At 46.8% G+C, this 64,890-nt stretch overlaps 1 protein-coding gene across 3 annotated transcripts; it reads right to left on the bottom strand.

Moving 5' to 3' along the window:
- Positions 1-7,381: 7,381 nt before the first annotated feature.
- LOC119185120 (carbohydrate sulfotransferase 4) lies at positions 7,382-34,743 on the bottom strand. Of its 3 annotated transcripts, XM_075872838.1 has the most exons (4): positions 34,576-34,743; positions 34,226-34,306; positions 12,322-12,571; positions 7,382-8,903 (listed from the first exon to the last, which is right to left on the bottom strand). In XM_075872838.1, the coding sequence occupies exons 3-4, from the start codon at positions 12,500-12,502 to the stop codon at positions 7,654-7,656; spliced, it is 1,431 nt and encodes a 476-aa protein (XP_075728953.1). In that variant the 5' UTR covers positions 12,503-12,571; positions 34,226-34,306; positions 34,576-34,743; the 3' UTR covers positions 7,382-7,653. The 3 variants fall into 3 exon arrangements, with proteins under 3 accessions (XP_075728953.1, XP_075728954.1, XP_075728955.1); XM_075872839.1 differs by lacking the exon at positions 34,226-34,306; XM_075872840.1 differs by lacking the exons at positions 34,226-34,306; positions 34,576-34,743 and adding an exon at positions 24,509-24,598.
- Between the last annotated feature and the right edge of the window lie 30,147 nt (positions 34,744-64,890).

Genomic DNA, 64,890 nt, shown 5'->3' with positions numbered 1-64,890 from the left:
CAGTTCTTGCCTCCTGAAATGCGGCGGTTAGTTTCCCTCGTCTTCAGGAGCTGGCCGACAACGCATGGGTGACAGGGAGCGACGACGGGGTTAAGGTGAGCGACCAGACATAGTACGCGGACATTCCCGTGAAGACGAGCTTGACTGAGGGTCGGAATTTTCCAGACGGGATGGAGAAAGGTCCATGAAGCTGTTCTGTGTGCGGGCGTCTGTGTATCCCGGCACGCGACGACGGCAGTAACGGGCGATATGGCCAGGGCCGCCGCACGCAAAACAGATGGGCCGGTTATCGCGCGTTCTCCAAGTATTGGCGACGAGGGGACCAGTCCATGCGGCATACGGGTGTGTCGAGGCTGTGGTGGCAATGGGAGGAACCCAGGCGGTGGACGGCTGAGTCGGGGCTGAGGTATACGGCAGTCCCTGGAACGACGGGGGGTGGTGTCGCTGCTGCCGCTTTAGTGCCTCAGCGTAAGTAAGAGGCGCGGTGACGGTGGGCTGCTGCAAGGGCACCGGCATAGCCTCGGAAATCTGCTCCTGGACCACATGTCGGAGCATGGGAGCCAATGGTGGTGGGTGTCGCAGTGGCTGTTGGTGCGAGAGCTCCTGTCGTTGAGCAAAAGGCAGCAGAGAAAGCTGCCGAGCCACTTCCTCTCGCCCGAAGTCTTTCATTTGTGCGAGAAGGTTTGCCTGGTCAGCCATAGCGTCCAGTGCGGTCACTGGTTGGATTGTCTGGAATGAGCGTCGCGTCTGAGCTCGTTGCCTCCGCAATTCATCATAGCTTTGGCACAAAGTCACTACTTCTGCCACAGTGCTTGGAGACTTCGCGAGAAGCATCTGGAAAACGTCATCGTCGACGCCCTTCATAATGTGCTGTATCTTCGCACTCTCGCACATGGAATCATCTACGCGCCGGCAGAGATCAATCACATCTTCTATTTATGATGTGAAAGTTTCACCTGGCTCCTGTGCCCGTGTGCGCAGACGTTGTTCGGCGCGTAGCTTCCGTAAGGCAGGACGACCAAAAACGGCACGTATTGCCTCCTTGAAGGCGGACCAATTCGCGAACTCGGTTTCGTGGTTCGTATACCACAGCTTGGCCACGTCGGTGAGATAAAAATTGACAGTGCCTAGCTTAGCAGCGTCATCCCACCTGTTGGGTCCACTGACTTTCTCGTATGACGACAGCCAGTCCTCGACGTCCTGGTCTTCGGTGCCGACAAAGATCGGGGGGTCTCGCTGATGAACCGGGCCGGGGCAAGTAGTGGCCGCGAGAGGTATTGTTTGTTGGGCAGCGTCAACTTGCATGGTCGACGGCAGGGTGCGAGATCGGAGTTCCAGGTTGTAGGCGATGTGGTTACCCAGCACGATCCACCAAATGTAAAGAGGTTTATTGGGCGAACCAAACGGGCAGGTGGGAGATTGGAGATAGCGACAGGACGAGGAAGATGGAGGAGCTCGAGCGCCGATCTCGTGGTGCCTTACTCTGCGATGATGCTTTCTGTTTCCTTTTGTTATCATCATTCCTTCATTATACAAGTAATAAAATCATGACCATGCCGTGAAAAGTGTGTGGTGTGAATAGGTGACAAAAGTTGGTGATAATGAAAAACGATGGTGGACATGTATGGCATTAGCACAAGCACCTCACACGTTAGTACCCTTGCGTCCAAGGCCGTGAGGCAAGTGCTTTCCTGTGTAGCCACCGCAGCGAAAACCTCTCTGGAGAGGTTGCGCTACGGAATGCCCGGGTATATGATATGAAAATTATGAATTTCTTGTAAAAACGCTAACAATGATTTATTACTAAAAATCGGTTCCCTGCCAACGAACATTGCAGCGTGTAGAGGTAAATGTTGTCGGTAGGATAATGGAAAGTGTTGTCTTCTTAGAGTGTCTAACTGTTTACATTGAATTAAAACGTGAAGAACTGTTAATGCCTCACCACATTTATCACACAATGGTGGATCACCACCGGACAAAAGATGTGTGTGTGTCGTGTATGTGTGTCCTATCCTGACTCTTGTTAGTGTTACCTGTGTTAGACGTGATTTTGATACTGGTGGCCAATGGCCAAGGTGTGGCTTGATAACGTGTAGTTGTTTTGTGTAAGCGTATCCCACTTGCTCTGCCAGTAGTCCCGGAGGTTTCGTTTGAGAGACGGCTTAAGATCAAGGGCCAGGATTGATATGGATGTAATGGCGATGCTCTCATGGACGGATGCAGCGAGCTGATCTGCCCTCACGTTGCCTTGGATCTCACGATGCCCTGGCACCCAGCACACTACAACATGTTGTTTGAGTGTGTAGAGTGTGCACAAAATGGAGTAAAGTGAGACAAGTACCAGGTTTTTCGGTTTTTTAAGACTGTGCAGAGCGGTTACCACACTGAGGGAGTCTGTATAAATTACTGCTTTTTGTATTTGTAATTGTTTGATGTGTTTAGCTGCCACAAGTATCGCGTAAGCTTCCGCTGTGAAGATACTTGTGCGTGGATGTAGAGGGCCAGCATCCGAAAAGGATGGGCCGACAGCAGCGTAGGACACAGAGGAGTTAGTCTTGGAGGCATCTGTGAAGAACTCAGGACGTGTGTTTTTGTGTTGAAGTTCCAAAAAGTATGTTCGGATATGGGCAATAGTGCATGTTTTGTAACTTCTAGGAAAGACACATCGTAGTCTATAGTCTGCCACTGCCACGGTGGCGGGTATGCTACAGGAGCCATTAAACTGTGTTCAAGTGACACTGCAGTTTCTTCAGCTAGACACTTCAGGCGAACTGAGAAGGGCTGCCTCATCGAAGGCCTGTTTTGAAACAGAGTTGAGCTCGACAAATCATTAATTGTAGAGTATGAGGGGTGCTTCTTGTCTGCTTTCACCTTAAGGAAATAAACAAAGGACATGTAAGTTCTTTGCAGATGAAGCGACCACTCATTTGACTCAACATAAAGGCTTTCTACGGGGCTGGTGCGAAAAGCAACCGTAGAAAGGCGGATGCCCAATTGGTGCACGGGGTCCAGCATCTTCAAAGCACTTTGAGTAGCAGACTGATAGACAACGGTCCCATAATCTAAGCGGGTGCGAATAGGCTTCTATAGAGGTTCATGAGGCATTCCTATCACTACCCCACGTAGTACGTGACAACACTTTTATAACATTCATGGCTTTTAATTATTTTGTTTTTAAATACTTGATGTACGGTACGAAGGTCAACTTGTTGTCCAAGATTAAGCCTAAGAATTTATGCTTGGCTTTGACGGACAGACGTTGCCCGTTCAGTCAGGTTCCGAGTGCATGCCTCTTTTTCGAGAGAACAAGACACACGTGCTTTTTTGTGGGTTAAGTCGAAATCCGTTTTCATCTGCCCATTCGGAGACCTTATTTAAACCCAGCTGAACCTGCCGCTCACACATGGCCGAGTTGGATGACTTGAAGGCAAGCTGAACGTCGTCGACATATGTACAATAGAACACATTGCGGGGAATGGACAAGTGCAAAGAATTCATTTTGATAATAAAAAGTGTGCAACTAAGCACGCCACTTCGTGGCACGCCTGTTTCCTGGACAAATGTTTGGGAGAGCGCACTGCCCACCCGGACAGGGAATGTCCGGTTTGACAGGAAATTTTCGATTATATGAAACATTCTTGCGCGCACACCAAGGTGGGACAGGTCTCTTAGAATTCCGAAACGCCATGTTGTATCATACGCCTTTTCGATATTGAGGAACAGAGAGAGAAAATACTGTTTATGGACGAAGGCGTCTCTGATCTGTGCCTCGATACGAACAAGGTGGTCTGTGGTGGATCTACTTTCTCGAAACCCGCACTGAAAAGGGTCGAGGAAATCGTTTGTTTCAAGGATATGTACAAGTCGGCAGTTTATCATTTTTTCGAATACTTTGCACAAGCAGCTTGTAAGTGCAATAGGCCTATAATTTTAAGCTAAAGAAGGGTACTTGCCCTCTTTCAAAATGGGAATAATAATCGCCTCTTTCCAGGAGGTAGGGATAGTGCCAGAAAACCAGATAGCATTGTACAAACAAAGTAAAGTATTTCGTGTTTCGGCTGGTAGGTTTTTTAACATTTCTCACACCTCACGGTCAGAACCTGGGGCAGAAGTACTGCAGGAGTTTAGAGATGTTCGGAGCTCCGCTAGACTGAAAGCTTGGTTATTTGCCTCGTATCTAGTGGATTTGTGTTCAAGTTTCTGCTTTTCTATTCTTGTTCTGTATTTTTTTAAAGTGTAAGTATAGTGGGACGAGCTGGATACCCGTTCAAAATGTGCCCCGAGGAAGTTTGCCTAATCTTCCAAGGTATCACCTTGAGTGTTTACGAGTGGAAGTGTGTGTACTTGTTCTCCTGCTATCCTACCGACCATGTTCCAGACTTTGGCCTCTTGCATGTATGAATTGATCCCTGACAAAAACTTCTGCCAGCTTTCTCTTCTGGCCTGCCGACGCGTTCTCCTGCCTTGAGACTTAATTTTTTGAAGGTGTCAAGATTTTCGACTGTCGGTGAGTTCCGAAGCAGCCTCCATGCTGTGTTTTGCTGTTTGCGCGCGTTTCGGCATTCAGAGTTTCGATTTCACCATGACTTACGCCGTCTTCCAGGGTGTCCATTTGTTTGTGGAATGCATTTTGTTGCAGCATCAATCAAAAAAGCTGTGAAGTAGTCGACGGCAAATCAATGCTTAAAGTACATATGTCACTCCAATCTATACGAGCGATGATATATATAAAACTGTTCCCAGTCGGCTCTGTTTATGAGCCATTTGGGAACACTGGGTGGACACTCAGTTGCTGTAGTTGTGCTCAAAACTACGGGGATGTGGTCACTTCCGTACAGATTACTGACGACTTTCCACTGGAGTAGAGGCACAAGAGATGAAGATACTATGCTTAGGTCTATGAAGGAGTAGGTGTTATTGGCGAGATTATAATAGGTTGGTTCTTTTCGATTTAGGAGACACGCGCTCGACGAGAGAAGGAACTGTTCAATCAGTCGACCTCGCGCGTCATACCGAGAGTCACCCCATAGCCTGCTATGCGCATTAAAGTCTCCAAGGAGAACATAAGGTTCCGGAAGTTCATCAATTAAAGAGTGTAAATCACGTTTTTGCAGCTGATAGCTAGGAGAAATGTAAATAGTGCAGATTGTGATCAGTTCATCAAAAAGAACTGCTCGAACAGCCACTGCCTCAAGGGACGTTTGGAGTTGCAAGTGTGTGCATGCAATTCATTGATTCACTATGATGGCAACACCTCCGGATGATGTCATGGCATCATCACGGTCCTTTCAAAAAATAACGTATTTACGAAAAAAATTTGTGTGTTTTGAATTAAGGTGTGTTTCTTGTACACAAAGCACTTTTGGTGAGTGTTCGTGTAAGAGTTCTTGGATGTCGTCAAGGTTTCTGAGAAGGCCCCTGACGTTCCATTGTATAATTTGAGTGTTCATGGTGAATGTAAAATAATGCTATGTGTACGAAAAGCGAGTGGCTGTTTAGACGGGGAGTTTGAGTTCACCTAACAGGGCCGTCACCAGGCCCTGTTATTTGATATTTGTTTTTTTTTTGGCGCGCTCCAAGGAGCCACGCCGCTCTTTCGGCACCAAGGGTGCCGACGTATCCATTGCCTCCTCGGAGGCACTGGATGCCCGCACGTGCGGGCTGTTAGTTCGGATTTTGGGCCTCGCCTGGTGAGGGGAGGCCTTGAGACCCGAAGACTCTGGAGTTTCCGGTCTCTGTTTGGGAGTAGGCGGTGTAGCCTGGACTACAGCCGCCTTGGGGGCAAGTGCCACAACCGCCGGCTCGGTATGCGCGGGCCGAAGGAGTGGCGAGGGCTGGTGCGGCGGTGCCCCCTGACGCGCCGCATCAGCGTATGTAGGTCCATAGAATGGAGCGACTCTTCGCCGTGCTTCCTTAAACGTAATGTTCTCCTTCACCTTCAATGTAATTATTTCTTTTTCTTTTTTCCAGTATGTGCAGGAGCGTGAACATGCGGCATGGTTTCCTTCACAGTTTACACGGTGTGGCGGTTGTTTGCAGTTCTCAGACACGTGGCCTAGGACTCCACATTGTGCACAAGTCTGGCGACCACGACAGGTTTTAGAGCCATGGCAATAGCTCTGGCATTGGAAGCAACGACGAGGGTTTGGTATATACGGCCTGATAGATGTGTTTGTGTACCCTGTTTGAATGGAATCTGGTAGTTTACTGGATGCAAACGTGAGTATCAAGTGTTTCGTTGGTATTTCCTTATTATCTCTTCTGATGATAATTCTCTGTACATTATTGACATTTTGGCTCTTCCATCCTTCCAAAAGTTCAGTTTCGGTGAGTTCAAGTAAGTCTGCATCAGATACCACTCCGCGAGTGATGTTCATGGATCTGTGTGGTGTTACGGTGATCGGTACGTCAGCAAACGTTGAGAGGCTGTCTAGCTTTATGAATTGTGCTTTGTCCCGAATTTCGAGAAGAAGGTCTCCGCTAGCCATTTTGGTTACTTTGTATCCAGCCCCGAAAGTTTCAGTAAGACACCTGGCAACTACGAAAGGAGATACGGTCCTGGCTTGCTTTCCGGTTTTTTCACAGTGAATGACGTGGAAGCGGGGAAAAGTTTCTATTGGCTTGTTGAAGAAATTTATGTCATCGGTGCGTACCCGCTTTAGGCCGGTACGATCAGACAGTTGAGGGAATGCACCATGCATGCCGGTATTATTTTTTGTTCAGCAGCGTTGGCGGCCACCCACCACAGAGACCAACAAGGGGACGCTGCAAGTTTGCAGGTGCTGAAAGCTTGCAGACGTCAGCCGTGCAACACCGCCATAACCCAATGCGCCTAGACCAAGGTAGGCTATTTGCACAGGGTTAACCCTTGCCGCCAGGAAAATTGGAAGTAAACAGAAGAGAGAAGTAGACAAGAAAGCTAAAAAAGTAAGAAAGACGAAGATGTAGGGAGAGAGGGATAGGAAAAGGCGACTGCCGATTTCCCCTGGGGTGGGTCAGCCCAGGGGTGCCGTCTATGTGAAGCCGGGGCCAAAGTGGTGTGTTGCCTCCGCCGGGGGGCCTTAAAGGTCCAATCACCCGGCGTCGGCTCAACCCCCAGGATCCCCTTTTCCCCGGACACGGCAAAGCCACGCACGGCTAGGAGTGGGAAGGAGCCGAAACCCCCCCCCCCTGTTAGCTCGGCCGCTGTAGCAGGCGTCTGTAGAAGGCGGCTGTAGCAGGCGTTTGGTGACGCGACGCACCAAACGGCACTCACAGACGCCCCTGCGGGGCCGCTGTAGGATCTGTCCAACAACATGCGATAAATACCACGACACCATAGATCTTGCTCATACGCCCTGGCATTGCTCCGCGTTACGCAGCGATGAGGAACATAATGAAGAAGGATGGGACGCAGCTTTAATCAGTACTACATTATAGGGAAAACTATGGGCAATCCAATGGGCCCGCGAAGCGGCTGAGAGGCTATACGTCTTTTTCTCCCAACGTGGGAGCGGCTCACTTTGGGCTAGGGACACTCGCCCGACCTATCAGATCTCAATAAATTTCTTTCATCCATCCATCCATTTAGCAAGAGGAGGAGTGTACCGTACAATCAAGGCAAAGGTTGACCGAATTGCAGGGGTCTTGCGATGTGTTGTGTAATCCTTAGCCTCATACAGGCACTGTCAGGTTTCCTACAGGAACTAGGGGCACTGCCTGAAACATTTCTTTTTCTCTAGTAATTGTCTTGTAACCCAACCGTCGCAGCACATCTGAACAGGACCGCTGAATATTCACGACGTCTTCGTAGCTCAGCTTGGTTCTCCACTGAAACGCAACGATAGACGAATTTCTCCTCGTCGAGTGCGGGTACAAGGAATAGTCCTTACGTGACCTGGTGTGCGTCTTCAAAAACCTGGTCACGTGTCTTGTGTACTTCAGCCCTAGAGCGTCGAACAGCTTCACAGCTTCACCATTAGGATTGAGAGCCAAATCTTCGTAACGAAGTCTGTGTGTGCTGTTTGGAAGCACCTTCTTCAACTCCTCGTACGAGTACAGGTCAGCGCGAACCTCTGAGCACACTGAATTCTGGTGCATGCAAACCTCGGACTTGTTGCACCAGGCCACGCGTCTCCTCGACGCCACGATGCCCCGCGGATCTCGCACCAGGTGTACAATCTTTACAGTTCCCGCTAAGTCCGGGTTGCTGCGCAACCAGTCTCGAACATGAGACATGGGCAACCTCGTGACCTTCATCACCTGTGCAGGCGCCCGCGAACAAACTTGGGAGGCAGCCTCAGAGTTGAAACAGACTGAAGATTTCCCTCTGCAAAGGGTCCATAGGAAGTGGTTCCAAACGAAGAGCGACGAGTGTTCGTAATCCCAGCGAGCGTAATCATTTATACGATGGAACTCGCAGTGGAACAGGTGACCGATCAAGTCCAAGGCTTGGTGCGCTGCGCTGTCGTTGGTCCTGAAATTATGACCAAACATTTGCAGGGGCTCGAAGTGGAAGAAAGTGCGCGGAGTTGAAGAAAGCATCTCACCAAAAAAGCTGGAACCACTGCGGAAATAAGAGACGATGATCACCCTTTGAACTTTGTCTATTGGCACGACCGGGTAGCGAGCGAGCTTTTTATAGAACCATGACGGCAATACAGGTTCTAATTGTGACTTAAGATGCGTCATGGGAGGCCGAGTGGCAGAAGTGCTTTCGTGGTTAGCGGAGGACGGGAAAACTGCGACTGCTTGAACAATGGTGTTGGGCGTGGATGTCACAATCCCTGGAGTAGGTATACCAGGAGGTGTGATCCTCGGTAGTCCCTTTTTCCTTTCCGCGGTCTCGGTAGTCGATTCTTGCAGACGGCCAGTAGAATCTTTAAGATTGGAGTTTTTCTTCGTGACACCAGGGAATGATCGTCCTGCATCAAATAAAATCTATCGTTAGAGCTAGCCATCTAACTCTTATGTTCGAACAAATTTTTCATAAGCATTGTTAATGTCGATTATCCTGACACAATATAACTCATACCCCGATCCCGCTCTTACCAAGATCATACAAATACCATGAAATCATATTCATATCAAAGTCTTCATATATGTTTCTGAAGTTCACCGAGAGAAGGTAAACTGAATATATCTCCGCTTCCCCTGATAGTGTAGTCACCGCAGCAGTTATATGCACATACCAAAGTAGCTTCAATATTTTTACTTAGGAACTACGACACACTTTCGAGAGCTGACCAGATGGTACACTGCAACCTATATGCTAACGGTGTCATAATGCGTACTGGTGTCTTAAGAGGACAGGGCAAACAAAGCTACTAAAAATAGTTTTTTTGCACAATTTGATATCACTAGCTTTTTCTGAACCAGAATCAGTCATTTGTTTGTCCTAGCGAGACTTTCTTCTTCCTAAAAATCACATATTTCGGAACCTATACATGCGGCGGCCTGCTTGAACCCCCTTTGGTACGCTTAACATGAGTGCGCACGTGGGCAGCTAAAAACGCGCCGAAATGAAGGGCACTATTTTTTTGACAAGTTTGGTGGGAATGATATTTGGTGCGACAACAAGTTTTTCATGTGCCGAATCTATGTTTAGCCGCTGGTAAATGTACTTTAAGAAATTTTTTTTGCGTGTTTTGTTTGCGCACGTTGCGCGCGTGGTTCGCAGTGTTCTAAAAAAATCATGATTTAGCCATAACCTAGCCATATTTCGCGAGAACAAATATAGACAGCTCAGAAGACATACGGAAGGCAGTATGGGCCACGTATATCAAGATGACATCAACGGTACCAATTCTTCTCATGACCTTTGCGCGAAGGACGCTGATACCTGGTACAAATTCAACATAGCCCAGTTCAGTGGTGAACTATACCTTCACAAAGAACACCTTCCGGCATCTGTTCTTGAGGCTGTTAAGCCAGTTTAAAAACAACTTTCCAATCGTGAATTACTTGCGAAATGCCTTCATGGGAGAATTCAAAACTCCAGCGAGTCGTTCAACAATATCTTGTGGGAGCGCGTTCCAAAAAAAAACTTGTTTCTCGGACACCTAACACGGAATATATGCACTCTTGACGCTGTTCTCACTTTTAAATATGACAATATAGCTCGTGTGAATGTGCTGAACTCTTTTGTAATTTCAACAGGTTGCTACACAGTGCAGGGAAAACGCGTACTTGACTTGCGTCGACAGTACTTCGCTGACAGCGCTGCAGGCGACAAAGGAGGCCGCCAGGCCATACGCCTGAACTCAGAAAGAAAATGTGATATTGATGGCGAGTATATGGCTGGTGCGAATTGAGAATGTTCTTCAATCGGCGGTTATTTTGTGGTGCTCATGAAATAAAGCACACTTCCCACTTTAAACTCGAGTATCCCAATACCTGCTTTTTTGTAGATATGTAGCTTTTTCTCAGCAAGCACTGTATCCATGAACAGATTTCAGCCAGTATTTGGAGAATGTGCTACAGAAAATAGTGAAGCAGATTTTTTTATGTGTGGCAAAACTTTTTTAACACGGCATCTAATACCAATTACAAGGCGATAATTAGCTTCCGGAAGTAAAAACAAAACTACTAAAATTAGCATCACATTACTGTAGCTTATTATATTACGGAGAAAAAGGTACATCAAGTTGGCCTAAAATAAATGGTGGATATAGGGCTTAGCCTGTTCCCTTGAACCCCACAAAACGTCGTTCAATTGACCGAAAACACTGCCGGTTTCAGGAGCCTGTCCATTATGGCCCACATGTGGCAGAGGACTTAAAATTGGTTTTCTTCGAGGGCGAGAAATACCGGGAAGTTTTCTCAGAAAATTACGTCATCAATGGGTTCAACTGCCTCTTGGGAGGGAGGACGTGGTCATGACCAGTTTGAGCACTCTTGTGCCCCAGATGGTCACAACGGGCCGGCGCTCAGCAATGACACTCTGGCGTGCACCGTGACACCACTCTGAACAAGGGGATGCTGTCAAAGAAAATAAAGTGGCATGATGGAAAGTCGTGTCAGCTGGTTTAAGTCGATGTTTAAAAATTCGGTTGAATCCTACCAAAAAACACGAACAAGGAAAGTATAATGCTCAATATCAAGGCGTATCGCCTAGTCCTTTGCGCCTATGCCTCGCTGTCGCGGGTCTACAGCAAGACCTACGGCCCGCACAAACCACCAAGACATACGCGAGTCATGTTAGCTAATAACTGAATACAAATGAAGATCAGTAGGGTTGAGAGCTGGGCTAGTTGGTGAGACATCCCCCGTGAAAATTGCGCTACTACACCATATGGTTAACTGAATACAAGTTACTGCAAAGGCTGTTGGGTGCCACATGTCATTGGAGCATGGTCAACGTCTTAAAAACCACCGCACGATCGTAGTCGTAGGGTTAGGGAGAGCTGTATGTCAGAGCGCAAAAGCGAACTGATTAAGTTAACTGAATTTGCTCGTAATGTAGGTGTCTTTTTTCTCGAATATCGGCATGTATTTATTTGATGCAATAATGACTGTCGCTTTGTTTTACTGTCATAGTTATTAAGCAGGTCGTGCCACATTCTCCCGAGCTCAGTCCTTGTCCCGACGGATAGATCTGTCAGTCAAGCAAGTATTCAGCAAACCATCGCCACTCCGACCAACACAACTAGACTGTGGTCTTGTAGGAACAGGGCTTTCTTCAATGGCAACGTGCCGGCTGACGGCGAACGGTCAGGACCTCTTTCCTTTTTGGCAGGCGGACTTACTTCGTGGGAGAAGAAAAACCCAACAAAATTCCCCAATCACCGTGGACAGCACAGGTGACAGTGGATAGAATCGACTTAAGGTCGTGCCTGCACTTTGTTAGGCAAGTCGCCCAAACCGGCTCTGTCGAGCTGCCAGGCTACGTACAGTAACAGCACTAGGCTTTTTAAGACGTTTTCATCGTTTTCAAAATGCATTTCGTTGTCCGGTTACCATTCACATGTCCTGCCTTCGGCCACATTGGCTCGTCAGCCTACGACTCACTCTCTGCTGTGCGTTTGGCCTGAATACAGCGAAGTAAGCACAATTATTTCGCGTCTGTCTGCCTGCCTGCCTGCCTGCCTTGCCTTGCCTTGCCTCCCTTGCCTCCCTTGCCTTGCCTCCCTTGCCTGCCTGCCTGCCTGCCTGCCTGCCTGCCTGCCTGCCTGCCTGCCTGCCTGCCTGCCTGCCTGCCTGCCTGTCTGTCTATCTGTCTGTCTGTCTGTCTGTCTGTCTGTCTGTCTGTTTCTTTGTGTGCGTGCATGCTTGTGCGTGTGTGTTTGTTTGTATTTGTGTGTGTGAAGACTGAACTTATTGGTACAAGAGCCGAATGCATACCTTTGACTTCCTGGTTTTCTGATAACGAGTCCCCATTGGTGGCGCTGCCGTTAATCGAGTTCATAGAGGACACAATCCGAGCACGGACATCTGAGAAGATCAGGTCTGTGTGCAGTGCAAGTGCAGCCATTGACGCGGCCACAATCAGCAAAAAGAGCAGTCGTCGCTTCCAGTGAGCCATAGCTTGCGGTGAAACCAGATGTGGCGTCAAGCTCGACTCCGATGTCGAGACATGGTTTATCCGCGCATCCTGTGACACGGACAATGCGGCAATAAATTTGAAAAAAATAGATACTAATGTCACAGAAACAGTGGTCACTCTTAAACTGGAGCTACAGTGCAACAAATTGAAATAATTTATTTGTTACTCATAGAGGGATACTTATTAATAATGTACTAACGCATTAGGCCGGCAAAGCAGGTGTGCAGAATCAGTACGAAAACGCAAGACGAATTAGTATAAGTTGGTTATTTATAGTTTTGCTAAAGCATGCACGCTTTAATGTGTCGCATTTATTGAGACTCTCTATAATGAGCCTTGCCAAGTCTCACTTTGTCTTGATTTATATGTTACTCTAGCTTGATCCCACGGTGTACATTTTCGAGCTAAGCTCTCAAGGAAGACATCGTAGGGCGTGCATAGAGGCATCCGTTTGGGCTGCTTTTTTTTTTTTGGCAACAGGTACTGGAACGTATTGAAAGGTATTGTTAAAGAGGCCCTGCAACACTTTGATGCAAATACACTTTGAATGATGATTATTGGAAATTGGATGAATGCTGGATGAGTATAGGGATAAGCTTTAACTCTCAGTCAAGTGGTACATAAGGCTGAAAGAATGGGAGTGGCAATACGAGCTTCTTTGTTTTCATACTTGACGAGTTGAGCGCACAAAAAGACATGGACATAAGGAAGAGGCGTACACACACAAGGCGCTATTAACAACAAAAGTTTATTTCTTTCTCCTGCCGACTGATATACCTGCTTTGCGCAGGACAGTGTAGGAAACACATTTTCAACGATACAAGAATATCCCATCGATGCCGAGGCGGGCATAGATGACACATACGTAAGCGAAAATCGGTCCGACATTACTATGTTCATCACTGAAGAGGAAAACATTCATCTTTTTGGCGGCTCACCCGTTAAAAACTTTCACTGTTTGTCAGTACAAATACATTGCAGTGTTCTACGTATGGTGTGTTAAATGTGTTGTAGTAGCACGGATAATTGGGCTAGTTGGTATTGCTTCATCTTTTAACTGAGTAAGGGCGCGCACACAGACGTACTCTAGAACAAGAAAACGCACACAACATAAGCATCACTCACCCTTCTTAAGTTAAAATGTGGGTTAAATGCCCATCTGTGAGTAGTTTATGCATCCTTATTATCTGTCTCTTAATGGCATGTCCACCTCGGTATAACTGGGATTTTGTTGTATTGCTGAAGATGTGTTCACGTGATGATGACGATGATGCTTGATGTTTTGTGGCGCAAGAGCCATTTCACGGCCAAAGAGCGCCAGTTCATCTTACTAAAAATATGAACAATGATTGTGATAAGCGGCTGTATAAGGGCCATAAAATTCCTCGCGGTAAGGCGGGTAAGAACATACAAGTAATAAAATCATGACCATGCCGTGAAAGGTGCGTGTGGTGTGAATGGATGACAAAAGCTGGTGATAATAAAAGACGATGGTGGATATGTATGGCATTAGCACAAGTGCCTCACTCGTTCATACCCTTGCGTCCAAGGGCCGCGAGGAAAGTGCTTTCTTGTGTAGCCACCACAGCAAAAACCTCTCTGGAGAGGTCTTGCTACAAAATGCCCGGGTATATAATATGAAAACTATGAATTTCTTTTAAAAACTCTAACAATGATTCATGACTAAAAAGCGGTTCCCTACCGACGAACATGTTGTCGGTAGGGTAATGAAAAATGTTGTTTTCTTAGAGTTTCTAAGTGTTTGCACTGGATTAGTATGTGAAGGACTGTTAATGTTTCACCACATTTGTCTCAATATGGTGCATCGTCACCAGACAAAATATAAGTGTGTGTCGCGTATGTGTGTCCTATCCTGAGTCTCGTTAGTATTGTATCTGTATGACGTGATTTCGATACGGGCAGCCAATGACCAAAATATCGCTTAATAACGTGTAGTTTGTTTTGTGTGTGTATCTCACTTGCTCTGCCAGTATACCCTGAGGTTTCGTTTGAGAGACGGCTTAAGATCAAGGGCCGGGATTGATATGGGTGTAGGGGCAGTGCTTTTGTGGACGGATGCAGCGGGCTGATCCGCCCTCACGTTGCCTTGAATCTCACGGTGCCCTGGCACCCAGCACACTACAACATGTTGTTTGAGTGTGTAGAGTGTGCACAAAATGGAGTAAAGTGAGACAAGGACTGGGTTTTTGATGATGATGAAGAGATATGGTGTTTTTTGGCGCAAGGGCCATTTGATGGCCAAAGAGCGCCAGTTCATGGGACAAGAGCTGTGGACAATGATTGTGATTAGCGGCTGTATAAGGGCCATAAAATTCCTCGCGGTAAGGCAGGTAAAAACATACAGGTAATAAAATCATGAACATGCCATGAAAGGTGTGTGTGGTGCGAATATATGAACAAAGTTGGTGATAATAAAAGACGATGGTGGATATGTATGGCATTAGCACAATTGCCTCACTCGTTCATACCCTTGCGTCCAAGGGCCGTGAGGCAAGTGCTTTCTTGTGTAGCCACCGCAGCGAAAACCTCTCTGGAGAGGTTGTGTAACGGAATGCCCGCGTATATGATATGAAAACTATGAAGTGCTTTTAAAACGCTAACAAGTATTTATGACTAAAAAGCGGTTCCCTACCGACGAACATTGCAGGGTGTAACAGTATACGTTGTCGGTAGGGTAATCGAAAATGTTGTGTTCTTAGAGTTTCTAACTGTTTACATTGAATTAAAACGTGAAGAACTGTTAATGCCTCACCACATTTATCACACAATGGTAGATCACCACCGGACAAAAGATGTGTGTGTGTCGTGTATGTGTGTCCTATCCTGAGTCTTGTTAGTGTTACCTCTGTTAGACGTGATTTTGATACTGATGGCCAATGGCCAAGGTGTGGCTTGATAACGTGTAGTTTGTTTTGTGTGTGTGTATCCCACTTGCTCTGCCAGTAGTCCCTGAGGTTTCGTTTGAGAAACGGCTTAAGATCAACGGCCGGGATTGATATGGATGTAATGGCGGTGCTCTCATGGACGGATGCAGCGAGCTGATCCGCCCTCACGTTGCCTTGGATCTCACGGTGCCCTGGCACTCAGCACACTACAACATGATGTTTGAGTGTGTAGAGTGTGCACAAAATGGAGTAAAGTGAGACGAGGACCGGGTTTTTGTGTTTTTTAAGACTGTGCAGAGCCGTTACCACACTGAGGAAGCCTGTATAAATTACTGCTTTTTGTATTTGTAATCGTTTGATGTGTTTAGCTGCCGAGTATCGCGTAAGCTTCCGCTGTGAAGATACTTGTGCGTGGATGTAGAGGGCCAGCATCCGAAAAGGATGGGCCGACAGCAGCGTAGGACACAGAGGAGTTAGTCTTGGAGGCATCTGTGAAGAACTCAGGACGTGTGTATTTGTGTTGAAGTTCCAAAAAGTGTGTTCGGATATGGGCGATAGGTGCATGTTTTGTAACTTCAAGGAAAGACACATCGCAGTTTATAGTCTGCCACTGCCACGGTGGCGGGTATGCTACAGGATCCATTAAACTGTGTTCAAGTGACACTGCAGTTTCTTCAGATAGACACTTCAGGAGAACTGAGAAGGGCTGCCTCATCGAAGGCCTGTTTTGAAACAGAGTTGAGCTCGACAAATCATTAATTGTAGAGTATGAGGGGTGCTTCTTGTCTGCTTTCACCTTAAGGAAATAAACAAAGGACATGTAAGTTCTCTGCAGATGAAGCGACCACTCATTTGACTCAACATGAAGGCTTTCTACGGGGCTGGTGTGAAAAGCACCCGTAGAAAGGCGGATGCCTAAATGGTGCACGGGGTCCAGCATCTTCAAGGCACTTTGAGTAGCAGACTGATAGACAACGGCCCCATAATCTAAGCGGGTGCGAATGAGGCTTCTATAGAGGTTCATGAGGCACTGACTATCACTACCCCACGTAGTACGTGACAACACTTTTATAACATTCATGGCTTTTAAACATTTTGTTTTTAAATACTTGATGTACGGTACGAAGGTCAACTTGTTGTCCAAGATTAATCCTAAGAATTTATGCTCCGTATTAGGAGACAGACGTTGACCGTTCAGTTCAATGTCGGGTTCTGAGTGCATGCCTCTCTTTCGGGAGAACAAGACACACGTGCTTTTTTGTGGGTTCAGTCGGAATCCGTTTTCTTCTGCCCATTTGGAGACCTTGTTTAAACTTAACTGAACCTGCCGCTCACACATTGCCAGATTGAAAGATCTAAAGCCAAGCTGGACGTCATCGACATATGTACAATAAAACATATTGCGAGGAATAGACAAGCGCAAGGAATTCATTTTGATGAGAAAAAGTGTGCAGCTAAGTACACCACCTTGTGGCACTCCTGTTTCCTGGACAAATAATTGGGAAAGAACCGTGCCCACTCGGACACGGAATGTCCGGTTTGACAGGTAATTTTCGATTATGTGAAACATTCTTCCGCGCACGCCGAGGTGGGACAGGTCTCTTAGAATTCCAAAACGCCATGTTGTATCATAAGCTTTTTCGATATCGAGGAACACAGAGAGAAAATATTGTTTATGGACGAAGGCGTTCCTGATCTGTGCCTCATAACGAACAAGGTGGTCTGTGGTGGATCTACTTTCTCGAAACCCGCACTGAAATGGGTCGAGCAAATTCTTTGTTTCAAGGATATGTACAAGTCGGCAGTTTATGATTTTTTCGAAGACTTTGAAGAAGCAGCTTGTAAGTGCAATAGGCCTATAACTCGAAGGTAAAGAAGGGTCCTTGCCCTCTTTCAAAATGGGAATAATAATAGCCTCTTTCCAGGAGGTGGGGATAGTGCCAGAAAACCAGATAGCACTGTACAAACAAAGTAAGGTTTTTCGTGTTTCGATTGGTAAATTTTTTAACACTTCGTACACCACACGGTCAGAACTTGGGGCAGAAGTACTGCAGGAGTTTGGAGACGTTTGCAGCTCAGCTAGACTGAAAGCTTGGTTATATGCATCGTATCTAGTGCCTTTGTGTTCGAGTTTCTGCTTTTCTATTCTTGTTCTGTATTTTTGGAAGTGTCAGTATAGTGGGATGAGCTGGACACCTGTTCGAAGTGTGCACCGAGGAAGTTTGCCTGATCTTCCAAGGTATCACCCTGAGTGTTTACGAGTGGAAGTGTGTGTACTTGTTTCCCTGCTATCCTACCGACCATGTTCCAGACTTTAGCCTCCTGTGTGTATGAATTGATCCTGACAAAAACTTCTGCGAGCTTTCCCTTCTGGCCTGCCGACGCGTTCTCCTGCCTTGAGACTTTATTTTCTTGAAAGTGTCGAGATTTTAGGCTGTCGGTGAGTTCCGAAGCAACTTCCAAACTCTGTTTGCGCGCGTTTCGGCATTCAGAGTTCCACCATGGCACACGCCGTTTTCCAGGGTGTCCATTTGTTTGTGGGATGCATTTTGTTGCAGCATCAAGCAAAAAGGCTCTGAAGTAGTTGACATCAACATCAATGTTCAAAGTACATATGTCATTCCAACCTAGATGAGCGATGGTATAAAACTGCTCCCAGTCGGCTCTATTTATGAGCCACTTGGGAACACGTGGTGGGCACTCATTTACTGTAGTTGTGCTCAAAACTACGGGGAAGTGGTCACTTCCGTACAGATTACTGACGACATTCTACTGGAGTAGAGGCACAATAGATGAAGATGCTATGCTTAGGTCTATATAGGAGTAGGTGTTATTAGCGAGATTATAATAGGTTGGTTCTTTTCGATTCAGGAGACACGCGCTCGACGAGAGAAGGAACTGTTCGATCAGTCGACCTCGCGCGTCATACCGAGAGTCACCCCATAGCCTGCTTTGCGCGTTAATGTCTCCAAGGAGAACATAAGGCTCCGGAAGTTCCTCAATTAGAGAGTGTAAATCACGTTTTTGCAGCTGATAGCTAGGAGGAATGTAAATAGTGCAGATTGTGATCAGTTTATCAAAAAGAACTGCTCGAACAGCCACTGCCTCAAAGGATGTTTGGAGTTGTAAGTGTGCATGCAATTCCTTGATTCACTATGATGGTAACACCTCCAGATGATGTCATGGCATCAACACTGTCCTTTCGGAAAATAACGTATTTACGAAGACAATTTGTGTGTTTTGAATTAAGGTGTGTTTCTTGTACACACAGCACTTTTGGTGAGTGTTCGTGTAAGAGTTCTTGGATGTCGTCAAGGTTTCTGAGAAGGCCCCTGACGTTCCATTGTATAATTTGAGTGTTCATAATGAATGTAAAATAGTGCTGTGTGTACGAAAAGCGAGTGGCTGTTTAGAGAGGGAGTTTGAGTTCACTTATCAGGGCCGTCACCAGGCCCTGTTATCTGCTTTTTTGTTTTCTTGGCGCGCTCCAAGGAGCCACACCACTCTTTTGGCACCAAGGGTACCGATGTATCCATTGCCTCCTTGGAGGCACTGGATGCCCGCACGAGCGGGCTGTTAGTACGAATTTCGGGCCTCGCCTGGTGAGGTGATTCCTTGAGACCCGAGGACTCTGGAGTCTCCGGTATCTGTTTGGGAGTAGGCGGTGTAGCCTGGGCCACATCCGCCTTGGGGGCAGGTGCCACAACCACCGCCTCGGTATGCGTGGGCCGAAGGTGTGGCGAGGGCTGGTGCGGCGGTGCCCCCTTACGCGCCACATCATGGAGCGACTCTTCGCCGTGCTTCCTTAAATGTAATGCTCTCCTTCACCTTCAACCTAATTATTTCTTCTTCTTTTTTCCAGTATGTGCAGGAGCGTGAATATGCGGCATGGTTTCCTTCGCAGTTTACACAGTGTGGCGGTTGTTTGCAGTTCTCAGACACGTGGCCTAGGACTCCACATTGTGCACAAGTCTGGCGACCACGACAGGTTTTAGAGCCATGGCCATACCTCTGGCATTGGAAGCAACGACGAGGGTTTGGTATGTACGGCCTGATAGATGTCTTCGTGTACCCTGTTTGAATAGATTCCGGTAGATTACTGGATGCAAACGTGAGTATTAAGTGTTTTGTCGGTGTTTCTTTATTATCTTGTCTTCATCATGCTCATCTTTTCTAGGCTGTAAATTTGTGTTCCTGCCTTCCAAATACCAGATTTTCTGTCACTTTTACACTTTTTTTATATGTTTCACGCTGTACTATGCAATTGTGTACTTTTGCTGCCTTTATGATATTGTAATGTCACTTAATTTTGTTGTGTTGATTCTTTCTTTTTACAATATTGTACGTTGTGTTGGCTTTCAACTCATTCCCCCCCTATGTAATGCCCATTTGGGCCCTTTGGGTACCTAAATAAATAAATAAATAAATAAATACATCTCTTCTGATGATGATCCTCTGTACATTAGTGACATTCTGACTCCTCCACCCCTCCAAAAGTTCAGTCTGAGTCAAGTCAGTTAAGTGTATGTCAGATACCACTCCACGAGTTGTGTTCATTGATATATGTGGTGTTATGGTTATTGGTATGCCACCGAAATCTGAAAGACGGTCTAGCTTTTCAAATTGTTCTTTGTCGCGGATTTCGAGAAGAAGGTCTCCACTAGCCATTTTGGTTACCTTGTATCCTGTGCCTAGAGTTTCGGTGAGACATCTAGAAACTAGGAAAGGAGAGAGGGTTCTGGCTTGCTTTTCAGTATTTTCACAGCGGATAACATGAAAGGGAGGATATGTTTCTTTTGGCTGGTTGAAAAAGTTTATATCATCGGTGCGTACCCGCTTTAAGCCGGTACGATCAGACAGTAGGGGGAATGCTCTATGCATGCCTTTCTTATTTTTGTTCAGCAGCGTTGGCGGCCACCCACCACGGAGCCCAACGAGGGGACGCTACAAGTTTACAGATGCTGAAAACTGCAGACGCCAGCCGTACAACGCCACTATAACCCAATGCGCCTAGACCAAGGTAGGCTATTTGCACAGGGTTAACCCTAGCCGCCAGGAAGTTTGGAAGTAAACAGAAGAGAGTAGAAGGCAGGACAGATAGATAGTGAGAGATAAAGACGAAGATGTAGGCAGAGAGAGATAGGAAAAGGTGACTGCCGATTTCCCCTGGGTGGGTCAGCCCAGGGGTTCCGTCTACATGAAGCCGGGGCCAAAGGGGTGTGTTGCCTCTGCCGGGGGGCCTTAACGGCCAATCACCCAGCTTCGGCTCAACCCCCAGAATCCCCTTTTCCCCGGACAAGGCAAAGCCACGCACGGCTAGGCGTGGGAGGGAGTAGAAACTCCCCCGTTAGCTCGGGTCCGTGGTGTCGCTACACACCAAACGCCTACTTGCGCAGGCGCCCCTGCGGGGAGCAAAGCGTAGCAGATAACTCATTCTGTCTCTAAGGCGACGCCGGCAGACGGCGTAGTGACCCAAGTGTAGCGGCGCCGTATAAAGCGCGCGTTCACTGTGCTTTCGTCATTCTATCTCTGTGCATTGGTGTGTGAAATATGATAAACAACGTCAACGTCGGCGCTAGCTTAGAGGCAGTACCACCGCCACCAAGTACAGTACGGCTTGGCAAGCCGGCCGTAAACGTTAGCGTCACCAAGCGTCATTAAGTGGTCCCCGAACTTCGAGCCAGGAAAGCCGAACGTCAACGTCGGTAGGAAACTTCTCCGGACGGAACACGGGTCGGCCCGCTGAAGTGGAACACCAGCGTCATAAAGCCGACCCCGTACTCCCGGCTCGGAAATTCGAAGCGCAACGGCTGCATCGAGCAGCAGCTGGTCGTACAGGAGCCACTGGGACATCAGCGAGAACACGAAGCAGCAGCAGAAGCTACCCGCAATCATTTCGCATCCCACCATGGTTACCTTTAGGGGGAGGTGATGTGTGATATTTTCATAGCTGAGGTTTATTTTATTTGTGCTTATATAAACATTTTAATGTTGTGAATTGATGTTGAAGTGTGAAAAGTAAACAATGCTTCATCTCGAGCAATTGCATTTTTTCATCAACGCCTCGGAGGTGCTTGTTTTTTGAGCCTTCTCTGGTACCTACGAGCTACCGTTACGATTTCAATATTTTCACACTACTGAGGGGTACTTAAAAGCCAACTCCGGCGATTGTTTGACCATGTAAAGTGTATGGTGTTTCTATGTTCCTTGGACACTCTTGTGACGAGCCCAATAGCTTATTATTATTATTATTATTATTATTATTATTATTATTATTATTATTACATGTAGGGTTTAACGTCCCAAAACCACCATATGATTATGAGAGCCGCCGTAGTGGAGGGCTGCGGAAATTTCGACCACCTAGGGTTCTTTAACGTGCACCCAAATCTGAGCACACGGGCCTACAACATTTCCGCCTCCATCGGAAATGCAGTTGCCACAGCCGGGATCGAGCCCAATAGCTTAAATACTCGGGAAATTTGAAAATAATTTTTATTGAGCAAAAATGTGCAATACCGAAACCGAAACCCAACCGAGCGCCCTGCCTGCGTATGACGTACTATTTGGTAGAGCCAGAGGCCGTATACTGGTTCCGCCGGAGCGGAGTATAAACACTGTGAAAGCCAGTCCAGTGAAGCACCGGCCAAACACCACAGAGGAAGTAGAAAGCATTCCCGTAATATACCCGTGCCAAACACCACCACCGTCGCCTGGTGGAAAACAGAATAAACGTTGTAGTGGCCAAAATAGTGATGCCATCAGCTGCGTCACTTCCGCTGACATGCCAAACATGACGTCACATGGACAGTGTTGGCAATAATTCTGGCAAATGAGGTGAGCTTTCCCAGGTAATTTTTAAAATTTATTTACAAATGATCAGTGCATCACTCAAACATGTGATTTGGTATAAAGGATGAAAATGTGCAAACGAACATACCCAGCGAATTTCATGAAGATTCATTGAAAGCCAAACCCCATAAACGCGAAAATGCGGGTGACAGCGACGAGCAATGTGACGTAGATCGTCTTCGCGCGATCAGTCGCTAGCGCAGGCAAACCTCTTTTACGCGACGGCTTTGGTGAGTGAACTCCACTGTTGCTGGCATGAAGCCATGTACTCGTCCCAAAAAATGCCGCGTATTCAGCAATATGGAATGTAAAAACAAAATGTTTTTTAGCACAACAAATTGGAAGTAATTTATTATTGCCTTGCAGCACTTTTTTATATGCACATGCGTAAACATTGCGTTATTTCTTGCTGCGCACACGTGACTAGGCAGGGTCACGTGTGGTGAATCCGTGGCGCATTGGCGAAGCAAAACGCGCGTGTAGTCTTTGTCTACGTTGTTTTGCATGCATCTGTCGATTTGGTTTCTTTCCGACGTCGTGAAATGGAAAGACAAAGGAAGATAGCCGTTCTGAAGCTGCTCATCATCCTGAAGAGACGGCGAGCTTTCTTGAGAAGTACTGGGTCCGGCCGACATGGACAAAGCGAGCAGACGAAAGCGAGTTTTTCAGAGTGGTAAGTGCTGCGAGACAGCCGCGTCGTAATGGTGGAAATGAATGCATGTTTGTTGTATTTTACTGATGAAATAAATGAAGAACGGTGACGAGTCACTGTTCTACATGTTTAATCGGATGTCGCCGGCTACTTTTGACATGCTGCACAGCTTGGTGCAGGAGAAGCTCACCAAGGGCCAATGCCCCTCGAGGGAACCCATTTCTTCTGGGGAGCGCCTCACGCTGACTTTGAGGTAGGACCATGATCCTACCTCAAAGTCAGCGTGAGGTGCTCAAACTGCAGTTTGACTGCGTATACGTGCCAGCACAGCTTTTCATTTGTCAGGATGTGGACGTTAATGATGAGCGCTCGTTATACTTGAAAGTATTGCGCAGCGCGTGCCTAGATTGTCATGACACACTTCCCCGCACTTGTACATTGATTTGTATTACATGTACTTGTATTCGGGTATACTAGTGAGGGTCGCAGCCATGACATTAAGTGTGGGCATCGAGATGGCGCGGAACATCATTCACGAAACCTGCAGCGTGCTCTGGGAAGTCTTGCTTCCTGAATACATGAAGGTATGCATACAACGTATAAAGCAGGTGCGGAGATGGCTGCATTGTGAAACGCATTATTTTTTAGCCACCATTGCCAAGGAGGTTCATCAAAGCTTTTGCCTGGTGCTTGGTAAGCAAGTCCAGGTAATGTCAGCAGAAATAGTGGAAGCACACAAGCTTTGTTTCTGCCTATGCCACTTTCAGATCCATCTAACCTTCAGCTTGTAGAAAGTTATTTTTATGCATCTGGGTGCTATCTATCATTCAAAGTTCAATGACATAACTTTGATATGCTTGAGTAAATTAAAGCACATATCATGGTTCGGAGCTTGTGCCACTAATTGGTGTAATACCTTGTCACATTCACAGGAAAGGGTGGCCTATAATGTTAAAAAAACAGGCGTTTATTCACCTGGTTATGTTTGTAACAACATAATATCTAGCTTGAAACTGCTGTTTTTGCAGACACCAACAAAACAAGAGTGGTAGGAAATTGCTGTTGGGTTCTGCAACCGTTGGCAGTTCCCAAACTGCCTTGGAGCTGTCGACGGCAAGCATTTACAAATTAAATGCCCACGCAATGATGGGAGTTTACTTCAATTACAAAATATGCAGCAGGAAATTGCATCAATGCATGTGGCATGTTTGCTGCTAAAGGGTCATCTCCTTCTTTATCAATAGGAGTATCCGAGACCTAAGTACAAGATTATGGCAAATGGGTGCCTAATGCATGCAAACCAGTTTACACACCACAGTTTTCACCTTATTTTTTTGTACGTATCGGTAATGCAGCTAAGTTTTATGCAATATAAGTAGTTATGTTGGCAAGTACTTTTGTGACAGTTGTTTCATTGCTTTCAGGAAACCCATTCCATTGTACTGAGGACTGTGGCTGACAGCCAATACCTGTTCAGGTTGGTGAATGAGGGTACACATGGGAGGTTCAGCTATGGGTGAATTTTTCAAGATTCTCTCTTCGGCCAGCGACTGCATGAGGGCGAGCTCAGCCTACCTCGAGCAGCCATGCTCCCAAGGTCAGGAAGAGCTTGTCTTCATGTGTTTGTTAGCGATGAGGCCTTCCATGTGCGCCCGGACTTCATGAGGCCACTACCAGGGAGCCGCAGTGTACCTGCGGAGGTGATCTACAATTACCGCCTTAGTCGTGCAAGGTCTGTACCCAGCACTAAAGAACTCTGTCCTCTCCTCTAAGCTCAATTATGTCCTTTCCTCTTACTCTCACGCCTTCAGGGTAGATCAACTAAGGTGTGGTAAACAAATGTTTTTAAGTGGTTTTATATGCCATTTTCTCGTGCAAAGGTTGCTGCAGTTGGAAGACTCCTTGTAATCAGTTAAACATCAGTCTGCAATCTAGCCTTAGTTCTGCTTATGTTATGAAGTGCGAGTCCTGAAAAGCACCATCCTTTGCGCATACTTCTCTGAAGCGATTATTTTCTATTTATTAGAATGATTAGTACTTTAACAAAGCAAAAACTCTCCCATATAAGAATTTGTGGTATTAGATTTTCAATAACGTATCGTTGTACCTTGCATAGGCAGGTTATGGTACATGTATACTGCTTGCAATTACTGTAACTTTCCTGCTCTAGGGTACGCTACAGCAGAAAAGTTTTTTTTGAACAGGTGCTGCGTGGAAAACGTCTTCGGCATTCTTGTCTCCTGCTGGCAAATCTACGAGAGGCAAATAAACTTGGAACCGGAGATTGTGGAGGCCGATGTGAAAGCCGCATGCGTGCTCCACAACTTCTTGTCGTCCAACACTACAGAAACATACTGCCCTCCTGGCTACGCGGATTTCCAAGACAGCTTTGGAAATGTGAGCGGTGGTACCTGGAGACAAGAACCGGGGAGCACTACAGTGTTCGGACTAGAAAAGCTAAAGGCCCGCATCTGTTCTAAAGTTGCCAACGCAGTGAGGCAAGAGTTCGTTAAATATTTCAACAATGAAGGCCAAGTGCCTTGGCGATGGAAGCTGCCCGGAGTTGCCCCGCATCAACCTTGAATTAGTAACTCATGTCTGTGCACCAGCCGCCAAGAAATTCGACACAAACAACCCTTTTCAGGGCTACCCTCTTGATGTTTTGCCAGTGAGGCCCCGCAGTGATGATCTCCTTCTTCATAACCCCTCTTAAATATATTTCGTGTTTTGCATTAGACTGTGCTGACAGTGGGAACAGCTGCAGGCATACATAGCTCGTGCAAGCTTTTTGAGGTGGGTTTAAGTACACCGTTTCAGGATAAAACTTTATTGCACATTCCCTTGAAAAACAATCACAAGTAAATGAGGTATGGTCAACATTGCACAGCAGCACATAGGAATAAAATAAACATATAAAGGAAAAACAGTGACCTGAAATGCAGTATGGTCAACACTGCACAGCAGCACACAGGAATAAAATAAAAAAACTGACAAGTAAATGCGGTATGGACAACATTGCACAGAAGCACAAAGGAATAAAATGAGGATATAAATTAACTAACGAATATTCTCACAGAATTCATCAATTGCACTCTGGTAGTAGAAATATTGGTAGAAATATTGTAAGGCAACGTTTTTGCTGCGGACACTTCTTTTACTTGACGAGCGTCTGCCCCACAACACAGGTCAGACTGATGATGATGAGTATGTACACATGACAAGATGACGCACATGAATAATGCTCACACTTATTCCCCCCCCCCCACGCTTGAACGGCCAGCCCGGACGCGTCTTAGACAGAAACAGAATGTCGAACAAATGGCTTCAGACGCGATACGTGGACAATCTCCGAACCACGACAGCGACGATCCGAAAAAGGTCGCTGGGAGTGACACGGTAGTTCACTGGTGACGCTTGTTCGTTGATTGTATAGGGTCCAATGAAGCGTGACAGAAATTTTTCGCACAATCCTGGAGTACGAATGGGCGTCCAAAGCAACACTTCATCCCCCGGACTGAAGGAGACGTCGCGATGAGAGCTGTCGTAACGTTGCTTGCGATATTGCTGATTGGCTTCTGTTTTAAGGCGAGCCCGTTGCCGACATTCCTCGAGCCTTGTGATGAACTGCTCTGATACGGTTGCCGAGGCGTCGGTTGGCACATTTAGGAAAGAGACGTCGATGGTGAATGTCGGTGTACGGCCGTACACGAGGTAGAAAGGCGAGTAGCCAGTAGTTCTTTGAACAGCGGTGTTATGGGCGAACGTCACAAAAGGCAAAATCGTATCCCAGTTATCGTGGTTTGGTGCGATGTACATCGATAGCATGTCTGTTAGTGTCTGATGAAATCTCTCTGTCAGCCCATTAGTTTGGGGGTGGTAGGCTGATGTCGTCTTATGTACTGTACCACAAGTTGTGAGCAGGGTTTCGATTATGGTGTACAGGAGCGTCATGCCGCGATCACTCAGGAGGACACGAGGTGCACCGTGACGCAATACAATGGCGTTGAAAAAGAAGTCTACGACATCTGAAGTAGAACTTGTGCGTAGTGCAGCAGTCTCTGCGTACCGTGTCAGGTGATCAACAGCAGTCACAATCCAACGATTACCTGCTGGCGTTATGGGGAGAGGTCCTAGTAGGTCTATGCCAACGATGGCGAAAGGTGTCTCGGGACACGGGATGGGTTGCAGAAGGCCAGCAGGAGACGAAGTTGGTCGCTTCCGCCGTTGACACAGATGGCAAGATGCAACGTACTTGGCCACAAAAGTAGAGATGCCAGGCCAGAAGAAACGCTTCCTGATGCGGCTTTGTGTTTTGTGAAATCCCAAGTGGCCTGCACATGGGTTGTCGTGAAAGGCTTCGAGGACCATGTGACGTAGAGAACGCGGAAGTACTGGAACCCAGCGGTGTCCATCGGTAGTGTAAATGTAACGATGGAGCACATTGTTATCGAGCTTAAATTGTCGTAGTTGTCGGCGCAATCTAGCATTAGGAGAAGGTGATATACCATTTAGGCGTTTAATAATGCTATTGCAATATGGATCATCACGCTGGCGTGTGGCGAACTCGGTGTAGCGATTTGAAGCTGGCGTGTCGATAACCGCAAGTTGTAATAATGGGACGGGTGACGCAGTGTTTTGCCCACCAGACGATCAATCACCTGACGTACTCGATGGTGACAGTGGAAGGGGGCAGCGAGAGAGAGCGTCTGCATCTTGATGTCTTTTGCCAGACTGATAGATGACGTCGAAATTGTACTTTTGTAGGCGGAGCACCCAACGACCGAGGCGACCAGACAAGTTTTTCAGTGACGATAGCCAGCACAAGGCGTGATGGTCTGTAATAACTGTGAAGTGGCGTCCGTAAAGATATGGTCGAAATTTTTGTATGGCCCAGACGACTGCGAGGCACTCCTGCTCAGTTATGGAGTAGTTTTGTTCAGCAGCCATAAGAGCGCGACTAGCATACGCAATAACTCTTTCCCGTGAAGTGGCATCCCGCTGTAGAAGAACTGCACCAATGCCTTGGCCACTCGCGTCGGTGTGGAGACATGTAGGTGCGTTCTCGTCGAAATGACACAGAACAGGGTCGGATGTTAAAGCATGCTTGAGGACTTGAAAGGCACGCTCGCAGTCGTCGTTCCAAGCGAAAGTTGATCCGGATGTCAGCAGCTTATGCAGTGGTGACGCGATGGCAGCTAAATGGCTAATGAATCGGCGGAAGTAGAACGCCAGGCCCAGAAAACTTCGTAGGTGTTTCTGATTTTCTGGCCGAGGAAAGCGTATCACGGCAGCAAGCTTGTCAGGATCAGGGTGAACGCCATCTTTGCTGACAAGGTGGCCCAACACCTTGATGTTCTTGTTGGCGAAGTGGCATTTCTTTATGTTTAGCTGAAGTCCAGCATTAGAAATAAACGTCAAAACTTCGTCTAAACGATCAAAATGCTGACGAAAAGAAGAGGAGAAAATGACGATATCATCTAGATAACAGAGACATGTTTTCCATTTTAGGCCGCGTAGAACTGTGTCAATCATGCATTCAAACGTGGCAGGAGCATTACATAAACCGAATGGCATCACGTTGAATTCATATAGCCCGTTTGGTGTTGCAAAGGCAGTTTTTTCTTTGTCCGCTTCGTGCATCGGTAATTCAGCGCCTTGCCGAGAGTCAAGTGCGTCGTCGACTCGTGGGATCGGGTAGACGTCTTTGCGCGTGATCTTATTAAGTGCTCGATAATCGACGCAGAATCGCACCGAACCATCCTTCTTTCGGACTAGCACTACAGGTGATGACCACGGGCTGGACGAAGGCCGGATAACATCTCGTTTGAGCATATCGGCAATGTTGTTCTCGATTATTTTCCGCTCTGCGGGTGACACTCGATATGGGCGGCGGCGTACAATTGTGTTGCCTTCCGTTTCAATTCGATGTACGGCGACGGAAGTGCGACCCAAAAGCTTGGAATCGACATCAAATGAAGCACTGTGTTTTTGAAGGATACCCAAATGTTCTTGCTTTTGCGCTGACGTGAGATCTGGATTTGTTGTGGCTGTTAAAGCAGCCGTTGTAGCATCGTCTTCATTACTCGTAGAGAAAGGTGACGCGCCTGCTTGAAGGGGCACCAAAGAAAGTGGTTCGGTATCTGTGAACCAAACCACACTGGTGCCCTGGGGCAGTGCAACAGGCAAAGAAGTAGGGTTAACTGCCGTAACTAATGCTCTGCCATCATGAAAGCGCACCAGGCTAGGAGCGAAGGTAAGCCCACCAGAGATGTAGCGTCTACAAGGTGCCAGGAACACATTACCAGTACTGATCTTATCTGATGTCAGGGTCAGAATATGCTCATTACCTGGAGGAACAAAACAGTCATCAGCGGGGACGAAGCGCTGGCTATGAGCATCTTTATCGGACGAAAGCGCAGTATCTGACATGCGAATGACCCTCTGACGGCAAGATATCACAGCTGAAGCTGAGGAGAGAAAGTCCCACCCTAAAATGAGCCGATTAGTACACGATAACAGAACGAGGAACTGTATATGGTGAAGGATGCCCTCAATAAAAACTCGTGCTGTGCAAACACCAGATGATTGAACGAAAACCGCATTAGCACAGCGAAGGGGAGGGCCATCATACGGTGTCTTCACTTTGCGCAAACGAGAACACGAGTCCACACTAATAACTGAGAGCGATGCACCTGTGTCCACCAAGGCTTCAGTCCATATACCCTCAACACACACTGAAAGTACATTTGAAGGGCGTTCCGGAGGAGTTAGATGCAGTCCGCCAAATGCAGCTTTTCCTCCTGAAGTTGCACTGTTCAGTTTTCCGGGCGATGATCAGACGCCGTAGTGGCCAGACGAAGTGGTGACAAGGGACGGCGCATAGGTGACGGGGAACGACGGCGCGAGGAGCGGAAGGTACTGGCTGCATCGAAATGCTGTGGGGAGGGTGAGCGGCGTTGGTACAGTTGCTATGGGTGGCGATGTTGTGGAGCAGGGGCAAACTCATCCCTCTCGTAGTCACCATAGCCCCGCCTTTCGTCTTGTTGAGGTCGACGACAGAACCGTGAGATGTGGCCACGTATTCCGCAATAATAGCAAATCAGTCGAGATAGACGCCAGGCATGGAAAGAAAGAGGTGGTGCCCTTGGGGCGAGGACATTTAGGGAGGGTTGCGTAGTTGACACATACTGCGACGATTGCTGAGCAGGTGACGCTGCAACCACCTGAGCGTACGTCGGCTTTGGAGTGGTATGCGAGCTGGGGACTTGCTCACACGTCATGGATGCCAGTTCCTCCCTGATGACGTTGCGGAGGCTGCCTGCAGAAGGTGTTATGCGGAGCTCACAAGACGACGAGGTTGCCTGAAATTGCAGCTTCTCGCGGATCATGGACCGTATCAACGCACGGAGCTCATTGTCGTGCGTTGGCCTGAGATCTCCAGTGTCAGGTTGTAAACGTATAGGTTGAAGGTCGTCGAGTCGCTGACACGTACTGATGATATCCGCGACCGTGGTGGGGTTCTTTGCCGCCAAAGCGTTATATGCGACGGCGCCTATGCCCTTGAGCAGGTGGCGAACGCGGTCATGTTCCACCATCGAGCTGTCGACGCGACGGCATAGGGCGAGGACATCTTCTATGTACGAAGTATAGGACTCGCCAGAGTGCTGTACACGTTCAGGAAGCTTCCGTTTGGCAATGTCTGCACGTACAGAAGAGTTGGAAAATATCTGACGGAGCTGCTGCTTAAAGGTAGGCCAGTCGGGGAACTCCAGCTGATGGTTGAGAAACCATGTCTTAGCGACCCCCGTCAGAGAGAACGGTATGCGAGACAGCTTCACAGAATCATGCCAATAGTTAAGTGCACTCACACGATCGTACTCATCCAACCAGTCTTCAACGTCTTCACCGCGAAGGCCAGCGAACATCGGGGGATCTTTTTGAGGGGCGGTGACAGTCCATGAAGGCATGCCCAGGGGTGTAGGCGGGGTGGATGGAGCCGAGTTGTTGTTGTGCTCGTCTTGTGACATGACCGTGGGCTGACTTCGCAAACGGCGACCTGACCGAAGCTCCAGGGATGGTTGGTAGTCGAAGATAACAAAAAATCGTTGCAGGAAGAGGACCAGGGGACCGGAAAGCACTCTCCACCACTTGTAAGGCAACGTTTTTGCTGCGGACACTTCTTTTACTTGCCGATCGTCTGCCCCACAACACAGGTCAGACTGATGAATGAGTATGTACACATGACAAGATGACGCGCATGAATAATGCTCAATATATTTTCACACATCTACAACAAACACATTGCTCAGTTTACGACTCATGTAAGAAATATGTATATATGTGTGAACTCATAGGTTATACCTCATTCATAAACGTTTCTTCAAATGAACACATTAGTGACTCATAACAGCATGGAAAAATCGCAGGCACTTGTTGAATGTCTTAAACAAACAAAATCAGTTTGGAAATGTGTTAAGGTGCACAGATTATGCATACCACTAGTATCTGCAATATAACAGTGCTGGCAAATTACTACAATAACTCATACAATGACTAGTAATAAGTGACACGTTGCGCAGCAGTAGTACCTGTCCTGGTACATTACACCGCGTATGAAACATTGGGCAACATATGAACACGCCACCGACGTTATCACAGAATGGAAAAAAATGAATTCGTACTCCTGATGACAACCGACCGACTTTGAAGGTAAGGAATATAGGAGAGATAACATACGGCGCAATATATCAACTTTACAACAGTTGACGGTTGAGCAAGTTGGTGTCCTGACGTACAAACCATCTTGAGAGCTGAACTGTACAGGACACACGAGATAGAACAGACGACAACACTTATGTACAAAACATCGTGAGAGTTCTTTCGTCTGTTACTTCTATTGTGTCTTGTGCAGTTGCGTTCTCAAGATGGTTCGCATACTGTGCAATGTTGGTGTACTTGAAAGAACACCAGGCGGTTGTAGTTTTCAGAGCCCTCTGGTGCAGCGTTCTTTTGTAATAATATCGTGGTTCGGGATTTTAAACCCCAGATGCTACTGTCAAATACTTAACAAGCATGGACTGCTGGGCGAGCTGGTGAAATTCTTGACTAAAGTGCACGAAAAAAATTGCAGCACTAAAGGAAGACACCTAGACACAGCACACTGTCTGTGCGCTGTGCCTAGGTGTCTTTCTTTTGTGCTCCCCTTTTTACGTGCGCCTCAGTTGAGAAAAATGCTACCATTACAAAATATGTGAGGAACAAACTAAACTGAATCAACGGGATCTATTACAGTTACTGCGTTTGTAAACTGTGTTACTGTCTGCAGCGACTGTAACTGCATAACATCTATGAGGTGCGGAGGCACACGTCTCATTTTTTCAGCATGAAATGCGCCGAATCCTTCGGGTTCATCACGCTTTTCGGTGATGAACTTCGACAGTCCTTCAATTTCTTCGTCATATTTGGAGCGCCTCAGTTTTTTTGGGGGGGGGTGGAGGGTGGGGGGTGGTAGACACGTACTCTCATCCCACCTCGCTGTTTGTCTGGTGGTAGACCCTAATTTTCAGGAAGGCTCTCTAATCGGACCCGTCTTCAAGAATGCACTCTGGTGCGAGCACATCATGTGCAGTCTCCATGGAATGCAGGGGCTCCAAGTTGTCACTTGTCCTATAAGGCAATACATAATATGTCTCTCAGCACAACTTTCAACATGCAACACCAGCTTTTGAGCTGCGACTTCTCTAAGTATTTCATTTATCTTTATTCACGCCCTTCTTTAGAGTAAACTACTCTGCATGCACGTTTGGCGTAAAAAGGTTGATTACAAACTTACGGCCTCCCTTCCATTGTCTCTTTCAGAAACATGAGCCTACTGAAAAAATGCCATTTAGTGAACTCGTCTGATTCATCATCAGCAGGCGCTCCGCTCTTTAATGCACGCGTCCACTCCTTAAGGACACGCCTAAAGGTGTCTCAAAGGTTCTTCCATCTCGCCTTCACTTCAGCAACTGCGCATAAATTGAAGAAAGTTGCACACCATGCCAGCACACAATGGCCGTGCAGCAGTTTTGGCGTGAACGTCACTTGTACGCAGATTGCAAAACACAACTCACCAGCGGATCCCATCACTGCTGCAACGTGCCGCCAAGCCGCGGCAGTGACGGCGCGGAACCTGTAATTTCGGTCACGAAGATCCCATAGGGCACGTTCGCGTTCGATCACGTCAATGAGGCGCTCAGTGTACGCGTTGCGCTCGTCGCCGTTGGCCATGTTGTTGTGGTAGTTGTGAGCACGCCGAAAAGCACGTGGAAACAACCGGCAGTACGTCACTGATGTATATCCTTTTCCGGTTTTTCGGTGTTGGCTGCTTAAGCCCAGCACTTTCGGGCGATGGGCGACCATTTCCAAATCTGGAAAATCGAGCTATTGCGCGAGAACTACCACAAACACGTCGCGCGAACGCCCTGTTTCGTCGCTCATAGTATTGCTCGTAGCTAGCTGTCGCACGCAATTTCGAGTTGATGAGGTTTGGCCCTGACCTCAAAAAATTGCTAGAATTGGCTTTTAACTCTGGTACACGCTAAAAAAAACAGACATTAAAAAGGTTGAACCAACTATATGCAAACATTCCACTGATAGATGACAGTACAGATGACAAAGAAACCTTAGGAGGGGACCCTTGCAAGGGGTCTCCCCCCTCCTTGAGCACAAGGAGGCTTAGGACCCCAGTGAGCCCCCCCCTCCCCTTGATTTGCGCCATTGTACTTGACTCATCTTCACAGTTGCCTCAACTACGGATCGGAACATTTTCCTGCCTTGCTCAAAACGTGTTGCAGGGCCCCTTTAGGAGCCTAAAAAGTAGCAACTCCTTTGCTACGCGTTAGCTTTCATGCTGTTCAATGCGCGACTACTAAATTGATTGATTGATTGATTGATTGATTGATTGATTGATTGGTCGATGGGTAGTTGGGGTTCAACCTCCCAAAACCACCTTATGATTATGAGACGTCGTAGTGGAGGGCTCCAGGCATTTCGACCACCTGGGGTTCTTTAACGTGCACCCAAATGTGCGCACACTGACCTAGAGCATTATAGCCTCCATCAAAAATGCAGCCGCCACTGCCGGGATTCGATCTCGCGACCAGCGGGTCAGCAGCCACGTACCTTAGCCACTAGCACACCGCGCAGAAGTGACAGACTACTAAAAAACGTAGAGTAGGTGATGTAGCTTTTGTCCGGCCAGTGGCTACTCGAAAGATGTGACATTAGACTGAGGCATTCCTTGGGACTTACGTCTTCAGCATACGCGACAATCAACAAGTGAGGGCGCCGGGCGTTGAGAAGATCCTTTTTTCCACTATCAACACTGGTGACCTTCAAAAACGAAAGACTGTGTCACTCACTAACATAAAAATCTCTCACTCTAATGTATACTACCGCGGCACGTCAGACGCGAGTTAAGAATAGGTTTATCTATATCATCGTCGTTTATTTACACTTAAAAGCTTTTTTTCAGTGTTGCACATGAAGTGGGAGGGGGGTGAAAGCATCAATAGTAGCATGTCATTAAGAAGCAGGTGATTATAACAAGTCACTATAAAACACAGGCTACCTCGGCAGGCTGCAAAAAGCAGATCACTCACCTTTTCTGCGCACCCCAGTTCTTAGTCGTATACGTGGCTCTCGCAGCAAATATTTGCTTCTAACTGCGATTCCGTGTCTGACACCCATAGAAAGAAACGGACAGCTGTAAATATCCTTCGCCTACTGACGTCAATTCGACGAGTAAAGTGTGCTGCACAGTGCCTTAAGCCTGGTCACAACTGATGATGTGCTCCGCTAATGAACAAAAAACATTAATAGTGGGGCTTCAAGCCACATAGGTCGTCAGTCAAGGCATAAAAAGCAGCTATAAAAATTTTTGTATCACATGATCTGCATTCTTGCCGAAATATTTTTTGTATGAGCACTAGAGCGACATTTCGACTCTGAGGTTAAATTATGCGTTTAACAATAAGCAGCTGTAGATTCCTCGAGGTCAGAATTCGAGAAACGCTCAATGGGTTCGTCATACTTTTTCGAATGAATGGTTTAGCGCGAACATATGTTTTGCTTAGCGCAAGCATAAACATAGTGGTTTGAATTTGTAATACCGCTATAAATTTGATGATGATGTGTGGCGCTTTGTGGCGCAAGGGCCAATTGATGGCGAAAGAGCGCCATTTCGATGAGTAGAGATGCGGACAATGATATGTTGCGTGGCTGTATAGGGGCCTTAAAATTCCTCGCGATAATGCGGGTAAAAACATAAGTATTAAGATCATGGCAATGGCGTGATATGCATATTAAAAAGGGTGACAAAGGTTTTGATAATAAAAGCATGTAAAAATATTTGGCGCTAGCACAAGTGCCTCATCAGCGCCCTTGTGTCGAAGGGCTGCGAAACAAGTGCTTTTAAATATAGTCACTGCAGCAGCAACCTCTCTTGAGAGTTCACGCTACACAATGCCTGTGTATATGACATGATAAAAACCGACATCTCTTTAAAAAGCTAGCAATGATTTATGGGTGAAAAGTGGTTCCCTACCGACAAACATTGCGGGGTGTAATGGTATATGTTGTCGGTAGGGCAATGGAAAGTGTTGTCTTCTTAGAGTGTCTAATTGTTTACATTGGATTAAAACGTGAAGAATTGTTAATGCCTCACCACATTTATCACACAATGGTGGTTCGCCACCGGACAAAAGATGTGTGTGTGTGTCGTGTATGTGTGTCCTATCCTGAGTCTCGTTAGTATTACCTCTGTATGACGCGATTTCGATACGGGCAGCCAATGACCGAGGTGTGGCTTAATAACGTGTAGTTTGTTTTGTGTGTGTGTATCCCACTTGCTCTGCCAGTAGTCCCTGATGTTTCGTTTGAGAGACGGCTTAAGATCAAGGGCCGGGATTAACATGGGTGTAGGGCCAGTGCTTTTGTGGACGGATGCAGCGAGCTGATCCGCCCTCACGTTGCCTTGAATCTCTCGGTGCCCTGGCACCCAGCACACTACAACACGTTGGCTGAGTGTGTAGAGCGTGCATAAAATAGAGTAAAATAAAGTGAGACGAGGACAGGGTTTTTTTGTTTTTTAAGACTGTGCAGAGCCGTTACAACACTGAGGGAGTCTGTATAAATTACTGCTTTTTGTATTTGTAATTGCTTGATGTGCTTAGCTGCCACAAGTATCGCGTAGGCTTCCGCTGTGAAAATACTTGTGCCTGGATGTAGAGGGCCAGCATTCGAAAAGGAAGGGCCAACAACAGCGTAGGACACAGAGTAGTTGGACTTAGAGGCATCTGTAAAGAACTCAGGACGTGTGTATTTGTGTTGAAGTTCCAGGAAGTATGTTCGAATATGGGCAATAGGCGCATGTTTAGTAACTTCTAGGAAAGACACATCGCAATCTATAGTCTGCCACTGCCACGGTGGCGGGTATGCTACAGGAGCCATTAAACTGTGTTCAAGTGACACTCCAGTGTCCTCAGCTAGACCCTTCAGGCGAACTGAGAAGGGCTGCCTCATCGAAGGCCTGTTTTGAAACAGAATGGAGCTCGACAAATCAATAATGGTAGAGTATGAGGGGTGCTCCTTGTCTGCTTTCACCTTAAGAAAATAAACAAAGGACATGCAAGTTCTCTGCAGATGAAGCGACCACTCATTTGACTCAACGTAAAGGCTTTCTACGGGGCTGGTACGAAAAGCACCCGTAGAAAGGCGGATGCCCAAATGGTGCACGGGGTCCAGCATCTTCAACGCACTTTGAGTCGCAGAGTGATAAACAATGGCCCCATAATCTAAGCGGGTGCGAATAATCTTCTATACAGGTTCATGAGACATTGCTTGTCACTACCCCACGTAGTACGTGACAACACTTTTATAACATTCATGGCTTTTAAACATTTTGTTTTTAAATACTTGATGTGCGGTACGAAGGTCAACTTGTAGTCCAAGATTAAGCCTAAGAATTTATGCTGCGCATTGACAGCCCCGCAGGGGCGCCTCGGCAAGCAGGCGTTTGGTGTGTAGCGACACCACGGACCCGAGCTAACGGGGGAGTTTCTACTCCCTCCCACGCCTAGCCGTGCGTGGCTTTGCCGTGTCCGGGGAAAAGGGATCCTGGGGGTTGAGCCGACGCTGGGTGATTGGACCTTTAAGGCCCCCCGGCAGAGGTAACACACCCCTTTGGCCCCGGCTTCACGTAGACGGCACCCCTGGGCTGACCCTCCCAGGGGAAATCGATAGTCGCCTTTTCCTATTTCTCTCTCTCTCTACATCTTAGTCTTTTCTCGTCTTTAAATCTATCCTGTCTTCTTCTCTCTTTCATTTACTTCCGATTTTTCCTGGCGGCAAGGGTTAACCCTGTGTGGCTATCCTACCTTGGATACACCATATTCGGTTATAGTGGTGGCGTACAGCTGGCGTCTGCGGGGCCTGTACTTACAGACCCTCCAGCGTCCCCTTGTAGGACTCCATGGTGGGTGGCTTGCGCCACTGCCGAAAGTAAGCATTTACATATGGCTTGTTCCTTCCCCCCACTCCCTGATCGCCCTCAGAAAAGAGGGCGCACCGATGAAGTTTTCCAGTTTTTTGGTAACCAGAAAGTATCTTTTCCCCGATTTCATGTTATTCACGCTGACACACACGGCAAATCAGTGCGAACTTTTTCACCTTTTCTAGTATGAAAGTCTTTGACGGAAATCTTTGGCCCAGGATATAAAGCTTCGAGAATGGCAAGTGGTGACCTCCTGTTGGAGCTCCGCGACCAGAAACAATATGAAAAATTGCCTAACCTTGTGAAATTTGGAGATACCAAATTAATAGTAACCTCACACAGAACCATGAACCCCACCAGTGGCGTTGTCTCAGATGATGACCTGTTAGGGCTGACGGAGGCTGAACTCCTGGAGGGTTTCAACGAACAGAATGTCATAAACGTAAAACGAATCAGCATGAGGCGTGATGGTAAAGAAGTCCATGCACACTAAACACCTGATACTTACCTTCAATTCAAGTGTACGGCCCGACTCCGTTGAGGCTGGGTATATCAAGCTTCGAGTTAGGCCATATATACCAAACCCCCTCCGATGTTTTAAATGCCAACGATTCGGCCAGAGTTCACAGAAATGCCGAGGCTGCCTAACTTGCGCGAAATGCAGTGCTGAAGAGCACACATCAGATGCCTGTGAAAACTCTCTTCACTGGGCGAACTGTAATGGGGAACATGCCGCATACTCGCGGTCATGCCCGTGCTGGAAAAAGGAAAAGGAAATTGTCACAATTAAGGTAAAACAAAATATTTCATTTAAGGAGGCACGAAGGCAGGTGTCCTGCCTACCAGAAACTAGCTTTGCCGAAGTGGCGCGTCAGGGGGCAGCGCCACGACGGCCCCTGGCGCCTGTCTGGCACACGCGTAGTGAGCCAGCGGTGACGCCATTCGCCCCCTCAGCGGTTGCAGCCAGTGCTGCTCCGCCATCCAAGAAAGACCCACCAACCTCTGGGCTGGGGGCCCCGAAGTTCTCGTCTTTTGAGGCGAGGCCCTCAAAACAAATGCAGCCCTCGCAAGAGCGCCTGTCCAGCGCCTCGCAAGAGGCAATGGACACAACACCGAGCGTGAGGGCGCAGCCAGCGCCTAAGGATCGGCGCGACTCTGTCGACCGATCTAAAAAAGAAAAATCTCGTGTCATGGTCCCTGGAAAGGGTCCGTGAGCTAACTTTCCAACCTTGAACACACAGCACAAAACACATCTAAAATGGATACACAGATCTTACAGTGGAATGTGAGAGGACTTCTCCATAACCTGGATGATATTAGAGAACTTCTTAATAAACATACTCCAAAGGTGCTGTGTGTTCAGGAGACACATCTCAAGCCCACAAAAACAAACTTTCTAAAGCATTATGCCATCTTCCGCAAAGACCGTGACGACGCTGCCGTTTCGTCAGGCGGTGTCGCTATAATAGTTGATAAAGGTGTTGCCTGTAAGCAATTAAACCTCCGAACTTCTCCTGAGGCAGTTGCTGACCGAGCAGTGCTGTTCGGGAAGCTACTAACAATTACCACTATTTACATTCCCCCGTGCTATCAACTTTCAAAGTCAAAATTTCAAAGCTTCATTGATGAACTTCCTCCGCCATATATAGTCGTTGGTGATCTAAATGCACATAATCCCCTTTGGGGCGACTCCCGTTTAGATGCACGAGGACGCCTAATAGAACACTTTCTGTTTTCGTCAGGTGCATGTCTACTAAACAAAAAAGAACCAACGTATTATAGCACTGCACATAACACATACTCTTCTATTGACCTGAGTATTGTCTCGAGTGCTATAATTCCATACCTGGAGTGGTTCGTTCTCAAGAACCCTTTTGGGAGTGACCACTTCCTGATTATGTTAAAGTTAACAAAAGAAGATACACGCTCGCCTGACTTTCCTCGCTGGAACACCAATTCAGCCAACTGGGAATTATTTCGAGAAATTACATTTTTAGACGGAGATGAGATTGCTGATTTTAATATAGACGATACTGTAGCATACCTAACAAGTTTTATTATTGACGCTGCAGTGAAATGTATCAAGCAGACAAACGGAATGACCAATAAACGTCGCATCCCATGGTGGAACGACGATTGTCAGAAAGCACGCAATAGACAAAATAAAGCTTGGAGACTACTCCGAAATTACCCGACGGCTGAAAACCTCAACAATTTCAAACAGGTTAAGTCCCAAGCCAGAAGAACGCGTCGTCTTGCAAAGAAAGAAAGTTGGAATAGGTACATCTCCGGTATAAACTCTTACACCAATGAAACGAAGGTTTGGAATAGGGTAAAGAAGTTAATGGGTCGGGAGTCACACCCCCTACCCTTGGTAAGTAGCCAAGGGGAGAGCCTGAAGGAGCAGGCAGACTGCCTAGGCGAACACTTTGAATGCGTCTCGAGTGCATCGCGCTACACAGAAACGTTCTTAAGATTCAAAGAACGCGAAGAGCGGCAACCCCAAAAATATAAACGTCCCTCCAGGGAGGCTTACAACTGCCCATTTTCATTAGCCGAACTTAAGGCATCTCTTGCGTACTGCAACAACTCGGCGCCAGGTGGCGATCGTATAACGTACGAAATGATCAAGTATCTTCACCCAGAAGCACTAAAACGCTCCCAACCCTCTTCAATACCATGTGGGAAGCTAGATATATTCCATTGTCATGGAAAGAAGCGATAGTCATCCCGGTACTTAAACAAGGCAAAGATCCATCCTTGGCCGCCAGCTAGAGGCCAATAGCGTTAACAAGCTGTTTGTGCAAACTATATGAGAAAATGTTAAACCGGCGCTAAACCCACTTCCTAGAAAGTAACAGTATACTAGACCTGTAATAACGTGAGCAGCAGACAGCATACCAAGAAGCAACCGATAAGTTTATTAGAAGACGCACCATATATAGGCGCAGAACCACGTGATCGGTCGCACAGGAATGCGCGCACTGGGTGCGCAGTGATAAGTGACGTCACGCTACAACACTCCTTTCCCTTCAGATTATTTCCGAAAGTCACTGGACTGGTATCTGTTCGGGGCATGTCGTACACGTGCACTACGACGCCGAGTTGGAAGTTCGGCTACAGGTGGCGAGTCGTCGGCACTGGGCTGGTCCGGCGAGCCGGAGGCAGCTGCTCCGGCCGTGGGCGATGCAGTTGCCGGAAGGAGAGACGTCGCAGAGTCGGTTGCGTGTGGATTTACGAGAGGCGACCCGGCGACTGGCCCACACGCCATCGGAACCGTCGGTGGAGTCGTGTCTACGGATGCCGTTGGAGCAGGTTGTGCCTGCGGATAACTTGAAGAATCCTGGCTTCCGTGGCGGGCTCTGATGTGGTCCGAATGCGTAAATCGCACCGCCTGCGACACTTTCACCAGATAGGTTACGGGACTGATAACCTGTGTCACGACACCATCTTCCCACGACACTGTTTCACCTCGCACAGTCTTCACCCACACAGCGTCCCCCACAGCAAAACATCGCGGAACCCCCCTAGACATGTCCTTTTGCACTTTGGTACGTTGCTGCTGCTCCCGCATGGAGAGCTCGAAATCTGGTTTTAGCAATGACAGCTTTACCCGTGGCTGTCTTTTCAAGAATAATTCTGCCGGGGTCTGGCGAGTGGTACTGTGCGGAGTAGTCCTGTAACTCATTAGATAGCTGTCCAAGCGTTCCCGAAATGAATGTTTGTGGTGGCTAGCTTTGTCCTGCAAGACATGCTTTGACAGTGCTTGTTTGGTAGTCTGCACTAAACGCTCGGCCGCTCCGTTAGAAGCCGCGTGATAAGGAGGTGTCTTGACATGCCTTACGCCGTTTACACTCAAGAAGGCCGCGAACTCTTCGGAAATGAACTGCGGTCCATTATCACTCACCAGTACCTCTGGCAGACCATACGCGGCAAACATACTACGTAGCTTCTCAATGGTTTTGTTAGCAGTAGTGGATGACATAGGCGAGACCTCGATCCATTTAGAGAACGCGTCGACGAGAACCAAGAACGCCTGAGAGCCCTTTACCGCATAATCGACGTGCACGCGTTGCCAGGGCCTTGTGGGATAATTCCATGGTTGCAAAGGAACCGGTGAAGCAGCTTTTTGGACGGCCTGACAAACCTGACATTGTCGAACGTAGCTCTCAACCGAAAGGTCGAGGCCAGGCCACCACAAAAAGCTTCTTGCTAACGCTTTCATGCGACTAGATCCCGGGTGGTCCTCATGCAATAGCTGCAAGACCTGTAGCTGGAGCTTATCAGGTATGATCACCCTTGATCCCCACGTTATGCATTCTTGCTCTACTGATAGCTCGTCGCGCCGGGAATAAAATGGTCTAAATGCTTCAGAGCACTCTGAAGGCCATCCATTTAAGATGAAGTGCGTCACGCGAGACAAGGTGGGATCACGTCGTGTGGCTCGCGCTACGTCATCCGCTTTGAGGGGCATGCTGTCAAATAGCAAGAGACACTCGGAAGGTTCATCGGCCGCTACAATAGGCCGTGGAAGCCGAGACAGAGCGTCAGCCACTTCAACATTTCTTCCCTTTCGGTATTTTAGTTTATACTGGTACGCTGCCAGGGTAATTGCCCATCTTTGCATTCGAGCTGCAGCAAGCGCAGGCACCGGCTTGTCGTGGCCTAATATTCCGAGCAATGGCTGATGATCTGTATAAAGAGTGAACTCTCGTCCATACAAGTAGCGGTGGAATTTTCTTAACCCAAACATCAGTGCTAATGCTTCGCGTTCGCACTGAGCATAGTTTTTCTCTGCGGCTGTAAGTGTTCTAGAAGCAAATGCCACTGGCCTTTCGTGTCCCTCTGCGGTCTCATGAAAAATGACAGCCCCCAATCCATACGACGAAGCGTCACATGTCATAGCCATTGGTTTCGCCACATCGTAAAAAGTGAGCACATTACTCTTGACAAGTAACAGTTTCGTAGAAGCAAATGCTTCGCTACACTCCCGTGTCCACGACCACCTTTCGCCCTTGCGCAACAGACGGTACAATGGCTCTGCCACGCAGGCAAGGTTACTTAAGAACTTTGCATAAAAGGTTAACATGCCGAGATAAGCCTTTAGCTCTGTTTGGCAAGTGGGCTCTGGCGCTTCTGTGATCGCCTTTATCTTTTCTTCTGTAGGATATATACCTTCAGCGCACACAGTGTGACCGAGATAAGTCACAGTGCTCTGAAAAAACCGACACTTTTCCTCTTTTAGTGTCACGTTGTAGTCACTCAGCCGCTGCAGGACTAGTTCCAACGTTTTTTGACAGTCGGCTAAGTCTTTTCCCGACACAATGACGTCGTCTATGTAACATCCCACGTGCGGTATGCCTTTGAGCACCTCATCCATGAAGGACTGAAAAATGGCTGGCGCACTGGCTACCCCAAATGGTAAGCGCTGGAACTCGAACAGCCCCCTGTGCGTATTAATAGTTAGCAGTGGTCGGGACTCGGCAGTGAGCGGAATCTGCTGATACGCGGCCAAAAGATCCAACACACAAAACACTCTGCCGCCAGCTATGGCAGAGAACAAATCTTCCGGTCTAGGCAATGGGTAGTGGTCGGTCTTTAAAACAGGATTAATGGTGACTTTGTAGTCCCCGCACAGCCTCAGTGAACCATCTTTCTTTTGGATTACGACTACTGGCGTGGCCCAATCGCTCCGATTTACGGGGCGTATAACACCGCTTTTCTCTAGCCTTTCTAGCTCGCCTTCCACTTTATCTCGAAGCGCAAATGGGACGTTTCTGGCCTTGCCAAAAATAGCCGTACAATTCTGGCTTAAAACTATCCTTGCTTGATAGTTTTTTACTTTTCCAGGTTGCTTAGAAAACACCCCTGGGAACTTCTTTTTAACCGCCTCTACCTTGTGAGAGTCGCTTACATTTATAGCAAACATGCTTTTCCAGTCAAGCCCGAGCCTTTCAAGCCAACTTCGCCCCATCAGCAATGGTAGCTGCTTGCCGTTATCCTTGACGATAATAGCGGGTAGCCGCAAAGACTGTTTTCCCACCGTAACGGAAACGTTGCATTGCCCTTTTACTGGAACAGGTTCCCCAGTGTATGTTTTTAGGGTGACTCGAGATGGCTCGCACTTGACATGAGGAAATGCGTTCAGCCTCACACTCTCAGGAATTAGTGTTACAGCTGCTCCCGTGTCAATCTGCATGCAGAGGTCTTGCCCTTCTACGTTTAGCTGCACTTCATACCCAGAACGCACGGTATTGATAACATGGTACACATCTAATTCAGAGTCACTATCAGAGCAGCCCACCACGTTTGCAGTCTTGAGTTCTCTGCGATTACTTGGACACATCTTCTGTAGATGACCGATTTGAGAACAGCTGTGACACGAGACGTTCTTATACCAGCAAACACTAGCCGCATGCGCCTTGCCACATCTTTCGCAAACTCGCTTGGCTTCCTTGAGCTTCCGAAGCTTCGATTTCTTTTCGCTTCCTTTTCCTCTTATCGCCATTGCATAAAAAGCCGCTTCCTTGCCTTCTGCATGAAGTAACGCTGTCTGTCGCGCAGCCTGCTCTCGGTCCTGGGCTATCTTGCACGCCTTTTCGAAGGTTAAATCTTCTTCAGCAAATAGGGCGAGTTGCGTTTCCTCGCGTCTTATGCCTGCCACTATTCTGTCTCGCAGCGCGTCTTGCAGAAACTGACCGAAATCGCACTTCCTTGCTAACTGTTTTAAGGCCACTATGAAGTCCTCGACGCTTTCCTGCTCTTCTTGTGCTCGCTTGTTAAATTTGCAACGTTCGGCAATGACCGAGCACTGTGGGCTATAGTGTTTCTTCAACAGCACTGTGACCTCTTCAAAGGACTTGTCCCCAGGAACAGCGGGTACTACCAAACTTTTGAGCACCTCGTACGTTCGTGGTCCTATCACACTCAAGAATACTGCCAGCTTCTTTTCCTCTCTGATGTCATTTGCGGTGACGAAGTGCTCAAAACGCTCCAGATAGAATTCAAAATTCTGATCCTTCTCGTCGAACTCGTCTAGCTTGCCTAGTCGCGCCATTGTTCAGTAAAAGTGCAGTATACTTATCGGGTTGCTTTTCCCCGACGACTGCGTTGCCTCTTGCCGATGGTAGTGCCGCCGAGTTCAACCGTCCCAGGCCATGGCTGCCGTTGTTTTCTGGTCCATGGCTGTCGACCGCCGATCGCCCGCACTACTGCTTCGTACTGAGCTAGTACAAGGGGGCGGATCCCACCCTCGTCGCCAGTGTAATAACGTGAGCAGCAGACAGCATACCAAGAAGCAACCGATAAGTTTATTAGAAGACGCACCATATATAGGCGCAGAACCACGTGATCGGTCGCACAGGAATGCGCGCACTGGGTGCGCAGTGATAAGTGACGTCACGCTACAACAGACCCCCTTCAGTGTGGTTTCAGAGAGGGGAGGTCGACAACAGACCACCTTGTTCGCATAACGACATACATCAGAGATGCATTTATTCACAGGCAGTTTGTACTTTCGGTATTCTTAGACCTGGAGAAAGCGAACAATACCACATGGCGATTCGGGATTCTACGCGATCTTGCCGCCATGGGCATCCATGGGAACATGCTAAACACAATTAAAAGTTATCTGTCTAACAGAACCTTTCGCGTAAAAGTGGGAAATGCTCTCTCTAGAGCATATACCCAAGAGACTGGTGTTCCGCAAGGGGGCGTGCTTAGTTGCACACTCTCTTGTAAAAATGAACTCCCTGCAGTCAGTCATTCCAAGTACGATGTTTTATTCGGTGTATGTTGATGATGTGCAGATGAGTTTCAAATCACGCAATATGTCTATCTGCGAACGACAAGTGCAGCTTGGAATGAATAAATTCTCTAAATGGGCGGATGAGAATGGTTTTAAAATAAACACCGAGAAAAGTACTTGCGTACTCTTCTCCAACAAACGAGGGGTAATGCCACTTCCAAATATTACGATCAAGGGAGACCAACTCTCTGTGAGAAGCGAGCATAAATTCCTAAGAACTACTTTAGATTCTAAGCTCACGTTTATTCCCCATATTAAACATGTAAAAATGAAATGTCTGAAAGCGATGAACCTCCTAAAGCTCCTATCACGTACAACATGGGGTAGTGATCGAAAGTGCCTCTTGAAGTTATACAAAAACCTTGTCGGGTCGCGCCTTGATTATGCCTCTATAATTTATCATTCCGCAACGCCAAGTGCATTAAAAATCCTAAACCCCGTTCACCATCTGGGTATCGGGCTTGCAACCGTTGCTTTCAGGACAAGCCCGATCCAGAGCCTCTATGTAAAGTCGAATCAGTGGTCACTTCACCTGCAGCGATCCTATAGCAGTTTCACATATTTTATAAAGGTACGTGCAAACATCAAGCATCCATCTTATTCAACTATAAACGATATGACCGCTGCCACCCTCTTCCATAATCGACCCACAGGGAGAAAGCCGTTCTCCTTGCGTGTGAGAAACTTATGTGAGGAAATGGGTGTTCCACTGCTGGAACTCTGTCCTACGCCCACAGCGATACTTTTACCGCCGTGGCAGTGGCAGCTTATACACTGTGACACCTCATTTGTTGAGATCACTAAACACGCACCAGAAGCACATATTAAAATGCATTTCCGAGAACTCCAGTCCAACTACTCATGCGTAGAGTTTTATACTGACGCTTCTAAGTCGCATGCAGGGGTGGCTTATGCAGCCGTCGGACCATCCTTCTCGGAATCCGGCGTGCTGCACCCGGAAACAAGTATATTTACGACTGAGGGTTATGCACTATTGTCCGCTGTGAAGCATATACGGAAATCAAACATACAAAAATCAATTATATTTACACACTCATTAAGCATCGTAAATGCATTAGGATCACCTTTTCAGATTCAGAAATCCGATAATAATTGAGCTATATTCCGTTCTGTGTACAGCGTATATGTCCAACCAGCATGTCACTATTTGCTGGGTACCTGGCCATGGAAGTATCGAGGGCAATGTGTTAGCTGACCAAATGGCCACGTCAATTATAATGCGCGCTATTAACCCCACCGCTACTGTCCCTGCAACAGATCTAAAACCCTTTCTACGAAAGAAACTGCGAAACCACTGGCAACGCTTGTGGGACACAGAAATAAATAATAAGCTTCATTTGATTAAGCCGCGGTTGGGTTACTTGTCCTCCGCTACAAGAACACGGCGAACTGATGTCCTATTCTGTCGCCTCAGAATAGGACACACTTATGGTACCCATAGCTTTCTCCTGACTGGTGATGAACCTCCTACTTGTGGTAGATGTGGTGAGAGGCTAACCGTCCTCCACGTCCTCCTGGAGTGTCCGGAAGCTGAAAGGGAGAGAAAAAAAATATTTTGCTTTAGCATACCGCTATAATCTTCCATTACATCCGATTATGTTCCTCGGCGAAGAGCCGCTTTTCGATGCAAAATCTCTTTTAAGCTTTTTAAAGGATGTAGTATTGAATGTTTTTAGCCCAACATTGAATGTTTTAGCCAAACAGGTTCATAGCGCATCCTCTGTTGAGAGGATACCGCTGTGATAGCAGCCTTTAATGAGCCCAGGCCTCCATGCTCTTGTTTTAAGGGTTCTGTCGAGGCACTGGTGCTCCATCTCAAGTTTTTATTTCACATACATATCACTTTTAAACCATTTTATGTCTCCATAGCACACATCATTTGTCATTGCCATAATCTTACTATATATATATTTTTACGCACCTACAGCGACTGTTTTTAGGCCCATTTACAGCCACATCATATCTGTTTTATCTACACTGCACATCGTACAATTCATTATCATCGTTCTGGCGCTCTTTGGCCACATCTGGCCCTTGTGCCAATAAACACTAATCATCATCATCATCGTCATCATCACCATCATCATCATCATCATCAGCATTGACAGACAGACGTTGACCGTTCAGTTCAATGTCAGGTTATGAGTGCACGCCTCTCTTTCGGGAGAACAAGACACAGGTGCTTTTTTCTGGGTTCAGCGGGAATCCGTTTTCCTCTGCCCATTTGGACACCTTGTTTAAACCTAACTGAACCTGTTGCTAACACATTGCTATGTTGCATGACTTAAAGCCAATCTGGACGTCATCTACATATGTGGAATAAAACATGTTGCGGGGGATGGACGGGTGCAAGGAATTCATTTTGATAATAAAAAGTGTACAACTAAGTACACCACCTTGCGGTACTCCCGTTTCTTGCACAAATGTTTGGGGGAGAATACTGCCCACACGGACACGGAATTTCCGACTAGACAAGTAACTCTCGATTATGGAAAGCATTGTAACGCGCACACCCAGGTGAGACAAGTCTCTTAATATGCCGAAACGCCATGTTGTGTCGTAGGCATTCTCGATATCGAGAAACACAGAGAGGAAGTAATTGTTTGTGGGCGAAAGCGTCTCGGATCTGTGCCTCGATACGCACCAGATGGTCGGTGGTGGATCTACCCTTTCGAAACCCACATTGGTATGGGTCGAGCAATTTGTTTGTTTCTAAGTAGTGGAGTAAGCGGCAATTAATCATTTTTTCAAATAGCTTGCAGAGGCAGCTTGTTAACGCTATAGGTCTGTAACTTGACACAATAGAGGGATCTTTTCCCTGCTTCAAAATTGGAATTATAACAGCCTCCTTCCAGGAGGAGGGGATCACACCCGAAAACCATATGCGATTATAAAGAGAGAGGAGGGTTTCTTTAGTTTCGGAGGGTAGTTCCTTCAGCATCGCGTACATTACGTTGTCAGAACCTGGCGTAGCTGTATTACAGCAGCTGAGTGCTGTTCGCAGCTCTGCTAAGCAGAATGGTGCATTACATGCTTCATTTCTTGGGGATTTTCTTTCTAACTTTTGTTTTTCTATTCGTGCCTTGTAATTCTGGAAGGATTCGGAGTAGTGTGAGGAGCTCGATATGTGTTCGAAATGTGTGCCAAGAAAGTTGGCTTGATCCTCAAAGCTTTGCCCGAGGCTATTTACTAGTGGAAGAGAATACGTTTGTTGGCCCTTAATTTTCTTTATCTTATTCCACACTTTTCCCTCGTCTGTGTACGGGTTGTTACTCGATATAAACTTAGTCCACCTCTCTCGTCTAGCTTGTCGGCGCGTTCGCCTAGCCTGCGATTTGACACGCTTGAAATTTTCCAGGTTTTCTGCTGTAGGGGAATCGCGAAGCAACGCCCATGCTTTGTTCTGAGTGGTCCGTGCTTTCCTGCATGCGTCGTTCCACCATGGGACTCGCCGTTTAGAACACATGCCACTCGTTTTGGCAATACATTTAGATGCGGCATCAAGTATCAAAAGCTGTAAAATACGTGACAGCGTCATCTATGGTCAGGGCAGACAGCTCAGTCCATGTCATGTGTGTAAGAGTTCTATACCCTTCCCAATCAGCTGAGTCTATCTTCCATCAAGGAACCTGCGGGGGTAGTTGATCTTTGTTCGGCGCACTCAGGATGATTGGGAAGTGATCACTCCCATAAGGATTTTTAAAAACGTTCCACTTAAAAACAGGTAAAAGGAATGGTGATGAAATGCTAAGATCTATGGAGGAGTATGTGTTGTTTGCAAGGCTAAAATTCGTTGGCTCCTTCATATTTAAAAGACATAAACTAGAAAAGAAGAGGAGCTGCTCAATGAGACGTCCTCGCGCATCACAGTGAGCATCACCCCACAGGACATTGTGTGCATTAAAATCACCTAGAACCAGAAATGGCTCTGGGAGTTCATCTATTAATGATTCCAGATCACGTCTGTGTAGCTGTTGATGCGGTGGTATGTACACAGAACATATGGTAATGAGTTCGTTAAAAAGTACAGCTCGAATGGCCACTGCCTCCAGGGCCGTTTGGAGCTTTAAATGCTGGCATGCTTACTACGATCGACTATAATGGCTACACCGCCAGATGGTACGACAGGATCCCTCCGGTCTTTTCGGAAAATAATATATTGTCGTAGGAAGTCCTTGTGCTTAGGAGTTAAGTGCGTTTCTTGCACACATAGCACTTTCGCGTTAAACTTACACAGAAGGTCTTGGACGTCATCTAAATTTTTAAGTATTCCACTTACGTTCCACTGTATGATTTTGTCCATAGCGGAAAAAAAGGATAAAATGCTGTGTGCAAAGAAGACGGGGAATAAATCATTTTACAGGGCCTTTGTCAGGCCCTGTAATCGGTGTTCTGTCCTTGTTGCGGCAGTCGAGTGAAGCTCGCCGCTCTTTCGGCGCTTCCTGCGCCGTTTGGCTTGAAGTGGTGTCCAGAGCCTCTTGCGAGGCACTGGACACCCGCTCTAAAGAGCGATCTGTGCGTTGCTTAGACTTCGCCTCGATCGACGAAGTCTTTGTCCCCACCGACCTGGGGGTTTATGGAGCCCCCTTGGCCTCGTGATTGCCCTGGCTGCTGCCAGAGCTTGTAGAGGTCACTGGTGTGGACAGGCTGAATGTGGGCAGGGCAGCGCTGGCTGCTCCCGCCGCAGGGGCTTGTGGCACTGGCCTCGGCACGCTAGGCGCGGTCCGGGCAACTGCCAAGGGCCTTTGTGGTGCCGCCCCTCGTTGCACCACTTCGGAAAAAGGTGTTTTTAGTGCCAATGTTAACGACATCCGTTTTCTTGCATCCCTGAATGTGATATTTTCCTCAAATTTTATAGTTATTATTTCTTTTTCTTTTTTCCAGGCTGGGCACGCTCTGGAGTATGCGGGGTGGCTACCTTCGCAGTTTGCACAGAGGATCTCGTCATGACTACATTCATCAGCACTGTGGCCAGTTGTGCCACACTTAGCACACATCAGCTGTCCTCGGCAGCTCTGGGATGCATGACCAAATCGCTGGCATTTGAAACAACGCCTCGGGTTTGGAATGAAGGGTCGGACATGGAGTTTTACATAGCCAGTTTCGAGAGTCTCGGGTAAAGTGGTTGAGTTGAAGGTGAGTATCAAGTGCTTTGTTGCTATTTCATTGTTGTTACGTCTGATTTTGATGCGCTGGACTTGTATTACACCTTGATCCTTCCATCCATCAAAGAGCTCTTTTTCACTCAGTGTCATCAAATCTTCGTCCGATACCACGCCCTTCACTGTATTCATGGTACGGTGTGCGCTCAAAGAGACAGGGATATTACCAAAGGCCACGAGGTGCGAGAGTTTATTGTACTGTTCCTGGTCTTTTAATTCGAGAAGCAGATCTCCACTTGCCATCTTCGTGGCCTTATAACCGGTTCCAATGGTCTCTCTCAAGCACTTGGCCACAAGGAAGGGTGAGATTGCTCTAGCTTTTGTAGATGATTGTTCGCAGTGGAGGACATGGTATTTTGGGAAAGTTTCTCTGTTTTTGGGCCTAAGTAGGAAAGTTGCGTCGGTGCGTACCCTTTTCGAGGCACGATCAGTTAGAGAGGGGGTTGAGGATCCCATGGGAAAATGTGTATTTTTCGGTAACGGCGCCTACCACCCACCACGGAGTCCAACGAAAGACGTGGCAGATCATGTGGGCATGTCTGCGCAACGCCAGCACTATGCAGTTACTATAACCCAATATGGTTTACCCTAGTTTGAATAGCCACACAAGGTTAACCCTTGCCGCCAGGAAAAACAGAAGTAAATTGAAGAGAGGAGAGAACAGGAAAGATGTAAAGTGAGAACAAAAGACGAAGATGTAGGGAGAAAGAGAGATAGGAAAAGGCGACTACCGATTTCCCCTGGGTGGGTCAGCCCAGGGGTGCCGTCTACGTGAGGCCGGGGCCAAAGGGGTTCGTTGCCTCTGCCGGGGGGCCTTAACGGTCCAATCACCCAGCGTCGGCTCAACCCCCTGGATCCCCTTTTCCCCGGACACGGCAAAGCTACGCACGGCTAGGCATGGGAGGGAGTAGAAACTCCCCCGTTAGCTCGGGTCCGTGGTGTCGCTACACACCAAACGCCTACTTGCGCAGGCGCCCCTGCGGGGGCGTTGTTATGCTAAGCGTATGGGGGGCCCCGGGTACAGTCAACGAATATTCAGAGAGTGAAAGCCGTCTTACTACGCGTAGACGAAACGAAAAACAACCGTTGCACTTCTGCAAAAGTTAGCGGCACGTACGTTGTGCGGAACGCAAACACACGTTAAACAGGTGTGTCACGAAAATCACGCAAGAATATTGCCAGCATTGTATTCGTGCTTGCTGCATCATATCTCATGACTTTGCTATTCAGAAGCGTGTCCGTGCTTCTCCATTTTTTTTATAGCTGCACTAATGATAGCCTCAGAAAAGACTGACACAAGTACATGTGCGGCGAGGAAAAGTGGTGGGCGGCCAAAGAATGAGGAGGTTACAAAGTAATTATTACATATCTTCCTCGCTAACGAGAATTGATATGTCACGTGCAACATATGTTTCTATTCACTCATAAAATATTCCTCATAATGGTGGATTATAACAAACAAATCTTACCTTCTTGCGTGCCCTATTCAAAAGGCTTCTTGCGAAGAATTCTCGGTGTTGTCGTGGGATTCGTGTACCAATGAGCTGGCCAACTGCTCTAACGCAAAGTGTCTGGCGTGGTTTACAAGCCGTTACGAAAGACGGCGACGCCAACACGGTACCGAAGGCGCCATCGCTCCGATCTCCGCCGACATGGTCACCAGCCGTTTGGTAGCATAGGTTTCTGAGCTTGCGACTGCTTCTGCGCAGAGCTGATAGACCAGCGGAGGAGACGATAGCGAGTTAAAGCAAGGTTTATGTATAGCATAGAAAGAGAGGCGTTACAAATTCGGCACTGGGGCCGGCAGTTTAGAGACTCGAAGAGCCGAGCTCACTTCTCTGACACACAGGTCTACTGCTCGCAGTGCGCCGCAGGGCTTTTTTTTTATATGCACCGGGAGGATTCTTTGAGTAACCAAATGTCCAACCAGAAGCGCCGCTGGCCGTGAGGTCAGAATCCTCCAATGGGGCTCGCCGCTGGGCCGCCTCATGTTCATCAAATCCGGAGCCGCTGCGCGTGGTTGCAGCCAAGGACGAGTGACGTCGCCACGCATTGCGTCAGACTCGCCAGACAGGAAGTCGCCGATTGCTTCGACGGGCTCGTGGGCTGAGGGGGCTCGCTGTGCGCTGCGCGACAGACCGGTGCCGCCACTTGATGACGTCGTTGAGTTGTTCGCGTCAGGCGGGCTCACGTGCTGGCCTTGATACAGATTGCCTTTTTCAGAGGCATAGACGTTCGGTGTGGACTCGCAGGCGCAACAAAGCTGAACGTCCTGCATTCGGCCAAGTTACCGAAAGTGCTGTCACAGAGTCTGGTCGATAGACCACATACGACAGAGCTGCATCAGTACATCACGAGTCTCCATACGCAGGGGACTAAAACTCGCATCATACGTCACTGCAAAGCTATTCCTTCTAAAACAAAGCGAAATTGGCCGTTTAAAATATAAAATGCGCTTGGAGGCACACGATTTCTCTTAGTGGCTATAGACACAAATGTTTTATTTTGAGTTAAAATTCGAAAACATTCAAAATGCGTGTAAGTACTCTTAACAAACATGTGCTCATTGGGCCATGACCTCTAACTTTCGCACATAATTTGCGTTATGTGGCTTAATCCTTGGGTGTTCACCAACAGGATGGCGAGGTTTCAGCAGGGGCTGGAGAACCTCTTTTGTAATAAGGATTTTCGTAAACTCATGAAGCAGAGAGTCTTGCAACTGTGGCACACTCGTTAGCCGTGACGTAACGAGCTACTTCTTTTGCAAGCGACCGTGTTCCGGCCAACGATTGTTTTATGGTCACCTGCGCGTGCAACCTTCAGCTTGGCATTGAAGATTTGGACTTTTCGCAGCCGCTTAAGGACACAAGAGATGCGATACGGGCTTGTTTGTAGCTCATTAAAGAGCTCATGGTAGCTCGTGAACGAGAGAAAAAACGAACCGCAAGTAGTAGTAGTAGTAGTAGTATTTTTATTTACAGTAAGCCGGATACAGAGCTCACTGCAGGGGCAAAGGGCTAAAGGCGAACAGCCTGACAAAGGCCCTTGTCTCTCCGCAGTCCGTGACAGTGCAAAGCTTAGACATCAGCACTGACAAACAATATATATATTCAATACATTGGTTTCAAGCAACCTGAAATTGTAAACACAAAATTCAAACATAAATAGCATAAGAAGTTTACATAACACTTTTACAGGTGATAACACGTTTACAGGTGATACCTTTATCCAGCTGTGGTCACACAACCTAAAGAAAATTGCATGATGTAGTGAAGCTGATGTTTTCTCAACGCCTAATAAGGTAATCAGTCTTTCCAAACAAAAAAAATTATGGTGAGGCAGTGATAAAAGAACATAAAATAAAGTGCCTCTGCCCATGCCACTATGGTATAACAGGCTTGAATCAATTGAAAATAAATGATAAGGGCTTCCGCCGAAAACAATTTAAAGAAAAAAAGATATAAAAGAAAAAAATGTAAATCTACCATCTAGAGTCACCGCAGCCACGGAAGCGGACCCAGACAGCGAGTGTTTATTTGTATGCTTGGTACAATCTCGGTACATGGTTACTTTGCTTTCTTGCTTCACAATTTTCCTGCCTGATTTCTGCTCTCATGCGTCTTGCTTGCCGCACCTCCTGCACGGCCTTTTCCTCCATCCGCTCTCTGGGTGTCTGCTGTTTGCTCGCGGTCTTCGTGCCTGAATTCTCGTTCTCGTCGCTTGCTCCGCCGTATCCTTCGTGTCCTTCGCCCGGATTTTGCCTCAGGCTGCTCCCTGAGTATCTGTTGTCTCCTGCATTCTCAAGAAGACTTTTATTACCACAAGCAGAGGCAGCGGGCGCTGCCTCCGCTTTATTCCCATTCTCCTTCTCCCTGTTTACCTCCGGAGCTCACCCCGCCCTTCCCTATGCCTTCTCAAAGCTGTAGCCCTCACCTAATATTCATATGCTTGCCCACACTTTGCTCCTAATGATCTGACCCCACCCTTTGCTCCTAATGTAGTGTCGTTGTTGACCGAATGTGTGTTGTAATGCTGTCCTAGTTTAGGTGGTGATTTCTTGCTATGTGTGGGTAAGGTGCTGTTACCTGTTATGGGAGCTCTAAGGGGACAGAGTTATGTTTAAAGGGCTGGTGGAACCTGTTTTGTTACCTCTTTTGTGTGAGTTTTGTTTGTTGTATTCCTGCTATGTATGTTGGTTTGCTTGCCAGCCAATCGGTTCTGTTACTCGAACTTGGATGATATTCTATGATCTTGCTTCAGTGTTTTTTTTATTGGGCACTTCTGTCTTTCCCTTTATTGTTTGTTCATGTTCCTGCTCTTTTCCTCTTTCCTTTCCTTATTTCTTTGTAGTTCTGTTCATCCTGCACTAGTGGCAAACTCCTATAATGTCGAATTTTGTGTGGCGTTCTGTTGCGCGGCTGCCCTATCTTTTAATGATGTCGCCCCTTTATAATCCCAAGGTTCTTTCCTTCGCCCAACTCTCTGTTGTCCTCACAGTTCCTGAAGTGGTTCTTTGTGTTTGACAATGGTGCTCACTAGGAGAGGAATGTTTATGATGGAGTTGTGGTAATTTAAATGTTTGGTATTTCAGTGCCTCCGTGGCCCAAACATGCCAGCCGGGGGGTGAGTGCACGAATCTCCTCCTGATTACCTTTGATTGTGCCGTGTTGTTTCTTTTCTTTTTTTCCGGCTGTTGTTCCTTCTCTTGGAAATTGCGTGAGTCTGGGATCTTAGCTTGAGTCTTAATGTCCTTGAGCGACCAGCGACCCCGCTCGTGGAAGCTCGGGTCTGGAATCCTAGGTTGGGTTCGGTGCCCGTGATCTACCAACAACCCCGCTTATTGATGACTTGAAGTTCGGGTCTGGGATGTATTGGTGAACTCTTTGGTCCAGATCTACCAACAACCCATTGCGGTGATAAGAGAACTTGGCAATTGATATTTTCTGTGTAGATAATTATACCATAGCGTGTATTTATGTATTTTCGTGCAGGGATTGCCCCTCCCAACGACGAAATTGAGCCGCGGAGGGGAGTTATTTACTTAGGTTTGTTGTGAGAACTTTTCCCTTTTTTCTTATTTTTTTATACCTTACTTTGATTTTTCCAGTCCCAGTGTGCACCGATGTATTATACTTGTAAAGTTTTTTTTTATTTATAGTCTGAACTATTTTCTTTATCAATTCAATGCTTTCTTCATCCCCAAAAATATCCAGAGTGGAGTTAGAGGGTTTGGTGTATTTTTGTTTCAATTTTTGAATTTCCTTGGCTGTTAATTTGCATGAGTCTAAGTAGTGATCGAATGATGGTGCTTCAACTCCGCACACACACCGCTCATGGTGTGTTATGGCAAATCGCTTGAAATAAAAAGGGAAACGGCCATGTCTTGTAACTGCCTGAACTACCCAGTCATTGGGTGGGAAAGATGTAGGGATGAGTTGTGTGCTTTTTATCCATTGGTAAGTGTATGAATCTTTGCCTTGCAGATTCCAGTATTTATTCCATTCATGCATCCCTTGTTTTCGAAGTTCATTTCTGATAAAATTGATTGATATGTGGGGTTTAACGTCCCAAAACCACTATATGATTATGAGAGACGCCGAAGTGGAGGGCTCCGGAAATTTAGACCACCTGGGGTTCTTTAACGTGCACCCAAATCTGAGCACACGGGCCTACTTCATTTCTGATAAAGGATATTGACATTGGAACTGAGTATTCTTTGCCCTCTTTGGTCGCCTCCTTAGCCAATTGGTCGGCAAGCTCGTTACCTGTTGTTCGCCTATGAGCCGGCGTATATACAAGTCTTACCTTACTATTTTCTAATTGGTTTAGTTGTAGTCTAATTTTATGGATGAATGGGTTCGTGTTATTTGGGTTTTTGAGAGCCTCTAGTGTTGATAAACTGTCTGTTACTATCTGGTACGTATTAGTTTGGTTCATTTTGCCCATTTCTTTAATGGCTTCATAGATAGCTACTGTCTCAGTCTCGAAATTGTTTGAGTGTTCTGGAAGTTTCATCTGTTTGTATTTTATTGCTCTGCCGAACTTGTCTATGATGACGAAGGCGGCGCCAATTTTGTTTCCCATAGCCGATCCATCGGTATAAAATCTGTAGTCAGTTGCATCGATTGTCTTTGAAGAGTCATATTTTCTCTTTTTTGCTGCGTGTGTTTGGAATGTCCGAATCTTAGTGGCGATATCTTCCTTCCCGAAAGCCTTATTACTAAACACGAGTTTTCCGTCCCCATGAATGATATTGAATATTGTGTTTTCTCTTTCTATTGTTATGTGTACCGGGGGAATGTTGCAGACTATATTTAGTGCTGCGTTCGATACGGTATGAAAAGATTTAGCAATTTTTGACAAGGACTGATGATGATATATGGTGTTTTTGGCGCAAGGGCCATTTGATGGCCAAAGAGCGCCAGTTCATGGGACAAAGAATGTGGACAATGATTGTGATTAGCGGCTGTATAAGGGCCATAAAATTCCTCGCAGTAAGGCGGGTAAAAACATACAAGTAATGAAATCATGACCATGCCGTGAAAGGTGTGTGTGGTGTGAATAGGTGACAAATGTTGGTGATAATGAAAAACGATGGCGGACATGTATGGCATTAGCACAAGTACCTCACTCGTTCATACCCTTGCATCCAAGGGCCGTAAGGCAAGTGCTTTCCTGTGTAGCCACCGCAGCAAAAACCTCTCTGGAGAGGTTGTGCTATGGAATTCCCGGGTATATCATATGAAAATTATGAAATTCTTTTAAAAACGCTAACAATGATTTATTACTAAAAAGCGGTTCCCTGCCAACGAACATTGCAGAGTTTAGAGGTATATGTTGTCGGTAGGATAATGAAAAGTGTTGTCTTCTTAGAGTGTCTAACTGTTTACATTGAATTAAAACGTGAAGAACTGTTAATGCCTCACCACATTTATCACACAATGGTGGATCACCACCGGACAAAAGATGTGTGTGTGTGTCGTGTATGTGTGTCCTATCCTGAGTCTTGTTAGTGTTACCTCTGTTAGACGTGATTTTGATACTGGTGTCCAATGGCCAAGGTGTGGCTTGATAACGTGCAGTTTGTTTTGTGTGTGTGTATCCCACTTGCTCTTCCAATAGTCCCTGAGGTTTCGTTTGAGAGACGGCTTAAGATCAAGGGCCGGGATTGATATGGATGTAATGGCGGTGCTCTCATGGACGGATGCAGTGAGCTGATCCGCCCTCACGTTGCCTTGGATCTCACGGTGCCCTGGCACCCAGCACACTACAACATGTTGTTTGAGTGTGTAGAGTGTGCACAAAATGGAGTAAAGTGAGACAAGGAGCGGGTTTTTTTGTTTTTTAAGACTGTGCAGAGCCGTTACCACACTGAGGGAGTGTGTATAAATTACTGCTTTTTGTATTTGTAATTGTTTGATGTGTTTAGCTGCCACAAGTATCGCGTAAGCTTCCACTGTGAAGATACTTGTGCGTGGATGTAGAGGGTCAGCTTCCGAAAAGGATGGGCCGACAGCAGCGTAGGACACAGAGGAGTTAGTCTTGGAGGCATCTGTGAAGAACTCAGGACGTGTGTATTTGTGTTGAAGTTCCAAAAAGTATGTTCGGATATGGGCAATAGGTGCATGTTTTGTAACTTCTAGGAAAGACACATCGTAGTCTATAGTCTGCCACTGCCACGGTGGCGGGTATGCCACAGGAGCCATTAAACTGTGTTCAAGTGACCCTGCAGTTTCTTCAGCTAGACACTTCAGGCGAACTGAGAAGGGCTGCCTCATCGAAGGCCTGTTTTGAAACAGAGTTGAGCTCGACAAATCATTAATTGTAGAGTATGAGGGGTGCTTCTTGTCTGCTTTCACCTTAAGGAAATAAACAAAGGACATGTAAGTTCTCTGCAGATGAAGCGACCATTCATTTGACTCAACATAAAGGCTTTCTACGGGGCTGGTGCGAAAAGCACCCGTAGAAAGGCGGATGCCCAAATGGTGCACGGGGTCCAGCATCTTCAAGGCACTTTGAGTAGCAGACTGATAGACAACGGCCCCATAATCTAAGCGGGTGCGAATGAGGCTTCTATAGAGGTTCATGAGGCATTGCCTATCACTACCCCACGTAGTACGTGACAACACTTTTATAACATTCATGGCTTTTAAACATTTTGTTTTTAAATACTTGACGTACGGTACGAAGGTCAACTTGTTGTCCGAGATTAAGCCTAAGAATTTATGCTCGGCTTTGACGGACAGACGTTGCCCGTTCAGTCGAATTTCAGGTTCCGAGTGCATGCCTCTCTTTCGAGAGAACAAGACACGCGTGCTTTTTTGTGGGTTAAGTTGAAACCTGTTTTCATCTGCCCATTTGGAGACCTTATTTAAACCCAGCTAAACTTGCCGCTCACACATGGCCAAGTTGCATGACTAGAAGCCAAGCTGAACGTCGTTGACATATGTACAATAGAACATATTGCGGGGAATGGACAAGTGCAAAGAATTTATTTTGATAATAAAAAGTGTGCAACTAAGCACGCCACCTTGTGGCACGCCTGTTTCCTGGACAAATGTTTGGGAGAGCACACTGCCCAGACGGACACGGAATGTCCGGTCTGACAGGTAACTTTCGAATATATGAAGCATTCTTCAGCGCACAACAAGGTGGGACAGGTCTCTTAGAATTCCGAAACGCCATGTTGTATCATACGCCTTTTCGATATCGAGGAACAGAGAGAGAAAATATTATTTATGGACGAAGGCGTCTCTGATCTGTGCCTCGATACGAACAAGGTGGTCTGTGGTGGATCTACTTTCTCGAAACCCGCACTGAAATGGGTCGAGCAAATTGTTTGTTTCAAGGATATGTACAAGTCGGCAGTTTATCATTTTTTTCGAATACTTTGCACAAGCAGCTTGTAAGTGCAATAGGCCTATAATTTTAAGCTAAAGAAGGGTACTTGCCCTCTTTCAAAATGGGAATAATAATCGCCTCTTTCCAGGAGGTAGGGATAGTGCCAGAAAACCAGAAAGCATTGTACAAAGTAGGGTTTTTCGTGTTTCGGCTCGTAGGTTTTTTACCATTTCATACACCACATGGTCAGAACCTGGGGCAGAAGTACTGCAGGAGTTTAGAGATGTTCGGAGCTCTGCTTGACTGAAAGCTTGGTTATATGCCTCGTATCTAGTGTATTTGTGTTCGAGTTACTGCTTTTCTATTCTTGTTCTGTATTTTTGGAAAGTGTCAGTATAGTGGGACGAGCTGGATACCCGTTCAAAATGTGCCCCGAGGAAGTTTGCCTGATCTTCCAAGGTATCACTTTGAGTGTTAACGAGTGGAAGTGTGTGTACTTGTTTCCCTGCTATCCTACCGACCATGTTCCAGACTTTGACCTCTTGTGTGTATGAATTGATCCCTTACAAAAACTTCTGCCAGCTTTCTCTTCTGGCCTGCCGACGCGTTCTCCTCGCTTGAGACTTTATTTTCTTGAAAGTGTCAAGATTTTCGGCTGTCGGTGAGTTCCGAAGCAGCCTCCAAGCTCTGTTTTGCTGTTTGGGCGCGTTTCGGCATTCAGAGTTCCACCATGGCACACGCCGTTTTCCAGGGTGTCCATTTGTTTGTGGGATGCATTTTGTTGCAGCATCAATCAAAAACGCTGTGAAGAAGTTGACAGCAACATCAATGTTCAAAGTACATATGTTATTCCAACCTAGACGAGAGATGGTATAAAACTGTTCCCAGTCGGCTCTGTTTATGAGCCACTTGGGAACACGTGGTGGACACTCAGTTACTGTAGTAGTGCTCAAAACTACGGGGAAGTGTTCACTTCCGTACAGATTACTGACGACTTTCCACTGGAGTAGAGACACAAGAGATGGAGATACTATGCTTAGGTCTATGAAGGAGTAGGTGTTATTGGCGAGATTATAATAGGTTGGTTCTTTTCGATTTAGGAGACACGCGCTCGACGAGAGAAGGAACTGTTCAATCAGTCGACCTCGCGCGTCATACCGAGAGTCACCCCATAGCCTGCTATGCGCATTAAAGTCTCCAAGGAGAACGGTTCCGGAAGTTCATCAATTGAAGAGTGTAAATCACGTTTTTGCAGCTGATAGCTAGGAGGAATGTAAATAGTGCAGATTGTGATCCGTTTATCAAAAAGAACTGCTCGAACAGCCACTGCCTCAAGGGATGTTTGGAGTTGTAAGTGTGTGCATGCAATTCCTTGATTCACTATGATGGCAACACCTCTGGATGATGTCATGGCATCATCACGGTCCTTTCGAAAAATAACGTATTTACGAAGAAAATTTGTGTGTTTTGAATTAAAGTGTGTTTCTTGTACACAGAGCACTTTTGGTGAGTGTTCGTGTAAGAGTTCTTGGATGTCGTCAAGGTTTCTGAGAAGGCCCCTGACGTTCCATTGTATAATTTGGGTGTTCATGGTGAATGTAAAATAATGCTGTGTGTACGAAAAGCGAGTGGCTGTTTAGACGGGGAGTTTGAGTTCACTTAACAGGGCCGTCACCAGGCCCTCTTATTTGCTTTTTTGTTTTCTTGGCGCGCTCCAAGGAGCCACGCCGCTCTTTCGGCACCAAGGTTGCCGACTTATCTATTGCCTCCTCGGAGGCACTGGATGCCCGCACGTGCGGGCTGTTTTTCGGATTTTGGGCCTCGCCTGGTGAGGGGAGGCCTTGAGACCCGAAGACTCTGGAGTCTCCGGTCTCTGTTTGGGAGTAGGCGGTGTAGCCTGGGCTACAGTCGCCTTGGGGGCAGGTGCCACAACCGCCGGCTCGGTATGCGCGGGCCGAAGGAGTGGCGAGGGCTGGTGCGGCGGTGCTCCCTGACGCGCCGCATCAGCGTATGTAGGTCCATAGAATGGAGCGACTCTTCGCCGTGCTTCCTTAAACGTAATGTTCTCCTTCACCTTCAATGTAATTATTTCTTTTTTTTCCAGTATGTGCAGGAGCGTGAATATGCGGCATGGTTTCCCTCGCAGTTTACACAGTGTGGCGGTTGTTTGCAGTTCTCAGACACGTGGCCTAGGACTCCACATTGTGCACAAGTCTGGCGACCACGACAGGTTTTAGAGCCATGGCCGTACCTCTGGCATTGGAAGCAACGACGAGGGTTCGGTATATACGGCTTGATAGATGTCTTTGTGTGCCCTGTTTGAATGGAATCTGGTGGTTTACTGGATGCAAACGTGAGTATCAAGTGTTTCGTTGGTATTTCCTTATTAGCTCTTCTAATGATAATTCTCTGTACATTATTTACATTTTGGCTCTTCCACCCTTCCAAAAGTTCAGTTTCGGTGAGTTCAAGTAAGTCTGCATCAGATACCACTCCGCGAGTGATGTTCATGGATCTGTGTGGTGTTACGGTGATCGGTACGTCACCAAACGTTGAGAGGCTGTCTAACTTTACAAATTGTGCTTTGTCCCGAATTTCGAGAAGAAGGTCTCCGCTAGCAATTTTGGTTACTTTGTATCCAGCCCCGAGAGTTTCAGTAAGACACCTGGCAACTACGAAAGGAGATACGGTCCTGGCTTGCTTTCCGGTTTTTTCACAGTGAATGACGTTGAAGTGGGGAAAAGTTTCTATTGGCTCGTTGAAGAAATTTACGTCGTACCCGCTTTAGCCTGGTACGATCAGAGAGTTGAGGGAATGCTCCATGCATGCCGGTCTTATTTTTGTTCAGCAGCGTTGGCGGCCACTCACCACGGAGCCCAACAAGGGGACGCTGCAAGTTTGCAGGTACTGAAAGCTTGCAGACGTCAGCCGTACAACACTGCCATAACCCAATGCGCCTAGACCAAGGTAGGCTATTTGCACAGGGTTTACCCTTGCCGCCAGGAAAATTGGAAGTAAACAGAAGAGAGAAGTAGACAGGAAAGCTAAAAAAGTAAGAAAGACAAAGATGGAGGGAGAGAGAGATAGGAAAAGGCGACTGCCGATTTCCCCTGGGTGGGTCAGCCCAGGGGTGCCGTCTACGTGAAGCCGGGGCCAAAGGGGTGTGTTGCCTCTGCCGGGGGGCCTTATAGGTCCAATCACCCAGCGTCAGCTCAACCCCCAGAATCCCCTTTTCCCCGGGCACGGCAAAGCCACGCACGGCTAGGTGTGGGAGGGTGTAGAAACTCCCCCGTTAGCTCGGGTCCGTGGTGTCGCTACACACCAAACGCCTACTTGCGCAGTCGCCCCTGCGGGCAATTTTTGACAAGGGGATTTTCTTAATTGCCTTCAGTCTATTTATCTTTGTGTTATTTTTGTTCCGTGCGGATATTGCCAGGTACCATATTGCAGAGCCATATGCTATCATGCGTTCGATTTCCCCTAAGTAGATTTGTCGGAGGTGTTTTGGGGTCATGCCCAAATTTGTTCCTGTAAATTGTGCCAGATTAGACGTAATCCTTTGGATCCTTTGCTTCACCGCTTTTAATTGTGGTATAAACAAAAAAATTGTTGTCGAACATCACCCCTAAAACTTTCGGTTGTTGGACTCTCCTAATTGAAATGCCATTAATTTTAATCACTGGAGATCTATTTTTATACGCGGCCCCTAGGTTAATGAATTCACATTTCTCCAGGCTGAAGTTCAGCTCATTTCGGGTGCTCCATTTGTGTATGATCGCCAGTGCTTTCGCGGCCTCCACTTCTAGTTTAACTCTACTTTTGCCCCTAACCACTAGCGTTAAATCATCCGCGAATGCTTGTATGGTGGTAGTTTCTGGCATTTCTGCCAACAACGATTCGGAAACAATTGCATTCCATAGAAAAGGACTTAGGGGCGAGCCTTGTGGGGCTCCTTTGGTAAGATTTAGCTGTATTCTACTTTTCCCCAGTTCATAGCTGATTGATCTATCTTCTATATTGTGAAATACCAATTGTCTTAGATCCTTGGGTATTTTTATCCCTAAATCTTTTTTTTACTCTATAAACAATTATATTTCCGAATGCGTTAGTCATGTCTAATGAAATTGCTATAATATTGTCTTTGTTTTCAAGGGATTGTACTATGTCCCGTTTTAGTTTATACAGTGCGGTGATTGCAGATTTGCCATTTGTAAACCCAAATTGATTGTCAGGGAAGAGATTATTTGTTTCAAAGTATTATTATAGACAATGATATAGGAGCTGTTCGAAGATTTTCCCGAGTATAGAATTAATGGCAATGGGTCTAAATTTGTGGGCCGCCTGCGGGCCGTGTTTCCTTCTTTTGGGGTTTAGAAGGACTTTTGATGTTTTCCAGGCTGATGGGAAATGTCTGAGTAGGAGTGCTGCATTGAATATCTTAATAAAAAATTGCTTGTGCGCGTGGTGGAGTGTCTGTATAAATTCGGTAGTTATCTAGTCGGGTCCTGGGCTGATCTTCCTTCTAATAATATTTATAACGTGGTCGACTTCCAATTCGGTTAGTTCAATAATCTCACTTGCATCGTTTTCTGTTTCCTTATGAATGATATCGTTTTGCATTGTTTCCGAGGTGGTAGCTTCAGTTTCGTAGAGGTTTTGCAATATGTATCGAACGGTTTCCTCTTTGGTCTTTGTTGCTTCTCCTTTTTCTTTTATGAGACTCTGGAAGACTATTTCTCTTTTTATTTTATTAGCCGCTATTTTCTATGGAAGAGGGAATGCACTCTTGTCCTGCTTACTGCAATAGTCTTTCCAGGATTTATTCTTGGCGTCCTGTATTTCTTTCCGATATTGTTTCAGTTCTTCGAGGTAAAGTGATTTAAAGTGATTCCTTAGGTCCTCGGTGCATCTTTGGTATCGCCTTCGCGTGGCTCGTACTCTTTTCCTCTGAATTTCCAACTCTGGTTTTCTCCATGGCTTTTGTTTTTATCTACCTCCTTCACATTTTTTGCAAATTCTTTCTTAACTCTTCTATTCTTTTGCAAAACTGGGTCACTATATTTTCTAGTTGGTTCTTGTTTTCTATTTCTCTGTGTGCCGTATCCTTGATCTATAAGTCTCTACATAGTGCATCCAATACCTTCTTTTCGCCCGTTTCGGTAAGACGTTTCTCTTTTGTGCGGGTGATCTAAAAAAATTCCGCTTTGATGTACAGGTGATCACTGCCGCTTTCCTCGTCCATCACCTCCCAAGTTCTTACTTGCCTGAGCAATAGCGTGGAACAGATAGTGAGATCTATCCAACTCCTTCCATTTTTTGTCTGAAAAATTGGCAGTGCCTGGGGATTGTTGATCACATTGAGGTAGTGGCGGTTTATGAATTCTGCTAATTCTAAACCCCTCTTGTCCGTTACATCTCCTCCCCATAGTGTGTTTTTATAATTAAAATCACCTACGAGGAGATTATTTTCTCCTGGCTGGATTTGGCTTAAGAATTGCTCAATTTCCAGTAATAGAGATAGTGTGTCTGTGGTGGGAAGTAACAGTTTATTGTTTATAAATCTACGTTGTTCCAGCTTAACTTAACAATTATC

This window comes from Rhipicephalus microplus, chromosome 9 (assembly GCF_043290135.1).
Source record: "Rhipicephalus microplus isolate Deutch F79 chromosome 9, USDA_Rmic, whole genome shotgun sequence".
Classification (NCBI taxonomy): Eukaryota; Metazoa; Arthropoda; class Arachnida; order Ixodida; family Ixodidae; genus Rhipicephalus; species Rhipicephalus microplus.
This window is presented reverse-complemented; position numbering and strand designations above follow the sequence as displayed.

Coding starts and splice junctions, on each gene's coding strand:
- LOC119185120 (XM_075872838.1), bottom strand. CDS start 12,502: ATGGCTCACTGGAAGCGACGACTGCTCTTTTTGCTGATTGTGGCCGCG. Junction 8,904..12,321: donor AGAAAACCAGGAAGTCAAAG/GTATGCATTCGG, acceptor TATTTGATGCAG/GACGATCATTCCCTGGTGTC.